General features: G+C 43.9%; 4 pseudogenes; 3 read left to right on the top strand and 1 right to left on the bottom strand.

Annotated features, from left to right (window-relative positions):
• Positions 1–19,798: 19,798 nt before the first annotated feature.
• Positions 19,799–26,918, top strand: LOC112113407 (annotated as a pseudogene).
• A 17,639-nt stretch (positions 26,919–44,557) lies between these two features.
• On the bottom strand, positions 44,558–45,758 carry LOC112113409 (annotated as a pseudogene).
• A 13,814-nt stretch (positions 45,759–59,572) lies between these two features.
• On the top strand, positions 59,573–60,535 carry LOC112113411 (annotated as a pseudogene).
• A 9,012-nt stretch (positions 60,536–69,547) lies between these two features.
• Positions 69,548–70,493, top strand: LOC112113406 (annotated as a pseudogene).
• Positions 70,494–72,089: the final 1,596 nt, after the last annotated feature.

The following is a 72,089-nucleotide window of genomic DNA, read 5'->3' as shown; positions in this document are numbered from 1 at the left end:
ACACACACACACACTGTCTCTCTCTCTTTCTCTCTCTCGCACAGTCTCTGTGTCTCTCACACATACACACTCTGTGTCTCTCACACACACACATACACACTGTCTCAGTGTTTCTCACACACACACACACACACACACTGTCTCTTTCACATTTACCTCCCAGCACATATTTGTGTTGTTGTTATGTTATTGCAGTTTTATGCATTACATAATTTTATTTCTCTCTTATGCTTAAATTTAATTCTTTGAGTAGTTAGTATTAAAATGCCTAACCTGTCCTGGATGTAGTAATTATCCCTATGGTAACTTTTCAAAAATATAGGTTATATCTACGTTTTTGTTTTTGTTTTTACTGGTGGCACACATCACCTCTATATTGGTGCACATAACAAAATTCACTCTGCACATGGATAGAAAAAAATAAAGGGAACATTGATGTGAGGGAATATGCTGTACATGTGGGATGGGAAAGGTGGAGGTGGATTGTTCTATTGTAAAATGCGAATGTAGTCTGCAATAGTTTATTTTGAGTTGGCAGGGGAGACAGGGATCCTAGCCCATATCAGACGTGAGGAAAATATTTCTTGCCTTTTCCATGTAAGGGGCCTGACACAAAACCTCTTTTACTCAATGATTGAGAGTCTTTCCTTTAACTACAAAGGACTTTGGATCTGGCTCATGATTATAATATAAGATGCAAGATGTTGGAGCATGTGAGCCATAGTGAGATAAAGAATGGTTTGGCCCCTATTTTATATCTACTAACAGGATGACAATTTATACAATAGGGGGCTGGTCGGTGTTGGGAAGGTGACTGGTGGGGAAGTATTGATCTGATGACGTGAACAAACCAGTCCAACAGATACCATTCTCTCTTTGTATTGGTTGCAATATAATTATTGTAGCTTAGTGTTGCTGAATAGTCAAGAGACTAAATAACCAGTAATTATATGGTACAAGAAAAAGGGAATGGGTGATAGGGGATGGATCACTTGATAATTACCTCTTCCATTCATTCCCTCTGAAGCACCTGGCATTGGCCACTGTCAAAAGAAGGATACTGGGCTAAATGGACCTTTGGTCTGACACAGTTTGGCCATTCTCATGTTCTAAATCTGAGAGCCATTCATTGCTCTTTCTTAAGCTTGTTTTGCTATAACCCATTTTTGATGGCTTACCCCTGGAGTGCTACATGGAACTGTGGTTCCATTGAGCCCTCTGACCCAACAGTCTAGGCTCCCTCTGACACTGTGCTGCTGTGGCAATTTGCAGACCTACTCCTGGTCCTACACTTCCTCCAGCATTTACACAGGTAGGGACACACCCAGCTGCATTTGTATGCAGGCTCTCTGACCATCCACTGCATGAACCAACAGTAGAGAAGCCACAAAATCCCCAGCCTAGGACCCCACAGCTGTACCACCCTGGCCTGGTCAAAACACTGATCAGTAGGAATTAGTTACCTGGTTTGCCTCTCCCTCAATGTGGAGAGGAATATGCACACTTGTGCTAAACAAGCTGAGATTTTTCCCAAGATATTTCACTTAAAGGCACACTGGTTTATGTTAAACTACAAACAAGTTTAACTACAAAACACAGATTTTAAGTGACTATAAGGGATAGCAAACAGATCAAAGCAGATTACCAGCAAATAAACAAAAACACAAACTAAGAATAACACCGTGGTTAGATTGACTATGAATGAGCAGTTGCTAACCCTGACTGATGATACCAGCAGTCTTGCAGATTCTCAAGGCACCGGCTGTATTTGCTTTGCAGTTAGGATTTCTCAGGTCTCTATACACAGGCTAAAATCCCTTTAGCCTGGTTCAAGCACTTCCCCCAGTTCAGTGTTTGTTCCTTAGGTCTTTCCAGGAGTCCTCTTGTGTGAGGAGTGAAGAAGAACCGTTGATATCACTCCCTGCCTTTTATAGCCTTAGCATAGGGCGGGAACCCTTTGTCTCAAAACTTGGTGCCTGGACCAATGCATGGAAAAGTACAGACATCCCAAGATGAAGTCCAGAGTCATGTGGTCTGGTCATAGCAACCATTACTTACAGGCTCTCTGGAGTGCTCTCAGGAAGGCTCATCAGGTGGAGGATAAGTTTCTCCTAAGGCCTATTGTTTTCCCTAATGGCTCATTACCCTGAATAGGCCCTTCCCAAACAAATATGTAGACTGAAAGCATCTTGCCTAGTGGAAGTTACCAAGGTGTAACTACATTTGAAATACAGATACATAGTCCATATTCATAACTTCAGATACAAAAATGATACATGCATAGAAATAGGATAATCATATTCAGCAAATCACAACTTTTCCAATGACACCTTACATGACCCGTCTTGCACAAAACACATCATAATAATGCTATAATCATAACATAATAATATCATTATGAAGAATATAGTGTGCAGTGTCACCCCATTAAACTTTATTTACTTTCCCCCTGGATTGAACATGCAGTTATACTGTTTCTGACATGGTGGATGCCTGAGTAGGCATTTCTTTTTTTCTAAATCAAATTATTTCATTTTTACTGTGTTGATTTACCTTTCATACTGATGATCTATTGCACCCTAACCCTAACCCTTTCTTCAGATTTCCTGAGATAAGTTTACAGTTTTTGCACTACATTATCCACTTGTCTACTATTGATAGTCTTACATTATCTCAGTAACCTGAGCTTTGGGTTCCTATCTGAATGTCAAGGTCCTACAGCGCTTCTTGTTGTATTTTGTTGATATTTCCTTTCACAGAAATTATGGTCTCTCCTGGTCAGTAATTTCTCCTTCATATGAGGTGATGTAATCTCCCTTGATATTTCTGCTGGTGGGAATTTGAAATTATTGCACAGAGGAAAGTTAATATTTATTTTTAGAAAGGAAAAACAAAGGTACAAGGAAGTCTTATTACTAAATTCAAAGGGGAAGTTATGGAAAACAACTGATTCCAAAGGGAAAATAACAGAGACAGCAGAACTGTTGACCCAAAAGACAAAGCAATAAAAAAAAAGGGAATGTCTCATTTCAAAGAAAATTAATGCAGACAGAACTTCTGATCTCAGTGGAAATCTCCGTTCACCTGATATATTCGATGAGTAGATCTGCTAGAATAATAGCAAAAAAGGAACCAATGTCAATTTTATTTCATAGTAAAAATAAAATTAAATGCTCCCAAGTTAAAAAATTCTTGGCTAAAGCTCCCGGGTCAGTCTGATCTCTGGACCTGGAATTCCAAATGCAGGCCTAGTAGACCCCAAAGCTGCCACATGAAAAAAGTTCAAATCTCCCTGTTGACATTGGCTGTGATTTTTTAGAAATCTAAGGGAGTTAGGCACCCACCTGCCTTTGAATCTCAAAGGGAGTTGGGCAGCTAACCTTTCTATGCTCCTTTGAAAATCTCCACTTAGATGCTTGATGACATAATTATCACCCATCCTTTTGTTCTTTGCTGAAAGAGCGAGGGGCTCCCTCTCCCACAGTGTGAGGGAATATTCTGTGTATGTGGGATAGGAAAGGTGGAGGTGGATTGCTGTATTGTAAAACGTGAATGTAATCTGTGAGTGTTTATTTTGAGAGTGGGCAGGGGAGACAAGGATCCTAGCCCATATCAAATGTGTAGAAAATATCTGTTGCCTCTGCCCCATATGCGTCCTTACACAAAACCCCTTTAGTCAATGACAGAGGACATGTCTACACGGCACTTTGCAGCGCTGCAACTTTCTCGCTCAGGGTGTGAAAAAACTCTCCCCTGAGCACAGAAAGTTTCAGCGTTGTAACGTGGCAGTGTAGAGAGTGCACCAGTGCTGGGAGCCAGGCTCCCAGTGCTGTTAACTATTCCCCTCATGGAGGTGGGTTTTTTACAGCACTGAGATAGTTCTCTCCCAGCACTGGTGCCACGACTACATGGCCACGTTAAAGTGTTGCCATGGCAGCACTGCCATTGCCACGCTTTAACGTTGCCAGTGTAAACATGCCCTGAGAGTCTTTTCCTTAACTACAAAGACTTTGGCTCTGGCTCATCATTATAAGATGCAAGATATTGTAGCATATGAGCCATAGTGAGATAAGGAATGGTTTGGACCCTATTTTGTATCTACTTATAGGGTGACAACTAATACAATAGGGAGTGGGTGGTGATGGGAAGTCACTCCTGGGGAAGTATTGATCTGATGACATCCACAAACCAGTCCAACAGGTACCATTCTCTCTTTAATTATATTACAACCAATACAGTGTTACTTAGTATTGATGAATTGTATAGTAAATCGCTTTACCCACTTTGATTCATTATCAAATATATTCAAAAGACCAAATTACCAATGTCAGTCAAGTTTATTGCTTTAAACCAGTAATAATATAGTACAGGAAAAAGGTTCAGTATGATACCAATCTTCAGGAAGTGATCTCATACAGTCATGTTATATTCACCTTACGCAGAAGGTGTGCTCCCAAAGTTATACTCCTAAAGCCATTGTTTTATACCTGCCCTGTTTACAAGTAAAAGATGCTGCGTACATCACTTGAAACTAGTCAGCTTTCTACCTTGTTTTTCTGGTAATATGGTGTACCCCTTATCTTCTAGGTCTGAACTGATGCATTTCAAGTACCAAAGAGCATAAAAGCACCTGCTAGGCCTGTAATAGGGCAGAACAAACATGAGTCTTGTCCTCTCAAAGTCATTCCAGTACAGAGCTATGAAAATCACTCCCTAGCTGTCACTATGGTAAAATTATCATCTATCCTGATCTGGACAACAGTCCAATCTACTTCAGACAAAGCTGATTTCAGATAATGCAAGGTGTTATAGGATACTTAGCATAAGAGAATAGAGGTATAGCCAATTTAGGCTATGTAATGGATACACTATTTGTGCTTAATATTATTTATGCTTAATGTCCACTAACATATAGATGGTTTGGATAATACAGATTATTACCTAAATCATCTAAGTGCCAATTGGGGTTGTATTCATAAATCTCATAGGGCCTGATCTTTATAAATATATAGGTGCCTGAAGATTAGAACTGAGCGGAAAAAATGATTTTTTTTTTTTTTTTGGTTCAGTGGCTGAATCCAAAAATCCATGAAAAAAATTGGCTCTTTTGGAACCAACACTTGGCATTCACCAGGCAGCTGTGTTGGGTCCCAGTGTTATGCTTATACAATGCACAGAAGATCTTTTTATAGGGGAGAAGGCAAAATGCCACATTTATTGAGAATACAGCAGTTAGCATACGCTTTTCACTCACACACACACAGACACACACAGTCCCGCCAGTTTATAATGCATTTAGGAAACAAGACCCCATCTTTTATAATACAACTTAGCCTAAAACAAAGGGTGACCATAATCAGTCATAAGGACTGTTCTGGTATGTCCCTGCTTTAATATCAGTACAGACACTGGCAGTCTGTCCCAGAGGGTCATTCCTTTCTGCTATTCAAAAAAGATGGCTGGCAGGATAAACTGTGGCCTTTAATACAAATATAAAATCCTTCTCCTACATATCCCCCTTTTGATCCTGCAAGAACAATTCTTGAGTGGGTCATATTTTATATAATTGTTTCATAGCTACATATTGAGGGGCAATTTGAGCTTGTGGTTGCAATTTAACAAACATTCTTTTTATCCAGCAACACATACATATAATTCCAATTAGGCAAATACAGGATAATACCAACACAATTAACAATGGATGAAGCATAATTGACAATATACCTTTGGAAGTGGGAGACCAGCCTGTAAAAACATCATACCAATGATATGCAGTAAGCTCCCTTTCAGAGTTAGCAATTTTAAATATATCTCCCTTTGTATGTGTTATTTGGAGAATTCGCTTTCCTACATCTTTCCTGCAAAAACTGCGTTACTTTGGCTTCTAAAATCAGATGATCAGCTAACTCCTGCCGATCCAAACCGAGAGATATGGAGAAATTAAACAAGGGAGCAATCACTGTACTTTGGGCTTTTTCCAGCTTAGGAAGGTAATAAGTGTGATTCTTAGGGCATAAAATGCTTGCATTCCATCTACACTTATCCACTGGTGGCTGGCTAATGCTATAATCCTCCCAAAATATTGTTTCCCAGGACACAACACATACACATTGTCCATTATATACCACATGGGTTATATTTTTTAGCTCATCCCAGACACATGTGCCTAGCAATGTGTCCCTACTGCATGGTTCTGTGGTGTCAGGCAGGGAGAGGCATACCCATTTGTGGGGGTCCCGCTCTGTACACTGTCGTGTGTCCAATAATCTTTTCTCTTTCCCGGCCCACTGATCCATAATGCAGGTTAACCAAAAGGATCCCATGGCCAATTTCAGTAGTGGACTGACTTTCCATATCTCTGCCTCCACAGATTGTTGATGGGCAATTTTAACAATAATTTCTCCTAGTAACAATTCAGGCTTAACCCTGATGGAGACATATTGTATCCATTCATGCTTATATGTATCAAACAAAGATCTTTTCTGTTTTTTTAAAAGGTGTTCCTGCACTTTAACATTGCCTGATATTGCCAAGAACATTTCATATTCAAGTGATGCTAAACTAAGAATTTGCATTTTAGTACATCCCATAGCTAAGGCAGTTTTATTTCCCAATTCCAGCTGTTCTTTGTATAACAGCCAGGTGGTGGTGTTTAACCATTTCCACAAACTCCATGTTGCTCTCAAATTGCCTAGGCCTATTTGCACCGAATCCACATTAGCATCTGCCTGTTCATGTATGAGACTCTCCCGCAATTGTGATAAGGTACTCAATTTATTTCTAATTACCTCTAAATTTCCCGTATTCATAATCCCTGTTCCAAAACCAACCCGTCCTAATATGGTGTCTGCTACCTGAGGATGTTTCCCTGCGGTATTTAATACACAACAGTGCTAGCAACAAGACAAACAACACAAGACAAAATATAGAACACAAAAGGGACAATCAACTTTCACCAGAGTTTTGATTACTTTTAACTTTTAACTCTTGCTTCCAAAGCACACCCAAAGTAACCTATTTGAAATAACACACAGTGATTTGAAAAAGAAAACACAACCTATTGTGGCTCCCTTTGGAGCCCTAATAGGATTTTAATTAAGTAGTATGGTATGTTTGCATTTCTTTTACCCCTTCTACAATATACACTGCACATGTCCTGGGGAAAATGCACATTCCTTTCATAGTTTAACTTCTATAACATTATATTAGCCATATCATTTAATACATAAGGTGTAACTGTTTCTTTTGTGCTTACAGAGTTTTTATGTGCCCTTATTAAAGTGACAGTCTGATTACACAGAACTACCTTAAGGCTCAGTGTTTCTAACATTGCTTCTTTTTGTTTTGTGCACCTCACCCCTGCTGTTGCTTCAGAGGCGCACTGTCTTTTTAATTTCTTATCTTTTACTACAGCTCTCATCTGCTATTTTGTTACAAAAAACAACCAACTAACCAACCAAACAAACAAAAAAAAAGAATCCAGAATCTCTTCCTATTCTCCTGATTTTGACTGCTCTGCTGCAGCCATGACATTGGTCTTTATTTAAAAACATTTTAAATTTTGTAATGCATTGATTTACCCCTTAAGGGTTAAATGCCAAATTCCAAAGCCAAACAACACTAATTACCTGTGTCTGGCAAAAAGGTCTGTCAGTTTTGCAACTTTGAATTAAAGAGTCAAATGGATTTTTAGTGGCATTATTAAAAACAAAACAAAACCAATTTATCTTAAACGTACAAAATAGGAGTTTTACAAACCAGGTGTGTTGGTTTAGGTCCTTAGAACCTCACATATGTACACACACAGATAGATACAAACACATTTTTTTCCCCTTAACATCCTTTCTACACTGCTCTGTTTTTACATAGCTGTATATAGATTACATTCCCTTTATACATTTGGGGCAGTTAAGCTTCAATAGAACCCCCTTATGTTTTTTTTAGCGAATTTGACTAAATTGTCCACAGTCAAATGATTTCAATCAGATACTCTCTTTTCCTGGATTATTTACGGACATGCCTTTGGAAAAGGGACCATTTTTCCTTCAGAATGGATGCAAAGAAACCAAGAATTCTCTTTCTATAACACTTTTCCGTTTTAACATTTTAAAAAGTTTAACTGCCTAATTTCCTCCAGCCTCTGCAGAGTTAACTTTTCATTCTCTTTCCTTAAATCACTTGCTTATTTCCCAAAATGACACCTTCATCAACTCAGATTTCATCATTCCAAGTATTGTTTCAGAGATCTGAATTCCCCATTCCTGCACTTACTCCTTTCCTTACGCCTGCCACTATGCCCTCAGGGCTTCCAACCTGTTTTCCAATTTCTTCATCTGTTGCCTGCCTACTTGTCTAGGCCCGATCCTGCTTTCCACACTGATCCGTCCCTTTCCATGGGCACAAGCTTTGTTCCACTACCAATTTAGCAAGGAGGATGGGCTCCTCAACTAGCCTCCACCCCTCCTGGTCCCTTTCCATAAACATTTCTTTCAAAATTGTGAAATCACCATAATATCACTCACAAAAAATACTACACTACCCAAACTCCTATATCCTTCAGAGTTTGGTTTAACAGAACAAGATCTGTTTAAAAGGAGTAATGTCTTGAACAAAGTATCATCTTTGGATTGCTTCCTTTTAAACATTTCTTACAGAGGTGCTACCACTATTTGTCCACACTCCTATATCCTTCAGAGTTGGGTCTCACATAGAAAATACCACCTGAAAATATTTCTTTATGAATCTCTTTTACCTTTATTATTCTTCCGTGCCCACGCCTGTGCTGGGACTTAAAAAACACAAAAGTCTATACCCACTAAAAAGAACTCTGCCTGACAGAGCAGGAGGGGGAAACTCTAAGCCCCCTACCTTTTGGGCTCAATCCTGCTATGACTGAGGGTATATTCACCTATGCAATTTTTCCCTGACAGATGGGTAGCAGCGAGGACTCTAATCCTCCCCCTTATGGCCCGGCACCTCTACGACCGGGGGTGTATATATATGTAGACAGTTTGTATATATCTTATCTATATAGTTTTCCCATACAGACAGGTCAGAGCGAGGACTCTAATCCTCCCCCTATTGCCCGGCACTTCTACGACCGGGGGGGTGCACACCTGAATGATCGATCACTTTATACATATGGTATACCTTTTAGTAATATTTGGTAGTATTTTCAACAATTACAGAGCATATTCTTCCCCCTTTCGCAATTCTCCACCAAAAATGTTATGCTTATACAAAGCACACGAGATCTTTTTATAGGGGAGAAGGCAATACGCCACATTTATTGAGAATACAGCATTAGCATACGCTTTTCAGTCATACACACACACACAGACACACACAGTCCCACCAGTCGATGTTTATAGTTATCAGTCCAGAGTCTGGATCAATCTAGTGGCCAGCCAGATTACTCGCAGAGGGGAGCCAGGCTCTGTCGGTCACAATCCGATGCTCCTGGAGTTGTGGCAAGACGAACCAAAAGTCCCATGGCAAAGCATCCTGTTCTTATAGTCTTTTTTCTCCGTTGAAGTCTATGGATTTTGCTGTGTCAGTCTGTGACCGGTTACTCCTTAATCGGTGTTATCTTCTGATGTTAACATTCCAAAGCACCTCCGAGAGGGCCATTCTGTCCTTTTGATTTAATCAATTGTCTTGTCTTTAGGGGTGCCAGCCTCCACCTCAGGGTCGTCAATCTGCCTTTCCTCAGTCATGGATTTGCATTGATGATTCTCTGGCATCGAGAAGTCTGTTAAATTTCTTTACTCCTCCTCCCCTGACCATGAGGCTCCAACAATGGCCTTCACACCTTATCTTTTCCTGATGCATGCACTCCTCATTCACACAAACAGTCTTTTACAGAGACCTTCAAGAGTATACAAACAGCAGTGTTTTATATTGAGCAAGAAAGGCATTAGAAATGAAACCTCATTAAATCTTATAATCAAAACAGTTCACACTGTGGCTCGGGCCTTCAGCATTCCTCTAATCTAATTAACATAGACACAATACATGACCATGTCTTTTACTCACTAAACCTTAAAACAAAGAAATGACTAGAGGGAAGTTTATAATGCATATTGGAAACAAGACCCCATCTTTTATAATACAACTTAGCCTAAAACAAAGGGTGACCATATTCAGTCATAGGGACTGTTCCGGTCTGTCCCTGCTTTAACATCAGTACAGACACTCGCAGTCTCTCAGATGCATTTCTACCAATGCCCCAGAGGGTCATTCCTTTCTGCTATTCAAAAAGGGTGGCTGTCAGGATAAACTATGGCCTTTAACACAAATATAAAATCCTATCCCTACACCAGTACTGTAGACATGTGTGAATTAAGTTTTCATGGATCTCAGCAGGCTGCAGCATGGTTTCTTCTTTCTGACCCTTCATGGAAATGGAATGACATGGCCCAGTTGCCTTAGGCCCCAGGACCAGTGCTGATGCCCCAGACGCCCTTGTATGTCAAGCACACCCCGTCCCAGAGATGGACGCATGTAGGTGCTCTGAGTTTATGGTTCACTTCTCCAAGGGCAGGTGACAGGTGAAGCAAACAGATTCACAGGCTTTGCAAAGATCTCTAAACACGAGATCACACGAGAAATACACTGACCTGGACAAGACAATAGAACATCTGCCTCGGTTTCCTCAACCATCTGGGATATTCTTAGAGCTTGTGCCATAATCCTTTAGGGTGCCCAGGATTCCCATTCCTATAGCTCATGGCTCCTTCCCTGAATCATGGAATCTCTATCTCTGATCCCTGGAGCCAGTGTCCTTCTACTCTTTTTTTCAAATAACTGGTGACAGACTCTCTAAACTCCCATCCCCTTTGTCAGGTGACCCCTTCCAAAGTCAGACCGATCATGTGATCAAAGCCTTGCTCTACACTTAACCACACACCCAAGTAATATTGCTATGTCAACAAAACCTGTGGTACAGACATAGCTACGTGGACAGATGAGAACTTCTGTCTACATAGCTAACATTGTTCAGGAGTTGCTCTTCCTACACCAGCAGAAAAACTCCTGTCAGCGTACGCAGTATGTAGACACGGGAGCTCAGCCAGGATGGCTATGGCATAGCTGTAGCACCATAATGTAGACACTTCCTTCATTGGCAGAAGAGGATTTTCCATCAGTTTACTTAATCCACCTCCCAGAGAGGCAGTTGCAAGTTTACTGGAATAATTCTTCTGTTGATCTAGCTGCATCTACACTGGGGGGGGAGGGGTATGTTAATCTAACTATGGCACTCAGGGCATGACATTTTTCACAGCCCTGAAAGACATAGCTAGGTCAATCTAACTTCCAAATATAGACAGGCCTCTGTAGTGCAGACCCAGCCTATGCCCCATACCAGATGATTCACTGTTAGATACCACCACACCTGTGGAGTTCAGACTTGAAGTGTGGGTTTGCACCAGGTGGCAGGGCTGTTGTGCCAGGGGGATTGTGGCAAGGTGTCTCACCAGCATGCATTCCCCCTTACAGCTGTGAATGTTATTGCAGAACCCTTTCCTCATTCGCCTCCACCAGGCACCATTCAGGCCTGTTAGTGGTCGATTTATTTTGCGACTTGCCCACCAGCCAGGACACTTTCTTCCCACCCCTCAAAGGGTGAAACAAAGAGTCCAGCAAAATACAAAGAAGCATAAATTCTTTCACCCTCCCTAGGCTCAATCCTTGCAAACTCTTCATTGTCTCTCCCAGACTGTGGAAAATTATTTGCTGATCTACTACAGAATGTTTCCTTACAGGTCTTTTTTTCAAGAGATCCAGCTCCTCCCAAGTCAGTGACCCTCAGGGCTGTTTCCTAGAATCCTTCTACCAGGCATGTTTCAGGAGTCTCTTCACCCATGCTGCCCTTCCACCTCCAGGGCCAATAACAGGGTACAAACTTCCTCTGTAGACTTTACTGCTCCTGGCCTCTCTGACAGAGCCCCCATTTCAGAAGAGAATGCAAAGCCCTATTCTTCCCCTCAGTCTCCTTACCTAGGAGAGACAATCAGGAATCCTAGCCACTCATTCTCTTCCCTCTTACTCCCTGGAAGGGCTTCCTATATATTAGCCACCCCTCACTGGATCTCATCTTTAATTAAGCCTGCTACACCCTTTTGGTACCACCAGGTGCATTAATTGCTCTCCAGCTCTGCTTAAGCTAGTGTGGAATTTATTCATCCCATCACAGCAAGTGCTCCATTGAATGCACGATCATCAAAGTTTAATGACCCTTTGTTGTGAGCCCTTCACTACCTCCACTTGGAATGTTAGTCCAGGGTGGAGGCAAAAAGACAGCAGGAAGGCAAAGATCAGCCTTACAATCAAACAGAAGTTTGCAATCTGACACAGACAAGCATGGAGAATCCCCAGTATCCATAAGCTTTCATAAGAGGTACATAGTAAGATTTCCCCCAAAGAGTCACACACCTTTTGTCCTTTTCCCATTTTGCCATTGAAAAAGGGAGAAAGGGGGCAAAATGGAAGGGGAGGAGGGAAAAAAGCTATTTTTTTTTAAAGTTAGATTTCATTTAAAAAATTGAATTTTAAAAAAACTTTTCTTGTAAAATAAGTGCTTTTTAAATTAAATTATTTTTGTAACCAAAACAATTTTCTTTTTTAATGGGGTGAATTCAACTTTGATGACCTTTGTGTAACTTAGGATATGTTAAAGATATTTAGGCCAGAACGTTAAAGATATTTAGGCACTTAGTGGAACTTTCAGTAGTCTCTAGGTGCCTCACTGTCATTGGTTGCAATGAGACCATAGAGTCTCTCAGTTTCATTTTATCCTAAATAAATGGCTCAGAGTGTCTCCATTCTCATGCAGAGCACAAATTTACTTTACCCTTTTCATAGGCCCTCTTTTACCTCCCGGTGTCTCAGGTTGTAGATGAGGGGTGTCATAAACATACAGCTAAGGGTAGCATAAAATCCCTCTTTACCCTGTAAAGGTTTAATCCCTCCTTTACCTGTAAAGGGTTAAGAAGCTCAGATAACCTGGTTGGCGCCTGAGCAAAAGGACCAATAAGGGGAAAAGATACTTTCAAATCTGTGGGGGGAAGTTTTTGTTTATGTCTTTTGTTTTGGCTCTCTTCGAGTCAGCAAAGGAACCAGGGCAGAGTAAATACATCTCCCTAAGCCATATCTGGACTAAGCATCTAATACTGCAGAAATAGTAAGTAATAGCAAAGACATGCATTAGATTATCTTTTGTTTTAGCTTGTGAATTTTCCCTGTGCTAAGAGGGAGGTTTATCCCTGTTTTTGTAACTTTAAAGTTTTGCCTAGAGGGGAAATACTCTGTGTTTGGAATCTTTTTATTACCCTGTAAAGTTATCTTCCATCCTGATTTTACAAAGGTGATTCTTTTATCTTTTTTTAAAAATAAACTTCTTTTAAGAACCTGATTGTTTTTCAGTGTCCTAAAGACCCAGGGGGGTTGATCTGTGCTCACTTTGTAACCAATTGGTCAGGATATTATTCTCAATTCTCCCCAGGAAAGGGAGTGTAGGGGCTTGGGGGATATTTTGGGGGAGGTAGGGCTCCAAGTGGCCCTCCCTGAATGTTTGTTTAAACACTTGGTGGTGGCAGCAATCAAGGACAAGGTGGAACTTGTGCCTTGGGAAAGTGTTAATCTAAGTTGGTAAAAATAAGTGTAGGGGGTCTTTCATGCTGGTCCCCACATCTGTACCCCAGAGTTCAGAGTGCGGAAGGAACCCTGACAAGGGGATTGAGCAGGGGAGTCATGACCATGTAGAAGGCAGAGAATACTTTGTTCTGGTCCTTCAGGGTATCATTTCTGGGTAAGCCACACAAAATCATCAGGGTCCCATAGAAAGCTGTAACAACCATAAGGTGAAAGAAGCAGGTAGAAAAGGCGTTTTGCTTCCCTCTGGTGGACGAGATTCTCAGGATGATGCCTATAATAGCAACATAGAATATAACATTTAACAGAAATGGGGGTGAGTGAAAATCGAAGCAAATATGAAAGCTGTAAGTTCCATCAGGCAGGTGTCAGTTCTGGAGAGTTTTATCACAGGGGTGAGATCACAGAGGAAATGGTCCATTTCATTGGGGCCACAGAAAGTAAATTGTGACACCAACAATACTATTATGCGAATAGCCATAAATGAACTTATACAAGAGCTGGATGCTAGCAGGAGACAGAACCTGCTATTCATAAGGGTTACATAGTGCAAGGGTTTACATATCGCTAAATACTGATCATTTGGCATTGCTGATAGGAGTTAACATTCTGTAGCTCCCAGAGAACCAAAGAAATACATATGTATAATGCAGCCCCCAAAAGAAATTGTTCTGTCACCAGTTAGGAGACTGGCCAGCATCCTGGGCAGGATGATCGAGGTTTAGCAGGTCTCCAACCAGGACAAGTTGCCGAGGAAGAAGTACATGGGGGTGTGAAGTTGTTGATCACCCAGAACTAGAGCAACGATAAGGATGTTCCCAGCCATCTTCACAATGTAGCTAACAAAAAGAGCAGGAAAAGAAGGATTAACAGTTCTGGGAGATTTCCAAATCCCACAATGATGTATTTGGTGATGGTGGTTTGATTTTCCTGGTTAGTGTTTTCTATTGATTGCATCTAAGGGAGAGAAAACTTGGTGATTTCAACTGAAGAAAATAAATTGAATTTTTAACTAATATCTTCCATTTAATTCCAGAGGTATTGAGATTCCCCTCTCTCTGTTATTTAGTTGCCCAACAGTTGGGTCTAGAATTCTGACCAGAAAAATGATTTGCCTGGCATTTCAACAGTATAACCAACATATTTCTATATCTCTCCAGCCTTTTACTTAGCCCTCATCTGTTTGAATGTCTGATTTCCGTAGTATAAAAAATCATTTTTATCCTGATAGCCCACCTCCTCTAATGAGAGATGACACAAGTTTTCTGTTTATCCTGAGGTCGAGCTGCTGAAATGAGAGTTTTGTCCACCTTATCTGGTGTCCTACCTCCTGCCACTCAGTGGAATATGGGCACCTTACTGCCTTTGACATTTTTTTAATGCATCCATAAATTCCAAGGCCTGAAGGAAACACTGTGATAAGCCAGTCTGACCCCCTGTATAACACAGGGCATAGAACTTCCCCATAATAATTTCTAGAGCAGATATTTTAGAAACACACCCCATCTTCATTTAAAAATTGTCAGCAATGGAGAATATACCATGAACCTTGGTAAATTGTTCCAATGGTTAACAGCACTCTCTATTAAAAATGACACCTTATTTCCAATCTGCATTTGTCTAGCTTCAACTTCCAGCCATTGGATGGTGTTAGACCTCTGTCTGCTAAATTGAAGAGCCCATTATTAAATAATTGTTCCCCATGTAGATACTTATGGTGACCGGTTGCCTCCTTTAAGATGCCACCTTATCATAGAATCATAGAATCATAGAATATCAGGGTTGGAAGGGACCTCAGGAGGTCATCTTGTCCAACCCCCTGCTCAAAGCAGGACCAACCCCAACTAAACCATCCCAGTCAGGGCTTTGTCAAGCCTGACCTTAAAAACCTCCAAGGAAGAAGATTCCACCACCTCCATAGGTAACTCATTCCAGTGCTTCACCACCCTCCTAGTGAAAAAGTTTTTCCTAAGGGCTGGTCTACACTTACCCGGTAGTTCGGCGGCGAGCGATCGAACTTCTGGGTTCGACTTATCGCGTCTTGTCTGGACGTGATAAGTCGAACCAGGAAGTGCTCGCCGTCGACTGCGGTACTCCAGCTAGACGAGAGGAGTACCGCGGAGTCGACGGGGGAGCCTGCCTGCCGCGTGTGGACCGAGGTAAGTTCGAACTAAGATACTTCGAACTTCAGCTACGTTATTCACGTAGCTGAAGTTGCGTTCCTTAGTTCGAATTCGGGGGTTAGTGTAGACCTGGCCTAATACCCAACCTAAACTTTCCCGACTGCAACTTGAGACCATTACTCCTTGTTCTGTCATCAGGTACCACTGAGAACAGTCTAGATCCATCCTCTTTGGAACCCCCTTTCAGATAGTTGAAAGCAGCTATCAAATCCCCCCTCATTCTTCTCTTCTGCAGACTAAACAATCCCAGTTCCCTCAGCCTCTCCTCATAAGTCATGTGCTCCAGCCCACTAATCATTTTTGTTGCCCTCCGCTGGAATCTTTCCAATTTTTCCACATCCTTCTTGTAGTGTGGGGCCCAAAACTGGACACAGTACTCCAGATGAGGCTTCACCAATGCCGAATAGAGGGAAGTAATCACTTCCCTCGATCTGCTGGCAATGCCCCTACTTATACAGCCCAAAATGCTGTTAGCCTTCTTGGCAACAAGGGCACACTGGATCTGGTCTGGATGATGGGATTAATTGCACCCTCAGCAAGTTTGCAGATAACACTAAGCTGTGGGGAGAGGTAGATATGGTGGAGGTTCAGGGCACATGACTTACGAGGAGAGGCTGGGGGAACTGGTCTTGTTTAGTCTGCAGAAGGGAAGAGAGGGATTTGATAGCAGCCTTCAACTACGTGAAGGGGGGTTCCAAAGAGGATGGAGCTAGGCTGTTCTCAGTGGTGGTAGATGACAGAACAAGGAGCAATGGTCTCAAGTTGCAGTGGGGGAGGTCTAGGCTGGATATTAGGAAACACTATTTCACTATGAGGGTGGTGAAGCACTGGAAAGGGTTACCTAGGGAGGTGGTGGAATCTCCATCCTTAGAGGTTTTTAAGGCCCTGTTTGACAAAGCCCTGGCTGGGATGATTTAGTTGGTTCTGTTTTGAGCAGGGGATTGGACTAGATGACCTCCTGAGATCTTTTCCAACCCTAATATTCTATGATTCTATGATTCTATGTATTAAAGAGAACAAAGCAGATTACTAAGCAAATAAAACCAAACATGCAAACCAAGCTTGTTTCACTAAGAAATTTTTTACAAATAGTAATTTCCCACCCTAGATATCGTTACAGGCAGATTGCAGAAAATCGTGAAAGGCAGCTGCACTGGTCTTCAACTTGAGACCTCACATATTATTACTCACAACCTAGATGCCCTTCCATCTTGGGCTCAACCCTTCTCCCCCCAATTCAGTTCTTGCTTCCAGGTGTTTTTCAGTGTCTCTGTGTGGGGAGGCAGAGAAGCCCCTCGATGATGTCACTCCCCTGCCTTATATAGCTCTTGTGTAATGAGGGAACCCTTTGTCTTCCAGGGGGAAAACACTGGCATTCCAAAAGGGGAAGAGGAGTGTCCAGTACTAAGTGAGTCAGACCCCTGTCTCTGCAGGGCTGTGGCAGCCATTACTCATAGGCTGTCTCGAGCATCCACAGGAAGACAATGCTCTTTTACAACCCATTGTCTTTGCTAATGGGCCATTGGCACTGTCTGGCTCTCTCACTGTTGTACCTAAAGGGCTAGTTGGGGTGACACCCAAAGCCTGGCTGCCTGCAGAAAGGGTACTGGAAGTGAAGCAGGGCTGGGGAGAGCCAGAGGAGCAGGAGAACTCCAGGCTGGCAACTCCCCAGGTTGCAGGGCCTGGTCCAAGGCCCATAGAGGTACTGGGAGGCAGAGGAAGGCAGCAGATCCGAACCCCCTTGCCTATGATGAATGGCTTTTACACTGTAGTCTGCCCCACGGAGCAGGGACTTGGTGATGACTGGCAGTAGCCCAGACTGAGGCAAGGTGAGGATTAGAGGGTTGGGGGTTTCCCAGAGAGGGGAGACCCATAGAGACTGGTGGGGGTATTGCCAGGGAGAAGCCCCAGGGTGAAGGGGCACCAGGGTCCGGGAGGGACACGGGGCCAGCTACAAGTGGGACACTGGCTCTGGAGGCTGGAAAAGAGCTAATTCCCAACAACCAGCAGGAGGCACCGTGGGGGTGAGTCCCACACCTTTACAGTGGCCCTACACTAAAAACCATGTTGAATAACTGGAATGGTTTCAGAGAAAGACTAGAAGATTGAGTCATGGTCTAGAAAACTGTCTCATGGCAGAGACTTAAGGAGATATCTGTATTTTGCTTATTGAAATGAAGGGTAAGCAGACCGGAAATAAGGCATAATCTTTAACACAGAGAGTAATTAATCATGGAAACAATTTCCCAAGAGACTCCTTCTAAAGTCAGACTGATTATGTGATCAAAGCCTTGGTCTACCCTTAACCACTCCCCCTCCCCTGCCCCCAAGCAATATGGCTATGCCAACAAAAACTCTGGTGTAGACACAACTATGTAGACACAAGAGGGCTTCTGTCTGCATAGCTAACATCGTTCAGGAGGTGCTGTTCCTACACCAGCATAAAAATTCCTTCTCTTCTGCCAGCCTTCTGTCAGTGTATGCTGTGTATAGATGAGGGGGTTCTGCCAGTAAAGCTATCGCATAGCTGTAGCACCATAATGTAGACACTTCCTACATCGGCAGAAGGGGATTTTCCATCAGTTCAGTTAATCCACCTCCCTGAGAGGCTAGTTTAATGGAATAATTCTTCTATCAATCTAGCTGCATCTACACCAGGGGTTAGGTTGACCTAATTACGGCACTGAGGGGATGACATTTTTCACAGCCCTGAGCGACATAGCTTGGCTGATCTAACTTCCAAGTGTAGACAGGCCTCTCTAGTGTAGGCACAGCATATGCACCCTACCAGGTATTCATTGTTAGACACTTCCACATCTTCCACATCTCTGGAGTTCAGAGTTGAAAAGTGGACTTGCTCACGGTGGCAAGGCCATTGTGCAAGGGGGGTTGTAGAAGGTTGTCTCACCAGCATGCATTCCCTCTTATGGTTGAGCGTGTTGTTGCAGGGCCCTTTCCTCAGGGCTGGTCTTCACTACCCGCCCGGATCAGCGGTAGAAAATCGATCTCTCGGGGATCCGTTTATCGCGTCTCGTCGGGTTGATTAATACATACTCTGGGTTGATTAATAAGTAAAAAGTGGTTTTATTAAATACAGAAAGTAGGATTTAAGTGGTTCCAAGTAGTAACAGACAGAACAAAGTGAATTACGAAGTAAAATAAAATAAAACACGCAAATCTAAGACTAATACAGTAATAAGACTGAGTACAGATAAAAACCTCACCCTTAGAGGACTTCCAGTAAGCTTCCTTTTACAGACTAGTCACCTTCTAGTCTGGGTCCAGCAATCACTCACACCCCCTGTAGTTACTGTCCTTTGTTCCAGTTTCTTTCAGGTATCCTTGGGGTGGAGAGGCTATCCTTTTAGCCAGCTGAAAATCAAATGGAGGGGTCTCCCAGAGGTTTAAGTAGACTTTCTCTTGTGGGTGGAGACTCCCTCCTCTCTCCTATGCAAAATCCAGCTCCAAGATGGAGTTTTGGAGTCATATGTCCATCCATGGCTGAGTTTCTTACCAGCCAAGCCACATTCCTGGGAAAGCTCCAATGTAGAGTGGCGTCTCCAAATTCATTGTTGGCTTAAGTGGTTCTTGATTGGGCACTTCATCTGCTGGCCAAATGCTTTACTAAGGCTATCAAGCAAGTAGACAGCCAATATTCCTAACTTCAAGTACAAAAATGATACATGCATACAAATAGGAGGAATGTATTCAGTAGATCATAACCTTTATATAGATATGTTATATGGCATATGTAGTATAAAACATATTCTAGTTATGTCATATATACAATCATAAGCATATTCCAGAAAGCCTTATGGGGGGCACCGTCACATTGTCATCTTATGGGAGTTTACAGTCGAGCCCACATTCTCTCCTAGGAGCCTGGCTCCCTGGGCAGACTAATCCTACTAGCTTGTGCTAATGCCTTTGGGAAGATACATCTCATAGCCACCTACGAGGATATGTCTTCACCACAGCAATTACTGCGGCACAGGTATGGCTGTGCCATTGTAACACGGTACTGTAGACATTTCTTAAATTGACGGAAGGCATTTTTCAGTTTACGTGGTTAATCCACCTCCATGAGAGGTGGAAGCTAGGTTAAGCGACGAATTCTTACGTCAACCTAACTGTGTCTACACCAGGTGTTAGACCAAGTTACTTATATCATACAGGATGTGAAATTTTTCAGAGCCCTGAGCAACATAGCTGGTTTGATCTAGTTTTTAAGTGTAGCCCACGCCTGCCTGACACTTTGATTTAGGCCTCAGTTTTCTAAAGTTAACTCTTATTTCAGCTGTCTCTGATTTTTGGGCTCAACTTTAGATAACCTTGGCATGACTTTAAAATGAGTTGAGTACGTGGGTTATGTGGAAGATGAAATCAATGGGGGCTGTGTGTGCGTTTCACCCCTTAAAAAAACAGCAAAACTGAGGTTTTCGAAGCTGCCTCAGGATCTGGGTACCTAATGGGGGCACAAATAGTAGCGCTGTCTGCCTATCCCAATATGGAATGTTGGCCTTTGTTCTCACTCAAATTTGCAAGCTGCAATTTTCAAAGCCAACCAAGGGAGTTGGACCCACACAATTTCTGTTGAAAAGAATAGGTGAATTGCCTAGCACTTTGGGGCCTCAATCTTGGCTGGCCCTTAGGCACTTCCACAATAAACATGTTAAATACAAATACTGGTGGCTTTGAAAGTCCTGGCCTAGATGACTCCAGTTGGAAATCCTAAAATTAAAGCCCCCAGAAAATAAATAAATAAAATCATCAGAATGTATTTTTGAAAAGTTTGGTCTTATGGGACCAGATCCTCAGCCAGTGTAAATCACACAGATGTCCATGGATTGGCACTGATTCAACCCAGCTGTGGATCTGGTCCATTGTTTCTGTGATGCTAAGAGAGCAATGAAACATCTCTGATTTCTTTCTCATTCCTAGACAAGCTGATCTGGATGAGACCTTCTCGGTGCTTCCATGGTAAGAATGGGTGCCCTGCATTCATTAATATATAGCAAAATAAACAGGTGAGTTTATGGCCATAGCAAACAAAGCAAAGAAGATCAATGCAGGTGTAGCCTGATCTACGAATTGTGTATTAATTATATTGATTCCTTAAGAAATCCCAGTTATCACTCTGAGGTTCAAAAGGTTCTGGTCCCAAGATCAGGCCCAGTATTTTTTTAAAATTACTGTTCAGCTGGGAACCCCAATGTGCACAGTTGCAACCCTCACACTTTAGGAACCCATCTGTATTTGTAATAATATATTAATACATTTAGCAAATACTCAAACATTCTAACCCAGCAAGGAGTTCAAAGTGCTGTCCAGAGCTGTCACAATGGAGCACTCTGGGATAGCTCCCGGAAGCCAATACCGTTGATTTGCGTCTGCACTACCCCAAATTCGACCCAGCAAGGTTGATTTTAGCACTACTCCCCTTGTCGGGGAGGAGTACAGAAGTCGATTTTAAGAGCCCTTTAGGTCAACGGAACGCAGTTGGTTGTGTGGATGCAGTCATTTTTAAATCGACCTAACGCGGCTAAATTCGACCTAACCCCGTAGTGTAGACCAGGGCTAAGAGAATGAGGCAGAGGAAAAGACAGGCTAGTGAAGGAGAAATAGAGCTCAGGAACAGGTTTGCAGAGTTGGAAAATGAAGGGGCACAGCAGGTGGTCACTGAAGGTGGGAGGGCAAGAAGAAGAGAAAAGCAGCTAGTCCTATGGGAAGAGGGAAAGAGTCAGTGGAGATAACAACACCAAATATGAGCCCCAGGAGGATACGGGATGGGTTGCAGAGGATTGCAAGGGAGAATAGGAATCGAGAGAACTTGCAGTCAGAGGGAACAGGGGCTAGACCAGGGAATCGCACCATCACAAAGAAGAGGCAGGTCTACATGATTGGGGACTCCGTACTGAGAAGAATAGACAGGCCTGTAACCAGAGCTGATCCAGAGAACGGAAGGGTGTGCTGTCTGCCAGGTGCTAAGATACGGGATGTGGACCTGAGGCTGAAGAGGATCCTAACGGGAGCGGGAAAGAATCCACTGATTGTCCTTCATGTGGGAACAAATGTTATGGCTATATTCTCACTGGAATGTATCAAGGGAGACTAATTTAATAGTGAAAAGTGCAAGGTCATGCATTTAGGGATTCATAACAAGAATTTTTGTTATAAGCTGGTGACGCATCAGTTGGAAGTAACAGAGGAGAAGAAGGACCTCGGAGTATTGGTTGATGACAGGATGACTAAGAGCCACCAGTGTGATATGGCTGTGAAAAAAGCTAATGCGGTCTTGGGATGCATGAGGCGAGGTATTTCCAGTAGAGATAAGGAGGTGTTAGTACCATTATACAAGGCACTGGTGAGACCTCATCTGGAATACTGTATGCAGTTCTGGTCTCCCATGTTTTAGAAGGATGAATTCATACTGGAACAGGTAGAGAGGGACTACTAGGATGATCCAAGGAATGGAAAACCTGTCTTATGAAAGGAGACTCAAAGAGCTTGCCTTGTTTAGCCTAACCAAAAGAAGGCTGAGGGGAGATATGATTGCTCTCTATAAATATATCAGAGGGATAAATAGCAGGAAGGGAGAGGAATTATTTAAGCTCAGTACCAATGTGGACATAAGAACAAATGGATATAAACTGGCCATCAGGAAGTTTAGACTTGAAATGAGATGAAGGTTTCTAATCATCAGAGGAGTGAAGTTCTGGAACAGCCTTCGAAGGGGACAGTGGGGCAAAAGACATATCTGGCTTCAAGACTAAGCTTGATAAGTTTATGGAGGGGATGGTATGATGGGATAAATTAATTGCCAAAATTAGGCTGTCTTTGACTATTAGCGGTAAATACGCCCAATGGCCTATGAAGGGATGTTAGATGGGGTGGAATCTGAGTTACTACAGAGAATTCTTTCCTGGGTGTCTTGCAGGTGAGTCTTGCCCACTTGCTCAGGGTTTAGCTGATTGCCATATTTGGGGTCGGGAAGGAATTTTCCTCCAGGGCAGATTGGCAGAGGCCCTGAGGGGTTTTCGCCTTCCTCTGCAGCGTGGGGCAAGGGTCACTTGCTGGAGGATTCTCTGCACCTTGAAGTCTTTAAACTATGATTTGAGGACTTCAATAGCTCAGACATAGGTTAGGGGTTTGATACAGGAGTGGGGGGTGAGATTCTGTGGCCTGCATTTTGCAGGAGGTCAGATTAGACAATTATAATGATCCTTTCTGAACTTAAAGTCTATGAGTCTAAATACATACAGTTATATCCCAATAATTCATGTGTTCTTTCAACAGAATGTCATATCCTCAGCCATTTGTGGACAGGCCTCAGTAAGTCCCCTCTTCTGACATTTTGTTTTAAATTGGATAAATATAAAAAAATAAATAAAAAGAAAAAAGTATGAAATGTATTTGTAGATCAGATTAGTGCTCAGCGATTACAGCAATGAAAGCAATCTAAGAACCTACAGAGTTAGCCCTGCCAACATATTAAATTAGATAGAGAAGTCTCAAAATTATTTCAGTTTGATTTTTTGAAATCTGCCAGTTGTTTAAAAGTGACTTTTTTGTTTGTTTGTTTTCAGTTGAAAACATTATTTTCAAGTGCAAAAGATCTATGTTCACTTAAAGGAGTTTCCTTTTAGGGGAAAATGCAACTTTTTAGTAATTTTACCCTTTGGAATTTGATCTGGCTTCCTATTTAAATCATTTAACATTTCCACATGTCATAATGCAAAAATACATAATCTCATTTGGATTTTCAAGCGGCGCTACACAGTCAAACCCCTGTGTTTTAATATGACACAAATGTCTCACTTCCCTCTGGTCCTTTGTAAATCCCAGCCATTTTGAACATTTAAGATGGTTTCTGAGTGACAAAATATCTTGGAATGAAATTGTGAATATATTTGTATGAAATAACGTGAAGGTTCCCATTATTTGCTCCCTGTTATGTCGTGTGCTCAGATATACAGGAGAATATGTACAACTTGGGTTGGTTGGTAGTAGATACAGTTGTCACTTATGGATAAGTTGCTCCATAATTGTCCACAAGAGGGTCACTTGCACCTTACCCTGAAGCGTCTAATGCTGGCCAATAACAGAGAGGGGATATCTGGCTCTTTGGACCCCAGTCTGATTCAGTCTGGCCGTTACTGAGTTTTCTCTCTCATTTCATGCAGGAGAACTGATGTCTTGCTGATATCCCCGTGGCTGGCTCCCATCGTGTGGGAAGGCACCTTCAACAGAGACATCCTGAATGCCCAGTACAGATAAAAAAAATTCGTTGTCGGGATGGCCACATTTGCAGTTAAAAAGTACGATTTCCCTTGCACAGTCCAAGACCTGTGACACTACACCTAGCTGTGCTGCACTATGGAGCGTGATAGATGTCCTTGAAAGGCTTGCTGTAATGCTCCTAACTCCATTCCACCGCACACTGAGGCCTTGTCTACAGCTAAATCGGCACCGCTGGGATCGATGCAACGGTGTCGACATTTGTAATTCACCTCAATGAGAGGCGGAAGCTATGTTGACTTACGTTACGGTACTTACATAACTTAACTAGCATAACTTAGATCGACTTATAGTGTTAGTGTAGACCGGATCTATGGTTGGGATGTGCGGAGAGCCATTAAAGCACAGTGACAACTGAGATTCTGGAACTTCGATCCACCTACCCCTTGTCACATAGCACCAGTCTCACTAACCCATCTCAACAGACCTAGGGCCACAAAATGAAATGTGTGGAATGTTAAAGCCCCCAAGATAAGATTGTTAAAGGGGGTGGATTCCTTTATTCAATAACTCAGCTCCATTTCCTACTATGAAAGGAACGTAAGATTGGCCACACTGGGTCAGACCAAACATCCATCTAGCCCAGTATCCTGTCCTCTGACAACGGCCAATGCTAGGTGCCCCAAAGGGAATGAACAGAACAGATAATCATCAAGTGATCCATCCCCTGTCATGCATTCCCAGCTTCTGGCAAATAGCCATTGATGGACCTATCATCCATGAACTTATCTAGTTCCTTTTTGAACCCTGTTATAGTCTTGGCCTTCACTGCTGGATGCCTATATTTAAAACAGTGAATATTTTTTAAGGCTGGGGATTTCAACAAAGACTTAAGGGCCAGATTTTTAAAGGTATTTAGGCACCTAACTCTGATTGATTTCAGTGGGAGTTAGGCGCCTAAATAACTTTGAAGACCAGGCCCTAAGGGAATTAAGAAGAGGCCAAATCAAATTGCCAGTAAATTATTATTATCATGGCAGCCTAGGTGTCCCACACACAGACCAGGAACCCAATTGCATCAGAACACTCACCTGGGCTGTGGGATATCCCATGGTTCAAGTCTCCCCTCTGCTTGAGGAGGAGAAGGGATTTGAACAGGGATCTCTCTGATGCATGTCTGAACCACTGGGCTGTGGGACATTCTGATGTGGCGCTCCCTCAATCTGTCTAATTGAAGCTGTTTCACTGTGGATTAAATTAGTCATTGAGCCAGAGAGAGAGCGCAAGCATGAGAATGACTCTATGGCCTGGTGGTTAGAGGTGTGTTTCCCAAAATGTGGGCCAAGAGGAGTAGTCACGCAGGTCTGACTAACCTATCTCTGGGCCCTAAGCAAACGTATATTCTCCCAAGTGGATGTGGATGGGAGGTCTCAATAGGGGGGCAGGAAGTTTGGAGAGTGAGCCCACCCCACACTTATTCCACATGACGGAGGGGCATCCAGGCCAAACTTGAGTGACTCTGCAACCTTGTGTGCCATGTTGCAATAGCCAGAGTGGGGAGCCGGGCTCAGCCAGGTTCAGTCTGTAAATCGTCCCCACCACACTCTGGCCTCCTTTATGGGCCAGGATTAGGGTTGTGGTGCTGGGTGGAGGGTGCTGCTGCAGGTGGTTGATGCCCCCTTCACGGGGCTAGGAGGGGGTGGCAGCAGAGGTGGTGGGTCACAAAAAAGGACAAAACTCATTGGTAGGCCAACTTTGTAAAAAGCTGGAGAACCAGAGGGTTAGAGTACCTCACCCAGGATAAGGGAGACACAAAACCCAGTCCCCCGATCCAGAGACTCACCAAATGCTAAAGCCCTGTTGTGAACCAACCCTACATGTCTTATTCTTGACTCTGAAAGGATCCTGGATCTAAAAAGTATTGACCAGTTTGATCCAGGGGCCTGAGCTTTGGAACTGAGGTCATCTGTGTTTCAGAAGAAAGGCAGGATGAAGGTTCTTATAAGGATCTTCTCATGGTAATATCAGAAAGGAAAAGCTCCAGATTGTGGAAATTAGATTCCCAGGACACTGCAGTTGGGGTGAATGCAAGGCAGTCTTTATAACCAGTTTATAAAGACATTCATAACTAGAACCACACTGATATCTCACTTCGTTCACTGTTGCACTCATTTGCCTTTCAGATATGTCCGGTTCATAGAAGGGTTTCTTGGCTCCGCAAACAAATTCTTCTATCTCTTCACTGACCACCCAGAGAAAGTCCCATCTATGAAGCTGGCCCCTGAGAAGCGTCTCTTCATCATCCCTGTCCAGAACTACCCACGGTGGCAGGACATCTCCATGAACCGCATGGACATCATCAGCAGCCACATCCGCAGTTGCTGGCGCTATGAAGTAGACTATTTTTACTCCATGGACATCGACGTCCAGCTATTCGAGCACATTGGGGTGGAGAGCATCGACATGCTTGTGGGGACCATCAGCTCCTGGCAATACACCGAACCCCGGGAGAACAACTCATATGAGAGGCGGCCGGAGTCGCGAGCTGCCATCCCCAGCGGGGAAGGGGATTTCTACTATGCGGCCAGCTTCTACGGAGGGAGCGTGTCTGAGGTCTACAAGTTGACCACAGCTTGCTTCAAAGGGATCACGGAGGACAGAGCTAGTGGCATTGAAGCCAAGTGGCATGAGGAAAGCCACCTGAATAAATACCTCTTGTACCACAAGCCGACACGCCTGCTGTCCCCGGAGTACTACTGGGATGAGGAGCTGATCAGACCTCGCATTGTCAAGGTTAAGAGGTTGTCCTCGGTGCACAAAGATCTGAAAGAAGTCAGGTTCTGAAAGAAGGAAGAGAAAGAGATGGATGGTTGGATGCTCTGACAGATATGGCAATCTCCTGCAATTCCCTTGAAAAAAGTCTCATTGAATGAAGTTTAAGTATCTTTGGAGTGTGTTTTATTAAATGCAAAAGTCATGTGACTTCTGGGATGGGGGTGGCTGCATAGCTTTACTACTCTCTTCCCCACCTCCTAAAATTCACAGCCATCAGCAGCTGAATCATTTTTCTTTGTGTTTTTTCCCCCCCCCATCATATTAGACATTATTCTGAAACTCTTTTCTTTTAATTTAATACCATTATGTATGCCCCATCATTGCCAGCTTTTCTCCAAAATCCTAACAAAACAGAGAACTTTCCCACAGTCAAGATGGTCGATAAGGGAGAGGTTGCCCCTCTGAGACTAGATGAAATTATGGACTGGCTAAAACAAATTTCAAAAGGGCAGACTATCCTTAGGGGGAAAAATAGAAAGAGGATGGTTGCATGGTACTATAGATTTCATACGCCTAGAGCTGTCCCTCTTTGCTCCCAGTGCTAAGTGAGAGAGATAGAGACAGCTTCCCTGCCATCGTGTTTCTACCCTGAACCTTCTTTTTCTATGGAGAACAAAAGATAAGGAAGATACTGGGGCTGGGTTCTCCTTCACTTTAACACCAGTGTCACTATACTGACTGCGGTGGAATCACTCTGGGTTTATACCAGTTTCAAAGCAGAATCAGACCTGCAGTGCGTAGTGATGATGTGACAGATATGGAAGCTTCTTGCAATATCTTTGATATACCTTTTTGTATTAAGTTTACAGATTATTGTGGTCCAGATTGTCTGTAATCTCTTTGAGGGGCAGATGGGATGTGAGCCCTGGGATGCGTTATGAACTTCAAGGGACTATAGTGAACAATGTGCCAGACAAGAATGGACTTTTGGAACAAACAGTGTGAGGTAGTTTGCTTGGAGAAGGTCTAGTGGGAGATGACTGCAAATTCCCCACCTCTGGTTATGCAGAAACCCAGTCTTTTGAAGCTATGTCCTGAGCAGTGAGCCATTGTTTCCTGATCACCTGTTACATGAGGCCAAAATCAAAGGCATGAACTCCATAAAAGAAAGATTGCACTATTCAAGGTTATTCCAGTTCTGCATCTGATACAGTTATGAACCGGTAACCACAGGGTAAACCCAGCTCTGGCTTTTGAAAGACTGATACCTACCAGAGGCTGAAGTTGGAGTTGGTAACCTTTTTAGCATGCATGTGCATTCTTTTATTTATATATTATTTATAATAATCCAGACCCCATTTCTCTGTAATGCTTTCACCTTAAGAATTTTTAACATGCTCTGGTTTGCTTCTCTGAACAAACAGAAGTATCACTCTCAGGATCCTTAAAAATCAATGGGCCAATCGTCAGCTGATTTAAAGTGTCATAGCTCCCATAGATCTCGAAGAATTTACACCAGCTGAGGATCTGCTCCAAACACTCATGATTATGAATACAAAACTCACTTCCTTTGAATATTCTGTACAGAGGCCCTGTTTCCGCAGCCGCTTCAGCACATTCTTAACTTTAATCATATGAGTGGCCCCATGGAAGGTTTACAGGTCAACTCATGCTCAAATCCCTGTTGGATATGGTTTAGAGATATAGACAGGATTTAAGGCTAACACCAAACTAGTGTCAGACTCTGACACTGTATCCGTTTCTCTCCTTTCTCAGTCAAATAAAGCCCTACAATTGGTGCATGGGAATTACTCTCCCCTTCTGGGATCTGGATTATTAACATAAAATAGCAAGTTTATCTCAAAGCCAGAATCTCCGGACCTTCTTCTCCAGATTCACCAGTCCATTATGTCCCTTCATGACCAATCTCTCCCTCCTGGAGATCCTGTTCACCAGCATGGTCATCTTGAAAATGCTGACCAACATGGTGAGCAATCGGAAGATCAGTTCCTTCCCTAGTTTCCATGCCCAGGCCTACTTCCACTTCCTGGTCGGCTCCATGATGTTCTTCCTATTTGTTGTCATGTCTGTCTACTGCTGTGTGACCATCTGATACCTGCTGCAATACACCACCATCGTGAGCACTTGTATCTCCCTCTGTGTGATGGCTGCCTCTCGACGAGTGGTAACATTTGCAAAAGGACATAAATGACTTAGACATCAAGGTCCCATTTTCAAAAGTGCCCTAGTCACTCCGGCCAAATTTTAAAGGTATTTAGGTACCTTGTGGGATTTTCAAAAATATCTAGGCACCTAACACCCATGGAATTAAATGGGTGTTAAGCACCGACATGCGTTAGATAATCCCCCCAAGTACCCAAATACCTTTAAAAATCTGGTTGTATTATATTTATATTTGTCAAAATCACCTTTGAAAATGAGACTTAGGTACCTAAATCATTTGGGGGGTTGATCATTTTACCATATGAGAGCAAGAGAGAGAGAGGAAATATAGCCAGGTTTACTCTAGAAAGCTTTGCTGATATAGCAATACAAACAAACTCCCCGAGTCTAAATGTACCATTACTTTTGCTCATGTAGCTTACACTGGGTCTCTGAGAGAAACAAGCCACACTGCAGAAGCATTTTTCAGCTGGTTTAGCCTTTTACCAGTATAATAATGTAGTAAATACATAACTTCCTAACTGACATGGCTATGATGTTGAAAGGTTCTAGTGTAGATCTGGTTTATTTGTTTCTTTTTGTGAGATTACATTATAAGTGCATGTTTCTGAGATGTTGCTTTCAGTGTGTGTTTGCTAATCAACATTGCGCGTGTCTGTTTTTGTCAGCGTACTTAATTATGAGTGTGTTCTTGAATGTAAATTGACGTGCCTATAAATTTTAATTCCTGTGTCTCTTTGAGATGTGTACAATATCATGTGTTTGTTACTGAAATGTATGGTGTGAGTTTTGCGTGCATTACTAGTGTTTGTTCTGGTATGTGGGTGTGTTTCTGAGTGTGCACAATATTGTATGTTTATTAGTGAAAAATATGTGGCTGTATGTGCATTGTGAATGTGCATTTGTGTGTGTGTTTCTAGGTGCACATGACTGTGTATTTATGGGTGAATATTATTTTCTGAGTGTGTATGTTTGGAAGTGAACATTAACAGTGATTTAGCACTGAGCCCAATATAAAACCAAAATAGATAGATAGATGTCGGGGAGGGGGGAGGATTTATGTCATTATTGTGACTTTTTTCCTGTTCATGGCTGTCTATGTCCAGATCATGATTTTTTAATAATTATTTATTATTAAACATTATTCACCAAAGCATGTCTATGAATATTTCTTACTCCACTGCTCACTTACAAGCAGTTCATCGTATGCACTTGGTGTTTGAACATTAAGCTCTGTTGCCTGGACACATTTTTAACATGCTCTGTTTCTTTTCTTAGATTGGATAAATTGAAATATTAGAAAGCTTAAAAAGAAGAGGCGAACCCTCAGCTGTTATAAATTATTACAGCTCCATTGAAGTCAAATGAGCTATGAATTTACCCCACCTGGCAATCTTCCCTGGACACTCATGAGTGTAAATTCAATCCCCTCCTCCCCCCCCCCATCAATATTCCATACTCAGGCCCTGATACTGGAAAACTCTTCAGCACATACTTAACTTTAACCATGTGACTAGTCCCACTGAAGACTTAGAATTAAAATCATGCCGAAGAGCTTTGCTGGATTACAGTTAGGGTTAGAGCCAGATTCACCAGGCCATTATGCCCATCCTTGTTTCCTCTGACAGGTCCTGTTCCAGCCCTGCAGGGCAGGTAGCTCCAGCCAGACCCTCATTCTGGCTGCTGTAGAGAGCTTCTTTCCAAGTCCTCCCTGACTCTGGGTCCCCTCTGGATCCACTGCAGGAGTCTCCTGATCCCTTGAATTCTTCTACTTTTTTCTCTTGGATCAGGATATCAGGCCCAGCTCTCTCTGCTCCTCAGATCTCAGAGTGGTGCTCCGCGAGGCCCACTCCAGACTCTGGGCCTCTCTGAAGAGACCTTCACTGGATCTGTCCTACCCCCTGGGCCCCTTTATTTTGATGGATCAGGCTCCCTCACATGATGTCTGGTCACCTGACCCAACCACAGCCTGAAGCCCAAACCTTCACCTGGAAGCAGATGACAAAGTACAGGTGTGGATGAGCCCATCTCCTCTGAAAGGGGGGATATGATAGAGGTATATAAAATCATGAGTGATGTGGATAAGGAAAAGTTATTTACTTATTCCCATAATACAAGAACTAGGGGTCATCAAATGAAATTAATAGGCAGCAGGTTTAAAACAAATAAAAGGAAGTTCTTCACGCAGTGCACAGTCAACTTGTGGAACTCCTTACCTGAGGAGGTTGTGAATGCTAGGACTATAACAGAGTTTAAAAGAGAACTGGATAAATTCATGGTGGTTAAGTCCATTAAAGGCTATTAGCCAGGACGGGTAAGGAATGGTGTCCCTAGCCTCTGTCTGTCAGAGGGTGGAGATGGATGGCAGGAGAGAGATCACTTGATCATTGTCTGTTAGGTTCACTCCCTCTGGGGCACCTGGCATTGGTCACTGTCGGTAGACAGGATACTGGGCTAGATGGACCTTTGGTCTGACCCGGTACGGCCTTTCTTATGTTCTTATGTTCTTAAAAGGCCAGCCCACTCTGAGACACAGTGAATTTTAACTGGACCTAAGGTATTTAGGCATGCAACTGCTATTGACTTGTGTCACAGAGTTACCGGGTCAATGCTCTGGAACTACTCCATATGAAGCCAGTCAGGACTCTGGGGGAGCATGCCTCCTCTCTCTGAGCATACTGTCTCCAGGGCAAGAAGCTTACACAGCTTCGACCTTCCTGGGTCTGACCTCAGAGCATTCAGCATCCCCTTCCACACCGTGCGCTTCCCGAAGTGAGTCTGCCCGGGTGGGGCTCCTGGGGAAGCCAGAGAGTCCTGCACCCAAACTGTGCAGTCAGATGTGACTCTCAGCCAGCCGGTAAAACAGAAGTTTTATTAGTCGATGAGAACACAGCATACAACAGAGCTTGTTAGCACAGAAATCAGTGACTTTCAGCCAAGTCCATCTTGGGAGTCCTGGGCTAGATGTTCTGGACTCCCCCTCTTCCAGTCCCCCCATGCAGACTGCCAGCTTCCAGCAACCCAACCTTTGACATCCCCGTGTTGCTCCTCCTCCTCCTCTTTGTCTCGTTTCCCGGGCACAAGGTGTCACCTGGTTGCATCCCCCTGCTGGGTCCCAGGTTACATAGGTGCAAACAGCTTGGCAGCCTCACCTGCCCTGAGGGCCTTAGCAAAAATCACACTCCCAATTCGAACCACCGAAATATTGGTGCAGTACACTGGGAAACTAAGGTACACACAGTATAAGTCTCATATGCAACATAATGAGATGAATAAAACCCCACTTTGTCACATCTCTCCCCCCTCCGAGACCGAATTGAGCGGGGCCACTTTAGCCAGTGGTATGGGGAAGTTCTGGCCCCCCTCTCCGGGACAAAGCATTGGCTATAACCCCCCTTAAGATGAACCACCTCCACGTTATAATCCTGAAGCTGGAGACTCCACCTCAGGAGCTTGGCATTGGCCCCTTTCATCTGGTGTAGCCACGTCAGGGTTGAATGGTCAGTGTACACGGTGAAGCGCCATCCAAATAGATATGCCTGCAACTTTTTAAGGGCTCACACCATGTCCAGGCATTCCTTTTCTATGGCTGCATAGTTCTGCTCCCAGGGCAGCAGCTTCCTGCTCAGGTACATGATGGGGTGTCACTCCTTGTTTCTGTCAACCTGCATTAGCATTGCACTCAGCCCTGTGTTTGAGGCATCAGTAAACACCATAAAGGGCTTGTCAAAGTCTGGGTTTACCAGCAGTGGGCCCTTGACCAGAGCCTCCTTCAGAGCACAGAGAGCCCTCTGGCACTACTCTGTCCAGACCACCTTATCTGGCTTACCATTCTTACATAGCTCAGTGATGGGGGCGGCAATGGAGCTAAAGTGGGGTATGGACTTCCAGTAGTAGCCCGCCATCCCAATGAAAGCCTGGACCTGCTTCTTAGTCTGGGGAGCAGGTCAGTCTCTGATCACCTCCACATTGGCTGGGTCTGGCTTTAGGCAGCTCTCCCCACTTTGTGGCCCAGGTACGACACCTCTGACATCCCCACCTTGCACTTTCCAGCTTTTATAGTCAGCCCTGCATCCAGTCCAGCACTTGTTTAACCTAGGACACATGGTCCTCCCAGGTCTGGCTAAAAACACAGATATCATCAATATATGTCAGGGCAAAATTCTCCATCCCCTTGAGTAACTGAGGTGGCAGGTGCCCCCCTTCAGGCGAAAAGATAGGACCAGGAACTTGTATAACACCAGAGGGGTGGTAAAAGCAGATTTCAGCCAGGCAACCAGATCCAAAGGTACTTTCCAGTAGCCCTTGGTGAGATCCATAATAGTGAGATAACGAGCCCGCTCCTAGCTGATCTAGAAGCTCGTCAGGCCTAGGCATGGGGTAGGCATCGAACTTGATGATGGCATTAAGCCTCCGATAATCCACACAAAACCAGATTGACCCGTCCTTCTTGGGGACCAACACCATGGGTGAGGCCCAAGGGCTGGAGCCATGCATGTCCTTGACCTCTCTCTCCAGGTCCTGGGCTTTTTTCCCAGTGATCTTGAATGGGGAGCATCTTACAGGAGGGTGGGCTCCTGTCTCCACCTGGTGGACAGCCAGGTTAATGAGCCCAGACCAGTTGGAGAACAGCTGATGGTAGGAACCCAGCACCTCTTGGTTCTCTGCCTGCTGGGCAGGGGTTAGCTGATCAGAGAGAGGAATTGATTCCAGCGAAGTGCCGGCCCCTGTCTCAGGGAATAGATCCACCAGGGGATCATCTTCCTGCTCCTCCCACTGGCCACACATGGCCAGTACCAAATTCTACCTGTCAAAGAACAGCTTCATCATGTTAACATGGTACACCCGGTGGCTGTGAGCCCAGTTAGACAGTTCCACTATATACTTCACCTCATTCAGCTGCCAGATGACCTTAAAGGCCCGTCCCAGGCAGCTTGTAGTTTGTTCTTTTTCAGGGGAATGAGAACCATCACCTGGTCCCCGGTGGCATAGGAGCAGGCTTGCGCTGAGAGGTCGTACCAGATCTTCTGCTTCCCTTGGGCCCTGACTAGGTTCTCCCTGGCCAAGGCCATGAGCTTGGCGAGCTTTTTCTGGAAAGCCAGTACATACTCCACCACTGATTCTCCATCAGGAGAGGCCTTCCCCTCCCATTCACCCCTCATCAACTCCAGGGGTCTCCTCACTCTCCTCCCATATAGCAACTCAAAAGGAGAGACCCTGATTGATTCCTGGGGCACTACCCGGTACGCGAACAGCAGGTGGGGTAAGTACTTGTCCCAGTTCTGTGGGTGCTGGCTCATAAAGGTTTCAGCATCATCTTTAGAGTCCCATTGAATCTCTTCACCAGCCCGTTGGACTGAAGGTGATACACTGAGGCCTAGGTGTGTCAGACTCCACACTTCTCCCACAAGCACCGGAGCAAAGTTGACATGAAATTGGAGCCTTGGTCTGTAAGGGCCTCCTTGGGGAACCCTACACTGCTGAAAATGGTCAGCAATGTATCTGCCACAGTGTCTGCCTTGATAGAGGACAGAGCCACTGCCTCAGGATTGCGAGTAGCGAAATCTACCACCACAAGAATGTATTTTTTCCCGTCCTCGTTGCCTTGCTGAGGGGCCCCACTATGTCCACAGCCACCTTCTGGAAAGGCTCCTCTATGATGCGCAAGGGCCTCTGTCAAGGCTGCTGCCCCACTTTGAACTTTAGGGTACAAATGTGGGGGCCTGCATGAAAACTTCTAAGCTTAACTACCAGCTTAGATCTGGTCCGCTGCCACCACTCCCAAAATGCTAATTCCCTTCCCTGGGTAGCCTTGAGAGACTCTTTACCAATGAATACAGATCCAAACCCCTTGGATCTTAAAACAAGGAGAAATTAACCATCCCCCTCCTTTCTCCTACCAACTCCTGGTGGATCAAGATCCAACCCCCTTGGATCTAAAAACAAGGAAAAATCAACCAGGTTCTTAAAAAGAAGGCTTTTAATTAAAGAAAAAGGTAAAAATCATCTCTGTAAAATCAGGATGGAAAATAACTTTACAGGGTAATCAAACTTAAAGAGCCCAGAGGAATCTCCTCTAACCTTAGGTTCAAAGGTACAGCAAACAGAGATAAACACTCTAGCAAAAAGGTACATTTACAAGTTGTGAAAACAAAGATAAAAACTAACACGCCTTGCCTGGCTGTTTACTTACAAGTTTGAAATATGAAAGACTTGTTCAGAAAGATTTGGAGAGCCTGGATTGATGTCTGGTCCCTCTCAGTCCCAAGAGCGAACAACCCCCAAAACAAAGAGCACAAACAAAAGCCTTCCCCCCACCAAGATTTGAAAGTATCTTGTCCCCTTATTGGTCCTTTGGGTCAGGTGTCAGCCAGGTTACCTGAGCTTCTTAACCCTTTACAGGTAAAAGGATTTTGGAGTCTCTGGCCAGGAGGGATTTTATAGTACTGTACACAGGAGGGCTGTTACCCTTCCCTTTATAGTTATGACAGCCTCAAAGCTGCTTTTCTCTTGTCCCGGGCCTTCCCCACCCTCTGGCAGGGGTCACAGGACCTGCAGTACTGCTGGACGGCATCAAAGACCCCGGGCCAGTAAAAGTTATGTAGCAGCCTCTGCCTGGTGTGCTAGATTCCCTGGTGTCCCAAGAGAGGGACATCGTGGGCCAGGTACTGCCTGTGGCAATGCTTCTGGGGGACAACTCGCTGTCTCTTGATCTCCCATGGTTTCACTTCCCCTTAGGGAGCCCAGGAATCCCTTCTCCCACAGGAATCTTTCCCGGCAGCCTTCCCTCAGGGGTTTTGCCTTACTGTGGCTAGAAAGTACCCTCAGCTTCTCTAAGGAGGGATGCTTCCGCAGCTTGGCCTGGAATTCAGTGGCTCGGGAAGGGATGGGGTCCTGCTCCCTCTTAGTGGCTGGGTCCGAGGCCACAGACACGTCAAGTCCTGTCCCCAGTGGCTCCTTTCCCGCTGGGGTATGGTCCTGCACCCCCGGCAGGGCACTGCCCCTGGTGTCAGGGCAGAGTGTCCTTCGCTGGCTCTGGTTAAGGGTGATAACTAGGGTGCTCTGGGGGCTGCCCGGCCAATCTGCCATGTCACCCCCAATCAGCGCCTTAGTTGGCAACTGATGGTGCACCCCCACATGTTTGGGCCCCTCCTTGCCCCCCATTTCAGATGTACCCTTGCCATGGGTACCTTAAAAGGGGGCCTGCACACACCCGTCAGGGTCAGGTAGGTGTTGGGCACCACCCAGTCTGGGGCTATCACCTCGGGCCGGGCCAGTGTCACCTCAGCACCCGTGTCCCAATATCCTGTGACCTACTTCCCATCCACCTCCAGGGGAATGAGGCACTCACTCCTCAGGGGCAGTCCTGCGTCAACCCTGTAGACTGTGAACTTTGAATCCAGAGCATCAAGCCTCCCCAAGAGGCTGGCCTGGGAGAATCCTCGCTCTTGGGCCATTGCTAAACTGCAGTGCCTCCTGCCTGGGGAGCCAGCCCCTCCTCCGGCTGGGCTCCCACCCAGTTAACCCTTTGAGGGCTCGGTTTGCTCATCCTGTCCCTGAGATTTTGGCACAGGGCCCAGCTGTGGCCCCTCTGGCCACAGTAATTACACATCAGGTCCCGTCGGTTCCCTAGGGCCAGTCAGTCAGGTCTGGTATTTGCTGTGCCTCTCAGGAGGGATTTATCCAAGACTCCCTTCTGGGAAGTCCCTGGGTGACCCCCCTTATGCACTGATGTGGGCCTGTCCCCCTGGGATTCCATTCCATATCCTGTCCTGCTGTCTACAAACTCGTCAGCCAGCAGCCCTGCACAGCACAGGTCATTTGGCCTCTTGTCCACCAGCCAAATCCTCAGGTCAGGGGACAGAGTTCATATAGTCGCTCCAGCCCCATCAGTTCAATCATGTCCTCCTTGGTCTGGGCCCCAGACGCATTCACGCACTTGCGGGTGTATTCCGCCATCAGCATGACCAGTTCTATATAGGTCATCCCCTGGGTCTTCTGCATACTCCGGAACCTTTTCCTGTACACCTCGGGGGTCAGCTCAAACTTGCGCAGCAGAGCTTGTTTGAACAGTTCATAGTCCCCTCCTTCCAACCCATCCATCTGGCTGAACATCTCTATGGCCTTGGGACCCAGTAAGGGGGTGAGATGCCGAAGCCTATCTGCAGGGTCAACCTGTTGCACATTGCAGACCTTCTCAAAGGCAGTGAGGAAGGCATCTATATCATCCCCTTCCTTAAACTGAGGTAGCACTTTTATATCATAGTTCCCTGCAGGCTTAGCCACCCTGGGCCCATCCCCACTTACCCCAGAAGGGGTCTCTATGCTTCTCAGCTCCGCCATCACAAGTTCATGCGGCCTCTGTCTCTCACGGTTCTCCCATTCCTTCTCATGGTCCTCTAGCTCTTTCAGTTTCAGTTCCATTTCCAACTCCAACCGTCTCAGCTCCACTGATGGGAAACTCAGTCGTGAAGTTCACCTGCTGGTTCGGTAGGTGGATCCTGGGGCTGCCTGGCTGCTTTCAGCCCCTCCCACGTCCCCAGCTGGGTCAGGAACTGGCTCCTTAGGGTGATCGTTCTCTTCCAACCAAGCAATCAGCTGTGCCTTGGTGAATCTTCCAATGCTCAGCCCTCTCTCTCTGCACAGCTCTACAATGTCCTTCTTAAGGAGATGGTTATAGGCCATCTCCATGCTATTCCCAAGTGTTCATGGACTCACAGGCCTGTGGTCTATCAGCTCCCCATGGTCCTGGGAGGAACCCCTTCAGTGTGACAGCCCTTCTCGGCAGTCCAGTCTCTCTCAGGGTTAAGCCGTAGGCTCCTCCACCTCCTGGAACTGCAACTCTCTGACCTTCAGCCTGCTAATCCCCTTTATTCTACTGCTCCCCAGTCACTTACTGCAGGATTCTCTGTCCCCGGGGTGAAGTTGATCCCACTTCTGCTACCAGTTGTCACGGAGTCACCAGGTCAATGCTCTGGAACTACTCTGTACGAAGCCAGTCAGGACTCTTGGGGAGCATGCCTGCTCTCTCTGAGCATACTGTTGCCAGGGCAAGAAGTTTCCACAGCTTGCAACTTCCTGGGTCTGGCAATGGAGCATTCAGCATCCCCTTCCGCATCATTCACTTCCCCCATCGAGTCCGCCTGGGTGGGGTTCCTGGGGCAGCCAGAGGGCCATGCACCCCAACTCCGCAGTCAGACGAGACACTCAGCCAGCCAGTAAAATAGAAGTTTTATTAGTTGCTGGGAACACAGCATAGAACAGAGCTTGTTAGCACAGAAATCAGCCAAGTTAGCACTTTCAGACAAGTTCATCTTGGGAGTCCTGGGCTAGATGCCCTGGACTCCCCCTCTTCCAGTCCCCCCATGAAGACTGCCAGCTTCCAGCGACCCAACCTCCGACACCCCTCTGTTGCTTCTCCTCCTTCCGTTTGTCTCGCTTCCTGGACAAAAGGTGTCACCTGGTTGCATCCCCCTTCTGGGTCCCAGGTAGGGTGACCAGACGTCCCGATTTTATCGGGACTGTCCCGATATTTGCTTGTTTGTCCCGCGTCCCGACCAATGTTAGGTCGGGACACTGGACAAACAAGCAAATACTCCGGAGCCCGGAAGTGCTCGCGCCCCCCCCGCCCGACTCCGCCTCTTCCTTCCCCCATTGGCTCCCTCCCCGAATCCCTGCCTCTTCCCCAGGCTTGCCATTCCTCCTCCCTCCAGCGCTTGTGGAGGGAGGCCCGGGAGACACAGGGGAAGCGCGGGGCCAGGGTGAGTGAGAGTCCGGCCTGGCCCCGAGTGCAGGCAGGACTCAGTCGGGCGGTAGGGAGAGTAGGGGGGTGGCCCGCAGGGCCAGGCGGCGGCTGTTCTCCCCCCCGGGCAGCGGGACTCAGGAGCAGCCACTGTTGCAGCTCCCACTGCCACGGGGGGAGGAAGCGGCCGATGGCCAAGCTCGGCGGCTGCGGCTCTGGCGACCCCGAACACCCCGAGCCTGGGCCTGCTGCGGGGACCTAGCAGCGTGCCCGCTGCGCCCAGCCCCTGGCCAGTTGCGTCTGGGCTGCTGCCCAGCTGGTGCTATCCCACGGCGGCCCCAGGGCGGTGGCATCGGCAGCCCAGCCCCGTTCGTTCCCCTGTGGGACCCGAGCGGGACAGAGGGGCTGGGGCCTGCTGCCCCCACTCCGGGGCCGCCGCGGGATAGCACCAGCTGGGCAGCAGCCCAGACGCGACTGACCAGGGCTGGGCACAGCATGCGCGCTGCTGGGTCCCCGCAGCAGGCCCGGGCTCGGGGGGTTCGGGCCCGAGCGCCAGAGCCACAGCCTCCGAGCTTGGCCATCGGCCGCTTCCTCCCCCCGCGGCAGTGGGAGCTGCAGCAGCGGCTGCTCCCGAGTCCCGCTGCCCAGGGGGGGAGAACAGCCGCCACCTGGCCCCGCGGGCCACCCCCCTACTCTCCCTACCGCCCGACTGAGTCCTGCCCGCACTTGGGGCCAGGCCGGACTCTCACTCACCCCTGCGTCTCCCGGGCCTCCCTCCAGCACTAGTGGAGGAACGGGGGGGGGGTGTTTGTTTGGTTTTTTTGCCCTGCCCCCTCCCACCACGCCCCCCCCCCACCCGCGTCCCGATATTTGACTTGGGTGATCTGGTCACCCTAGTCCCAGGTTACATAGATGCAAACAGCTGGGCAGCCTCACCTGCCCTGAGGGCCTCAGCAAAAATCACACACCCAATTCCCACCACCGAAGTATTGGTGCAGTACACTGGGAAACTAAGGTACACACAGTATTAGTATAGGACAGTAAGACTCATATGAGATGAATAAAACCCCACTTTGTCACAACTCGCAATGGGAGTTCTGCCTATAACTCCCTTAGGCCTCTTTGAATATCCCATCCAAATTGCTTTAATGCCCATGAACATTTCTGTTGGCATTGTTGGAATATTCCCACAGGAGCCATGGGCTCAGCTAAATCAAATTCCCAGAAAAAAGGTAACATTACTATTCACATGGGGTGTTTTTGTTATAGTCACATTTGTTCCAGTGATACAGGCATGGTGGTCACTGCAGCTTTTGGCACAGATAAGTAACACTGTAGCTCACAAGTAGAGCTGATAGCAAATTTTCCGGTAAGACATTTTTGTCCAAAAATGTTGATTCATGGAACCCAAAATGGTTCATGAAAACCTTTCCAACCACAGGGGCTAGAAAATTATTATTTTAAAACTGAAAGCTGGGGGTCTGCTGCATTGTCATGACTCCTGGAGCTGGGGCTCTGGACACTGGTGGGTAGTGTTTAAACATTAATCCAGCCCCAAATGCTTTCCTAATATCATGTTTCCATGTGCACAATTGCTGTAGCTTATGCCAGGATGCTATATGAACTTGAATGGGCAAGGGACATGATCCCCATGACTGTGTTGTGTAGATGAAGTTGGTGTGATCACAAAAGAGAGGGAAATTGTCCACAAGAAAACATCTCTAATGACCTGGTCCATCATCTGCAGAATCAGGGCTGACCTTAAAACATCTACATGGACATAAAAGTTTGCCCAGGTGGATAATATTCCAGGATGCAACCGTAAGAGTGGATGAAGCAATTAAAGTCAATGGGTTGATCACAAACTCTTCAAGAGAGCTTGTTGAAAGTTTTCCATCAAAAGGTTTTGTTTGTCAGAAAATGCTAATTCATTGGGGGAAAACAACTGCTTGCAGGAAAGGGTTGGGTCTGATGAATCTTCTGATTTAATTTTTTGTTCAAGACACAATACTTGTTTAAGTGTCCTGTTCTGACATTTTTTCAAGTCAGGATGATTTTTCAGTTAATTTATACTAAAGAAAAGGTGAAAATAATTTAAAACGTCAAAAATGAATCAAAACTTCCCCCAGGAGCAGGGAGCGCGTCACCTGCTGGCATCCTTTGGGCATGTCTCAATTGGTCAGTTCCCTGCCACTGCAGGGGTGTTGGCTATTGGTCTCACCTCTGTCTCTTCTGTTCTCTGCTGGTGGCCACAATGGCTGAGTCTGCTGAGGACTGAAATGGTTTGGTTTAATTCAAGTCATGGAGCTCAACAGGCAAGTATTAAGGGGAAATTTAAAGCCTGTGATAAACAGGAGGTCAGACTAGATGACTGAATGGTCACTTCTGCCCTTAAACTCCATGAAACAATGAACTGTTCATTAGAGATGAAAATGCTCTGTAGCTGTTAAAAAGAGAAAGAGCCAAGGAAGAGGCCCACAAAGCTGGAAAGTGTGTACCTTCCATCAACAGCAGTTGGTCCAAATAAAGATATCACCTCATCCTCTTTGTCTCTCTCATATCCTGGGACCAACGTGGCATGACAGCATTGCAAACTGCAACTGCTAAGAATGTTTCCATCCAGTTCTCTCAGGCAAATCCATGAGCATTTTAGCAGCCAAGGGAAATGCAGGTGCTGAGTGTGCATTGCTTGGCTGGGATTTTGAACTGCACCTAAGTGACTCAGGTGCCCAGCTCTCTTTAATTTTGAATGGCAGCTGGGTTTCTAACCCCCTTAGGCCTCATTGAAAATCCCAACATTATATGCATTAAGATTGAAGACATCACATTTCCTGCCCTGTCTGAGATCTCAGTTCTGGCCCCATGCAGATGACCAGGACACCCTGGGAAGCCACATCTTAGAACTCTTCATTGGCCTTGTGATAGGCATGGGGGAGGGCATTTGCTACAGAAACCTTCCCCCTGTATCATTTCCAATGCTCCCACTCTACTGGAATTCAGAGTCAGCCCATCCTGCACCCACCTGAACTTTTCTGGGTGTGATCAAGACAGCTGCTGCTGGGGAAAATGAGAATTCAGTGACCAGTAGTTTCTTTGCAAGGGGAATCGTTACAAGGCTGGCATGCACAAGAGGACCTAAGGGGTTAGATCACAAAATCCCGGACCTTAATACCACACTCAGCCCCATTTGAACTCCCCTTATAACTTATGAGAAGGTTTATATATTGTCTCTGAAAGGAAGAACTAGCTGTCTCGGAGAAGACATGAAAAATTCCCCTAGTGACCCTCAGTGACCCCTGTGTCTTTTAAGCTTCCAGTCTTTAGAATGGACCAGGCATTGCTGCTGTCTTTGGGCTGGTGGGTGCACTTTTGGGGTGCAGATCTTGTATCCCCTCCTGATAGGTATGACCACACGACCCACTGTCCAGCCTCAAGGTCCTGTGCTAATCCCTTGCTCCCCGCACATTGCTTCAGACCATCCTCACCCCAAATCCCACCCAAAAGGGTGGGCCTTGTCTTTTACTTCTTTGCCAGTCATCTGATAAGGTGTCCTGTAGAACGCTGAGAACAGTCCAGGACTCCAAGACACTATTTCTATTTCTTTAATAGCAAGAGGCACACACAGATCTATTCAAATACAATAAACCCTGCACACATCTGTCTGCCTCAGTTTCCTTACCAGTCAGCAGTGTTCTTTTGGCCAGGGCCAGAAGTCTCTGGGGCTGTCCACATTCCCCATGCTGCAGTGCACGTCTATGGTTCTGAAACAAGGAGTCTTCCTCCCTCCTGTTTATGGTCTCTGAACTTGGTCGGACACTCCCTTGTCCCTCTGTAGCTAATCACAGGAGTAACATAAAGGCCTACAGGTGTCAACCATATATGACTATTAGCTTAGCAGAACTAAGGACTAGGTATAAAATGATGATGTAGGTAGTTGCTAGGTACATTGTATTTGACTGATAGTTTGTTCTTAAGTTGTAAGACAAGTATCACTGTAAACAAGAGAGTATATAGTGGGAAAAGGCAAAGTGTGGAACCATTTAAGTGGGGAACCATTAAAGAATCCTTCTGGCATTTTAGGGGACGTTTAAAAGGATGTTGAGCTTAACTGAAACTTACATGTACTAACCACAGATGTACCATGGCAATTTATTGACATAAATGCTAATGAATCTAACGTAAGTGGCTAATGGACCTATTGAAGATAAAAACCCCAATGTTGTTGAGGAGTGGAAGGAAATATAAAAAGAGAAAGTTGAACCCATCATTAATATGTATAAAGTATGATGTGTGTTGGCGTAACCCTGTACAAAGTAAAACTCAGTCTGAGAGGAGTGGGATACATGGAACGCATTGGTCTGATGACCACACGAGGATATCCTCACCTGTTCTGGGGGTCCCCACAAACAATGCTGCGAGTATGGAAGTGCTATCCATTTTATATTGGCTCTATCTCCTTTGCTATGTTACAGTGTTTGTGATCTTGGATGTTTTGCCAATAAACTTTATAACATTACTAGTTGTTTTCTCAAGATATTACTGCCAGAAAGAATGTGCCACTCTCAGAGCAGTGTTGGTTCGGGGGTCTCATAGGAGTATAAATGATTACAATTCATTTTTGGATCTGAAAATCCAATTCTGACACACAAGGAGTGTAGATCCATTGAGGAAGACATGCTCATTTATACCTAAACATTTTTCACTATACGGCACCCTCATTAGTACTTAGGCTTTAACAATATGGAACTTGTTGAGAAAGAAAAATAGAATCACAATATACCTTCAAAGTTACAAAATATCTCTCATCCTTTTATTTTAAAAATTTACAATTGTTTTCTTGATTTCTTTTTGTATAAATGTCCACCTGTTCTTTCTTTCTTTCTTTCTTTCTTTCTTTCTTTCTTTCTTTCTTCCTTCCTTTCTTTCTTTCTTTCTTTCTTAGAAAAAGGAATAAATGTAGAAAAATTAAAAGAGGGTTTTAATTTTCTTGAAAACAAAAATCTGGAAAAGGTATGGAAGCCTTTAAAAAAAATGCTATTTATATATTATCAATGAATAAATTGAAAAAAATCCATCAGAAATGTTCCTCATCTGTATCTATAACTGCACTTTCAATAAGGATTAGCAGAAAGGACTACCAGAGACAAGTTTTGTTTTTTTTTTTTACCTGTAAAGTTAGAGGTAGAAATAGAAATATCAGGTAAGAAAATTATAACCAACCTTGTGAAAGTAACATCTGAATATTATTAAACCTCTCTGATGAGAAGTCAGATGATAAATGCACATAAGTGGCATATAAGAAAGAGAAGAATAAGTCAGAAAGCAAAAGATGGATCTAGTCAGGTCTTGGAACATTGTATAGTTATTTCCTTATCACAATCATCACATTAGTTAAGATACCTAATTTATTTAACAGATTTTTTTTTCAGAGAAGCTATTGATTTTCATGGATTCCTTATTAGTTGAAATCATCCTTTGAATAATTTGAACAAGAAAATTTTCACTTCAAAGCCTTAACTATCGGAAGTCTTTTAGTGATACACACCCATTTCCACCACTTGGGGTCCTGGATCATTTACAGGCATGGATCTACGTCTGACTTATACCAACTGTTTTATTTTATTTATATACAGCTTTTTTCCCTCAGTCATTTGTGAGCGCTGTTTTTTATAAATGTGCAGTATTTGATTTCATTTGATCTCACACACATTTCTCAGGCTACATACATTGCTGATACGTTGCTGAGATCAGGTTTTTAAGACAAATGGACAGTGAAAGAAAACTATGTCTCTGTTACCTTCACTGAGAACAGCATTCTGTTCATCAGTTTCCTCATGGCCTTCTTCATCTCGGTGTTTCTCAGCATGTAGATTATGGGGTTCAGCATCGGGGTGATTACAGTGTAAATGACTGAGATCACTTTGTCCAGAGTGAACTGCTTGAAGGGCCAAGCATAGATGAAGATGTTGGGTATGAATTGTAGACAAACAACTGTGATCTGGGTTCCACAGGTGGACAAAGCCTTGTACTTCCCTTCCATGACGTGGGTCCTGATCTTGATTAAGATGACAGCATAGGAAATAAGCAGAATGATGAATATCATTGCACATATTGAAGACCATCTGCAGTTCAAGCAGGTGAGTATCAGTACAGGCCAGTTTGATGACTTGTAGGACATCACAGTAGAAATTGTCCTGGACGTTGGGGCCACAGAATGGCAACTAGCGGATCAGTCCAAGCTGAACAACTGAGTGAGCCAATCCACCCAGCCATGCCAGTGCCACTATCCCCACACAAGTTAAGTACCGCAATGGTTTATAGATGGCCACATACCGATCAACTGCCATCCCCACAAGGCAAAATGACACTGCTCCAGTGATGAAGTGGAAGAAAAAAATCTGGAGGATGCACTCATTGAAGGAGATGGTTTTACGCTGGGTGAGGAGACCAGAGAGCCATTTTGGAGCATTTACTGATGAGTCACTGACATCCAGGAAAGCCAAGTTGACCAGCAGGAAGTATATAGGGGTGTGGGGCTGTGGTCAGTGATCACAGTGGTGATGATGGTGAAGTTTCCCAACCAGGTGTTCAAATGGTTGATGAAGAAAACCAAAAAGAGGAATAGCTGCAGCTCAGGACTCTGGGTGAGGCCCAAGAGGACAAATTCTGTCACTGGAGTGGTAAAGTTCTTCTCCATTTATTAACTTCAAAGTATGATTGCAGAGGGCACAGTGATAATTATTGATAATGATGTAATCCCAGCATCTTCCTAATATTAAATAAATATGAACTCCACCTTAACAAAAAACACTTGCTTGGGAATTTCTTTGGTTTACTGAATTCCACACTGTTTCCTCAGCCCCAGTGATGAGAACCCTGCTTCAGCAGAACTCAAAAGCTGCACCAGTCTCAAGGTCTGGGGTCCTTGGGAGTGTAGAGAAGTGTTCTACACACCCTCATAAGTCCCCTACCACTTTCTCCATTCACCTTCATCCAACCCTGAATGGTGCATAGCTCCCATAGTTCGTAGATTCTGGATGGCACCTAGAGATTCAGGGTTGGAAAGAATTTGGATTTGCAGGGGGAGCTCATATAGTTGGGTACTTTCAGGGCCTGGGGGTTCTCATATGGGGATCTCAGCTAGATACTCACTAGATAGGCAGGGAGTAGGAATGGAAAATGTGAGAACCAATAACTTAGGGGATTCAGATGTCCAATTCATGGTCTTGTTATCAGAGATACTGAACACCTTTATTCATCCTTTATACAATGAGGGTCTTTGACCCTTTCTAGTGGCTACAGTAAGAGAAGGAATTAAGTCTGATTGTCTTCAGCAGGAATAGCATGTCCTCAATATCTCTGAAAAATCAAGTCATTGTATTTTGATACCCATGGATTCTGGTACTGAACCTTAAACAGCCACATTTGAAAACTGTGAACACATCAACATTTCCATGTATGTATTTAGAGTGAAATGTTCAAACCTGTCACAGAATTATGGATTCTCAACTTCCATTAACATTTTTTGAAAATCTCTAGATCTAGTAGAAAAATTCCTTGTTTCCCAACAAAACACGTCCATGAAATATTTGATTTGGGGGGGAGGGGGCATTATGTTTAAATAAGTAAAGAAATTTATTTCCACGGTATTCAAATCCAAGCCTTTACTTCCATTTTAAACCTTTTTTAAAAAAATTCCAATTCTACATTAAATTTTCATTTTGATTTTCTTTGGGGGAAACAAAAAATACTTTTCAGTTTTAATAATACTTAGCTCTTTAGAGTGGTTTTCATTCATGGATCTCAAAGCACCGTAAAAAGGAGATCATGGCCACCTTGTTTACTGATGGCGATACTGAGGAACAGAATAGTGAAGTTTCTCATCTAATGTCACTTGTTGGCCAGCGGCATAGGTGGAAATAGACAGATTTCCCTAAGTTCCACTCCCAGTTCTTTCTCTGCTTGGCCATGACCCTTTCAATCACCCTCCCCCCTTATTTTCTCCCTCTGTTTTTATGTTAGCCCTCTACCTATCCATAAGAAAATAAATGGGCTGTGGGAATAAAAAAAATATATGAGAAAATGTTGTGTGTAGAGAGGATAAAACTGTCTCTTATTTTCTCACACATGAGAAAGTAAGAAATGAAACATTCAATTCACAATTTTGTGGGGGAGGAAAGGGGAAAAAAGAGATTTTCCTATCCAAAATTTGTGTTTTGAGAAAAGCTCAAACTGGGGCAAGTTTTCCCCTCCCCCCAAACAATGTCAGCCAGCCCTAAAAATCTCATCCTTAAATGATAGTGCTTTGAATCAACAGGGAGAGAGTGAGGATGGCTTTGTGGATAAATTGCTTGTCTTGTATTCTGGGAAGCAGGGTTCAATTTCTCCCCTACACTTTCTGGGACCCTGGATAACTCCCAGCCCCTCCCAGCCTGGGATTCTCAAAGGAGAAAAAGAGAGTTCAGTGTGGGGTATTTCACTCTGAATTTATCTACAGATTTGGGCTTTTTCCAATTTTCACTTCCCAGATCTAACCTGCCACAAAGAAAATATTTTTCAGATCAGAGCAGCGTAGCTGTTGTAATAGGAAAACCTTGGTCATAGCTAATCTCACAAAGGTCTCAGTTTTATCATAAAGGGACTCTTTACCATTCTCCTCTTAACTCACTTATGCTCCTCTTAAAGTCAAAATCAATATCCAAAAATCCACCCACTAACCTCCAACCACTTCAATCATAAGGCCTATCACTGCAAGTACATTGCAGATTTTGTGCAATAAGAATTATTACCTCACACAACCTGCCATGTCGGTGATCTCAGAGCCGGCTGCCTCCAAACAATTGAGAATGTCCCAGGGAAGTCACATCTCTGCGACATTCGTTGTCCTCTTGACCAGAGGGGAAAGTGAACCTGGTTCCAGAAATGACACATCCCCAGAAATCTTCCTATATATCATTGCATCCCAAGCACTGGCATCAAAGACTCTTTGAAATCCCCCTGAACTTTACAGGGTGTGAACAAGGAGTTGCTACTCTAGATATTTGGCAATCTGTCACCAGGAGAGTCATTAATAAGTTCTTAGTATGTGTTATTTGGTTTATTTTTAGCCACCCAAATGCAGGATGCTTTGGAAACTTGCAAAGTTGGCTGGGTTTGACAGAAGGGGGATATTCAGCACACTGGTAATTAACAGGGTATTTGTATGGCCCTGAAGCAGCAGATCATCCAGGACTCCTGAGTGTCACTGAGAGATCAGTCTGATCCAGGGGTTGGAGCTAGAGTAAGGAGTCAGGACTTGTGATATTTAATCTTTAATTAAAAATTAATCTTTAATTCCTGGAGACTCCAGGTCAATCCTGGAGGGTTGGCAGCCCTATCATAAACATAGAGATAAGGGTAACATAAAATCCCCCTTGGAAAGCTGTTCTAAATCACTTAACCTGTAAGGGGTTAATAAGCTCAAATAACCTAATTGGCACCTGACCAGAAGGGCCAATGAGGAGCCATCCAAGGACAAGGAAAGGAATTTGTGCCTTGGGGAAATTTTTAACCTAAGCTAGTAGAATATAAGCTTAGGGGGTCTTTCATGCTGGTCCCCACATCTGTACCCCAGAGTTCAGAATGGGGAGGGAACCCTGACAAGCCATAGCTAGAACAAGCAGAAATAGTCATTCCAAGCCCCTCATGCTCTCATTATCACAGTTTCCAAGCCACTAGTGACATTTTGGTGAGCTTTGAATGAAAGGTCAAAGTTCAAAGTTGGTCTCATTTTGGACTCAGTAGTCAACAGACAATCAGTATCCACCCATTTCAACATTCCTGCTCAACAGCAACATGGGAAAGTATTGTGTCAGTGAAGGACCTGGGATGAGCATCTCCATTAGCATGATCCTCTCCCTGATTTCACCAGCCAGGTCAGGAACAACACTGACAGGATTTCTACTAGACGACTGTGCCCGTTGTTGAGTGTGTAGGCTGATCTGTTCACCCAGTGATAGAGAGCCGAACATTAATCTGATACATGGATGTGGGTAGGCAGCACTAGGGGGTTTCAGTTCTGCATAACTTTCTCATAAGTAAATGTGGCCTAGAAGAAATTCCTGTAAGGTGGATGCATAACAGGTTGAAAGACTGGCCTCAAACAGTAGTTATCCTTGGTTTGCTGTCTGATTTGGAGGGCGTATCTAGTGGGGTCCTACAGCAGTCAGTCCTGGCTCTGGTACTATTCAATATTTTAATTAATGAGTTGGATAATGGAAGAGAGAATATGCTAATAAAATTTTCATATGAAACCATGCTGGGAGGGGTTGCGAGCACTTTGGTAGGCAGGTTTAAAATTCAAAATGACCTTGACAAATTGGAGAATTGGTCTGAATTCAACAAGAGGAAATAAAGACAAGTGCAAAGTACTTCACTCAGGCAGGGGGAAAAAATGAAATGTTCAACTACAAAACTGGGAATAACTGGTGAGGTGGTAGTACTGCTGAAAAGAATCTAGGGGTTATAGTGGACCACAAACTGAATATGAGTCATCAATGTGATGCAACTGCAAAAAAAAAGGCTAATATGATTCTGTAGTGTATTAACGGGAGCATTTTATATAAGACACAGGAGGTAATTTTTGGGCTCTGCTCGGCACTAGTGAGGCCTCAGCTAGAATACTGTGTCTAATTCTGGGCACCACACTTTAGGAAAGATGTGGACAAATTGGAGATAATCCAAAGGAGACCAACAAAAATCATAAAAGGTTTTGAAAACCTGACCTATAATGAAAGGTGAAAACCTGGGCATGTTTAATCTTGATAAAAGAAGACTGAGGGAGGACTTGTTCAGGGCTGTTATAAAGAGGACAGTGATCAATTGTTCTCCATGTCCACTGAAGGTAGGACAAGAAGTAATGGGCTTACTCTGCAGCAAGGGAGATTTAGGTTAGATATTAGAAAAAACTTTCTAACTATAAGGGTGTTTAAGCTTTGGAACAGGCTTCCAAGGGAGCTCGTGGAGATGGTGTGAATAAAAGAACAAACACATCATTCTCTCTCTCCTATTTTCCCATTTGAAAAGTTAAAATTATAAATCCAAATGAAATGAAAAGTTTTGTTTTATGCTGAAATTTTCTAACAAAAACCCGAGAATGTCCATCAAAACGTGATGTTTCCAACCATAAATGCTGATTCCAGCAAATCACCTTTTTCAACTGCAATTTCTTTTTTAAATGAATGTCAACTAACTAAAAGCCAGTTGTATAGAGGACAGTGCTTGTACTCCAGGGAGCTGAGTTCTATTTCTGTTCTGTTGTGGACATCCATTGTCACCATAATCATCATCAAATGCACCAGGACCATTGCGCCAGTCAGGGTGATCACGGTTGATGGCTTTGCATCATCCATTGTGTAGTGAAGTTCCCAGATTGACTTCCATATGGCCAGGATTTCACCCATAGTGGATTTTCTGGAAGTCTCTCTCTCTGCATATTCTAATTAACTTTTTTCTTGATTTTTCCATGAAGGAATGCATCCAATAAAGTACCCCAAACTGTTTTAGGCATGCAATTTTGTCCAGTGGGCAAAGAACTGACAATGACATATAACTATTCCTTAATCCCAGGGTATATGTATATTCCTTATACCAGACACAATGACACATGGTGATGACAGGAATTAATTTCTATCTTGTATACCTTGTGTATGTAAACCCCTACTGTGGGCCCCAACCTGCAGCCCTTCTTTAATCAAACTTCCTGTAGACTGCAGGACTGGGCCCAGGTGGATTTTGGATGAATAAAGAGGGCAGAAGTGTATGAACTGTTGGCCATCCTCAACTCCATGAAGGTTCTTCTGTCCCAGAATGGCAACTCCTTAGAGGTGCTGAGTTTCCTCAATTCCTATGCAGCACACCAGTATGGAAAGGCTGCGTGGCTAATACATGGAGGACTTCACTTTGATGCAGAACACCTGAGTTCTCTTCCCAGCGTTTCCACTGACCTGCTATGTCATTTCAGGCAAGTCATTTCCCTTGTTTCACACCTCCCCCCCCAGCTTTGTGTACTTAGATTATCATTAGGAGTTTTCCATTAGTCTGTCTCTGGGAAGCACCAGTGAAATGGGACCCTGATCTTGGTTGACATTTCTAGATGTGAAGGTAATAACAATATTAGTGTTTCAGACCAGAAGCCCATCCGGTGTAATATCCTGCCTCTGACAGTGGTCTCTACCCACTGCCTCAAAGGAAGGGACATAGTCCCCGCTAGTGGTTGAATATCCCTGCTCTACTTGAATTTGTTTCCTAACACCTGTCCATTACAGGTGAATTTAGAAAGCAAAGTGAACCTGACAGCTCTGTTTTCATTTGTCCAGACTGAGAGCATAAAGCAGCAAAAAAGGTTGAGAGTACTTTCAAGCCTGGTTTGCCAAGCCTTACTCAGAGAAATCATCTGTTAGAGGGCTTATTCCTTCACCCTCTCACTTCCCTGGTCCTTCTCGCATGAACAGAGAGCAATAATACCCGAAGTCCGAAAGTGCAAACAATTCGATGTTTATTGGGGTGAACTTCCAGCAAGCGTGATTCCAGTTTCCTTCCTCAGTGTCCCCCTTCCCAGCTATGATGCCACAGAGCCTTGCCTGTGTCCCTGTTCCCATTCTCTGTTCCCATTCCCCGCTTAGCGAAACATGATTCCAATTTCCCAACGCCTATTCCCTGTTCCCATTTCCCCCTTACTTCCTGATTGACTGCAGACTATATAGTAAAACTTGAGTTCTGCTTAGCTATACCTTAACCAATCATTTTACTGAAATTTAACTAACTGTAACCCTTCTGCCCATTTAGTTGGCAGCAACAAGGGCTGGGTTCTGTATCTAGGGGTTCCGTTTTAATAACACAATGCAAAACCGGCTCGAGCCCCCACCCAGTGACCTGGGACAATTACATACCACCCCCCTGGGTACCTCTAAGAGGCAATACTTCCCCTCTCGCAAGCACGGAGTTTGAGTGTAGCAGAAAATGTTTAATAACATGAGGTAAACGACATCAGCATAAAATTGGAAAAACACCACAAACAGGATTCATAACACAAACCATGAGCAAAACCCACCCCAGCAAATTGGGCTGTGTCCTTTCCCTTTGGTTCTTGAATCCAGCAACCCAAAAATCACCCAGAGTTCCCAAAGTCCAACATTCCCAAAGTCTCTTGGGTCCAGCAACCACCCAAAGTCCCAAAGGTCCAACAACCCCCAAAGTCTCTGCCCCTGGTCAGTGCAGCCCCAGAGTAAAAAGGGGGGGGGGGCGCAGGGTGTTAAGGGGCACCTTACGTGATCCGAGGCTGGCCAGCTGTCTGTTTCTCTGTGGGGGTTCCGCCGCAGCCTTTACCATGAGCCAGTCCACTTTTCTGCCATCCCACGAACTGCTCCGCTCTACAAGCTGCTCCGCTCCACTCCGCTCACCGACCTGTGAGCCGTTCCAGCCGTCCCCGCAAACAGCTCCGCTCGCCGTTCCTTGGGCCACTTCAACCGGCCCCGCAAGGCTCCACGCCGCTCGCTGCTCCTCCAGTCATCCCCACAAATTGCTCCGCCAGCTGCTGAGCAATATAGCTTCAGGCTCCCCCACTAGTTAACACAGCCTCAGTGATCTCAGCTCTTAATAACATTAGCTCTTTTGTAATTTCAGCTTTTAGCAATTTTAGCTCATAGTATAGTAGGGGAGCCCCAGTGCTGGTGCACCATTGGCCCAAAGTGAATTCAGCTCAGCAGCCTGTAACTAGACTCCTAAGGGAATCAAAGTTAGCTCTGACATTCAACAGTGGAGAGAGGAGGTGGTGCAATTGGTGTTTTAAACCCTCAGAGGGGGCCTATACCATCAGGTACAAATACCTGTCCCCATCCTCTCTCAATTCACTGGGTTTTGTAACCCATGCCCCTTGTCAAGCAAGTGCTACTTAGGTAATGGTGAATGACTCACTCAGTCCTTCTGTCATACAACAGTTCCACTGGCCTTGATTCACAGAATCAGGGTTACAAAACTTTATTCTTCCTGCCCCAATAATAGAGAAACTGGGAATTCCACACCAGCCAAAGTAACCACTTTTAGTTGTTGTTGTCCCAGGCTAGGCGGGTGGGTGTGCCTATGCAAACAAGATCAGCCCCTGGAGTTTTTTTCCACACTCGCCATAATTCACCACCAAATGTTAGGGTAGAGCTCATTCTGACTCTGCTTACATAACCAATCCTAACACATTGGAACATAATTATTTAACCAATTATATCCCACCACCTTAATTGGTTTACACCCAACAAAATTAATTATACAGCAGACAGAAACAATCACAGAACCAGACAGAGATTATACAGACAAACAATAGGGAAGTGGAGACTACAGTGATAGAACAATACAGAAATGAGGATTTCACATCCCAGCAATTGATAAGTGAGTTCTTGCCAGACAGGATGCTATCAAACTAAGTTTTCTTTAAATCTTTTAGGCTCTTCCCTTTCTCTGGAAGTGATAGATTGGATCACCTTTCTAACAGCCCCAGATTGCCTTATTTCAATGTGACTAGTTTGGAATGTGAGGATGTGACCCTTCGCTTCTCAGCTTATGGCTGCCTCTGCTGCTTAGCCAAAGGCTTAGCCTAAGACCAGGGCCTCAGACTGTCACAGTGAGAGAAGGCCCTTACACCGGCAGACAGTGATTTTGATTCTTTTTTTTATACCTCTTTTTATACCTTTTTTTATAACTAGCTAAGTGATAAGAATACACGTACATTCTTAAAGTATAGGCCTTTACAGACAGGCCTGAATATTTATATCCTAACAATTTCATTGAAGACAAGGAGCCAAATCATGACATCTTTACTCAAAAAACTTACAATGAGAATTTTGCCTGAGTCTCCTTTCAGACTCTCAGCTTAAAAACTAAGGAAGAACCTCAGGATTTAGGCTGTTCAAAAGTAGACCGCAGGAGTTAGGTGCCCAACTCTCTTTAAAAGTCAATATAATTTAGGTGCCTAACTCCCTTAGGCCCCTTGAAAATGCTGGCTTTCACCCACTGATTCCAGGGATAGTTTTGCCAGGTCAAAAGATTTGTCCAATGGTTTCAGTGGGAATTTGTCAGAATAAGAACTGAATAAAGACTGAGTAACAACTGAATGATCGCTGAGTAAAGACATCAGCATTTGGTTCCTGTAATGACAGGTTTTCTGAACTGAAACTATAGTTTGCAGAAGAAATCATCCCCGGCCCAAACAGTGAACTCTGTGTTGGGGATCATTGACACAAGCATTTCTCCACACAACTTTATTACCAACAGACTAACAGAGGATTTACACTATTGATGAGAGGGGGAGAGTGAGTATCTTACATAAACATAATTATGTGCACTGCTAGCTTCTTCTGCTTTTCTCTCCACCCTTTAGAACATTTTTTCACCAACAGAAGTTGGTCCAATAAAAGAGATTATCTCACCCAGCTTGTCTCTATCATTACCCTGGGACTCACAAGGCCAAAACATAATTGCAAACTATTATTTTAGTGCAGTCACAATATCAAGCCAGGAAGGCTGCTATTCCTCCACATCTTTTCCGGTCATTATGACTCCCTTTCTTATATATTTTCCTTAGTAGTGCTTTGAGGTACCATTGATGAAGTATTTGGTAATATTTTTTCTTAACTGTTACACAAATAGATGTGCTTTTAGCCTTCCTCCAAGTGGTTTCCCATTGTTCCAAGTGATATCAGCTTCTATATTCTTTTTCCATTTTTCATAAATGGGCTCTTGTCTTCTAGATACATCAGTAAAAATCCATTATACTCGGGGGGTCACATATTTCATAGCTCCTGTGGGCTAAGTTCATTGTACACATCAGGGGCTCCTTGCATAACCCCTGCAAACTCCCTATGTGTTGCCCTCCCATCCCTCTCTCTTTCAGGGATTCCCTGCAGCTCCACCCAATCCTCATCCACCAGGTGTTGTGTATGTCCCCCATTTCCCTTCCCCCACATACCAGGTTCCCCCCCTCTCTCTCCCATTCCTAGCATGTGCACACTCTTATGCTCACCTTTCCCCCACATTGCCTCTCCCCTGTTTGTTTGGGGGTTTTTTTGTTTTTGTTTTTTGTCTCCTTTATCTCTGGGTAATAAGCCATGCAGTATCAAAATGTTAAACTGTATGGGAAGATGGGCTGAGATGAGATGGAGTATTACTATGATGGAAGGCCTGAAATTTTGGACTGGACCAGCTTCAGTATTCAGCTTTATTGCATTAGAAATGTACAGACAGAGTAATGCTGAGTTTAGTGTAAGGCCTTCAGAAACTCAGCCAATCAGAGGGAAATCAGGGTCCCTGAGGTCTCCTTTCTCTTTATTAATGGTACCATCATTGTTAATATTCTACTAAGACTCTGGCTTCCCACACTGGATTGTAAAGCTTTGAGTTGCTGTTTCCCCCTAATGCTGATATAAAAAGCAGTTTTTGTTTGCAGTGTCATTTCAGCCATGTTAGTCCCAGGATAGGAGAAAGCTAAGGCAGGAGAGCTCAAAAACTTGTCTCTTCCACCAATAATAGCTGGTCCAATAAAAGCTACTACCTATCTTGTCTCTCTCATAAAGTGTATTGAGACAGACAAAAAATTTTGAAGGATGCTTTTTCTTTAAAAAACGGGTTTTTTAAAAAAATAAAAGTTGAAAAACATAAAATATTTTCATTAATTTTGCAGATTGTGGTCAAAGTAAATGAAAAACTTGTTGTGTGTTTCCTCCACCACTACCTTTCCCACTTTTTCGTAGGAAAACAGAAAAAAAACTATAATAATAATAATTACTAATGCCAAAACCTGAACATTTTCAGTTATAATTTTCATGAAAATGTTTAAATATTAAAACAAATCCTTTTTTCATATACTTAAATTTTAAATTGTTTTGGAAATATATATATAAAAAAGATAAAGTGTGTTTTCTTTCCTGATCAACTCTATATTCATAACAGTTAAGTAGTTAAGACATTGTTCAGCTCTGAAGCAATTGAGTAAAAATGGCCTCGTCTTACTCAACACACAGGTCTACTAACCATGCATAGCTGAGTCAGATTTACAGGGAAAAATATAAATAAAGAAAGTGTCAATGCTGTTACTCCTGCCAGCCCTGCTCTGTCAGCACAGATCTGGGAAAGTGGCTGGGTGGACACAATATCTTCAACACAATTGTGAAACAATTTCTCATCAATGACTCCTTTGCAAAACCTTGGAAAGCAGCAAGGGTGGATGGGTACATGAGGGCATGGTGTGACAGGAGAGGTGCTGCACAGGTGTCACTGAGGGCAGGGTGTGGTGTGGAGAGGAGGGGGCTGGGCAGGGCAGGGCAGGAGTCACTGAGGGCAGGGAGTGTAAGGTCACTGAGTTTTATTTTAAAGTATTTTTTTATTTTTAATCCATTTCTAATTTGAGAAGTTCCACGATATGATGTTTTTCAAGCTCGTTTTTTTCTATTTGAATATACACAGTTGCAAGAAATTACAGGGAGGTCATATTTAATTATTGAAGAAGGGTAGACATGGAGATTCAAAGAGCTTTATAACTGTTAAAACACAAATTCTCAACATCATATGTCAAAATATACAAAGCAAACAGCCTTCAGTCAAATTCTAAGGCGTTCTCACTCCGCATGGTTCTTTCTTTGCCTAATTTTCAATTATTGTTGATGGAAAATTTTTCCCTCCGTTTGTGTGCGTATGTTGAAATTGACGTTTACCCTCAAAACTCTATTCTTGCCAAGCCTAGATCTATGAAGCCTAGTGCCAGAAGCAGGTAATGAGGGATTTACCCTGCTTTGATGACCACTCAAATATCCTATTCTTCCACTGTGTCCCAAATAGCCTTCTTGTGTCAGCCCTCATATAAATCTACACAGAAGAGAATGTTCAAAACCCTCCTGTGTTTGGTGGCTAATATCAACACATGAAGAAAGTTGAAGCACTCAAGGCAGTTATTAATGAGTCCTCTTGTGAAAGAATCCCCAAATTTCCAAAGCAGCAACTTCCTTGATCGTGTCAACTAAAGCTCAAGGGGATTTCGGAGACGCTTTGCTCCACACCTTCGTGGTGGTCAGTAGGTTTATAAGGGGAAGATTTCTGGGGCTATCTCCTCTTTTGAACCAGGTCCCCTTCCCCTGCTATTCAGGATCACAATGATGAGCTGTGAGGTATGACTTCCCCAGGCTGTCCTCAATCATTTGGAGGCAGCTGGCTCTGAGATCACAGACACCACAGGTCATGTGAAGTATTGACTTTTGACTCATAAATTGTGCAATGTGATATTGTTATTACCAAAGTCAGGGTGCTCAGAGCCCCAGCCAATAAAGAAAGAGAGATCTGGTTGGGGAGATAACACTTTTCACTTATGGCACGGACTCTTCTCTAGAGGGCTTTGCATATATTACCTGGGGTTTGCAGAGGACCTAAGTGAGGTAGGAGGAAGAACGGACCACAGGCCCTTTGCTGCCATGGTTGTCTGCAGCATTCTGTGCCTAGCTCTCTCAGACCGATTTTCTCCCACTTCAGGGGCTCTGTGGGTACCTCTACACTGCCAAAAAACCTGCAGTCACAAGTCTCAGATCCTGGGTCAACTGAATCAAGTTCATGCCATGGAGCTAAAAATCTAAATGTTTCAGGCTGGGGTCTCTGAGGTGTACACGAAGTGCCCCCCCACAAGTTATCCAACTCCTTACCATTATATCCTGGGTGCCTTGCAATCATTAGAGCATTTAACCTCACAGCACTCCTGTGAAAAAGGGGAACTGCAGAAAGGGAAACTGAGGCACAGAGGCTGTGGTTTTCTAAAGACCCCGGCGAAGTTAGACATCCACCTCTCAGTGACGATAAATGGGAACTATGCCTCTAACTCCCTTATTCTCCTTGGAAAACCCCAGACCAGGAGGGGATGTGAGTTATCCATGGGTACAAGACTGTCTATGGCAGGGTGAAAATGGAACACAGCTCTCAAGAGCCCAAGGCCAGTGGGTTACCCACAAAGCTACCTTCCCCCATTGCTCACAGTAACACCTCACTGTCCTTTATGACTGAGATTTTTAGAGCTGGTTGAGGTTCTGTTGCAATAAATGCCAATAAATTGAGGATGGGAAATCAGTTTGTTTTTTGTTTTTGCTTTGGTTTTCTTTGACTTTTTCTCACGTTTTTTTCATTTTCTTCAGCAGACAATTTCAATTAAAATATTTTTTCCATTAAGGTTGAACCAGAAGTGTCATTCTTATTTTTTTCAAGAGAGAAAGTCACTTTTTCAGTTTCAGAAACTTTTTCCCTCCCCATCTCTCTCTTTCCAGAAGGTAAATTACAAATGGGACAGTAAAGTGGAAAAGGGGAAACCGACAACTCAGAATAAACCAAGGTTGAAAACCAAAATTATTTCTTCTTTCAAAAACCAAATCAAAACTGAAATTGCAATATGATTGGAATCAAACCGAAAATGTAGACTGAGTTGCAATGAGATGAAAATTGAATTTTTCTTGGCTTTATAAATTTAACTAAAAAAAAAAAATTGAAGAAAAATGATCAAATATTTCATCTGAAATATCACACTGGGGGGAAAAGGGGATTTTTAAAAATTGTAATGAGAGGTGAACATCTCAAATTGTGAGCACAGATGGAAATCTTTATGTGGCCAGTTTTCCAGTACTGGTGCTTAATTGTGAGTCTCAGAATCCGTAGGCCCTGAAATACAAACAAATTGTTTCCAGAGGTGCTGAAAACTTACTGCTGCCTGATCAGTTGGTCAGAGTCAGCCTTTTCAGTGGATAAGTCACTAAAGAGGGACAAATTACCTCACTGTGCTCATGGGTGTTACACATGCTCTGTACCTCAGATAACCTGTCCAAAAATGCAAATCCCTAATGTCAGTGGTTCTCAACCTTTTCCATTCCAGTTTCTCTCCCTTCTAGCAAGGATCTAGCTGGGACCTCCCACCCGTTCAGCAATGTTGGGAGGTAAGTTTAGTCATCATGACCTCTGGGCACTTGCTGCAGCCCCTTGTTGAGAATCCCCGGACTCTGAGAATCTCTGGCTATAGGTACCCCTGAAGACCATGTCCTTCCCATCCCAGAAATGCTAGGCCACAAGAGGACTCTATGGACCTTTGGAAGACTGCACCATTCAGGCTGCATGTAGATGAATGCAGACTGTGACTAGCAAGGGCCTCTTTTGGTGCCCAGACCACTCCTCTTCTCTCACTAGCATTCCATGATTGCAGATCCCCACAGGTTGAGTTCCTAGGGTCAGCTGAAGCAAGGTTTCCCTGCAGCTGAGCTGAGGACACAGTGCTGAATTTAGAAAATTAAAGAAATTTTCAAATCCAATGTCTTTGTGAAGGTGGAGTTAATAATGATTTAATATCAGTACAGTAGAACCTCAGAGTTACGGACACCTCGGGAATGGAGGTTGTCCATAACTCTGAAATGTTTATAATTCTGAAAAGCACAATTCAGGCTCCAGATCCAGCAGCTGACACTCCAGGCCAGGCTTCAGCAGCAGCTGAGCTCCTTACTCAGTGCCCATGAGTTTGCAAATTTGTTCCCCTCCTGACAGGGGTGTGTGTATGAAAAGAGCGTGTCCCCCTCCTGGACGGGGAAGGGTGGGTAAAAACAGCGTGTCCCCATCCCAATGAGAGTGGGGTGAAAGCTGCAGACCCCAGCCCTGCTCCTGCTCTGTTGGTTCCGGCTGTCTTGGGCTGGCAGCTACAGCGTCTTGCTGTAAATGGCTGCCCCGCCTGTTTTTTTCCCCATGTATATTTTAAGAACACAAAATGGAAGAACAGAACCTCACCACCCCAGTGACAGAATTTGTCCTCTTGGGCCTCACCCAGAATCCTGAGCTTCAGAGATTCCTCTTTGTGGTTTTCCTCATAGGTTACGTCAACACCTGGCTGGGAAACGTCATCATCATCATCATCATCATCACCACTGTGATCAACAACCACCAGCTCCGTACCCCTATGTACTTCTTGCTGGCCAACTTGACTTTCCTTGATGTCAGTGAATCATCGATCAATGCTCCAGAATTGCTGGTGGGTCTCCTTTCCAAGTGTAAAACCATCTCATTCAGTGAGTACATTCTCCAGATGTTCTTCTACAACTTCATCGAGGCGCAATGTCATTTTTTCTTGTGGGGATGGCAATCGATCGGTACATGGCCATCTATAAACCACTGCGGTACTTGACTATCATGAACCGGGGGCGTATTCATGGAGATAGTGGCACTGGCATGGCTGGGTGGATTGGCTCACTCTGCGGTTCAGCTTGGACTGCTCCTCCAGCTACCGTTTTGTGGTCCAAACATCATGGACAATTTCTACTGTGATATCCCACAAGTCATCAAATTGGTCTATGCTGACACTCACTTAGCAGAACTGCAGATGATCTTCAATAGTGAAATGCTCCTTGTAATAATAATATTCATTGTTCTGCTCATTTCCTACGTCATCGTCTTAGTCAAGATCAGGACACACATCACAGAAGGGAAGCACATAGCTCTGTCCACCTGTGGAATCCATATTGCTGTGGTATGTTTACATTTCATACACACCATCTTCATCTATGCTCGGCCCTTCAAGAAGTTCACCCTGGACAAGGTGATGTCAATAATGTACAATGTAATCACCCCAATGCTGAACCCAATGATCTACAAACTGAGAAATGACGAGATGAAAAAGCCCATCAGGAGACTGATGATCAGAATGCTATTCTCACAGAGGGAGATAGAGACATAATTTATCTTCCAATGTCCATTTATTTGTGTTAGAAACCTAATCTCAATGTATCAGGGAACAGATGTATGTGGCATGTGAAATGTGTGTGCAGTCAGAAGAGATCAAATATTGCACACTCCTGAAAATCATTGAACTATAGAGTGAAGGCCAGACCATATAACCAAACAGAAAGGATGTGGACAAATTGGAGAGAGTCCAGCAGAGGGCAATGAAAATGATTAGGGGGCTGGGGCACATGACTTATGAGGAGAGGCTGAGGGAACTGGGCTTATTTAGTTTCCAGAAGAGAAGAGTGAGGGGGAATTTGATAGCTGCTTTCGACTACCTGAAAGGGGGTTCCAAAAGGGATGGAGCTAGACTGTTCTCAGTGGAAGCAGATGACAGAACAAGTAGCAATGGTCTCAAGTTGTAGTGTGGGAGGTCTAGGTTGGATATTAGGAAACACTATTTCACTAGGAGGGTGGTGAAGCACTGGAATTGGTTACGTAGGGAGGTGGTGGAATCTCCATCCTTAGAGGTTTTTAAGGCCCCACTTGACAAAGCACTGGCTTGTATGATTTAATTGGCATTGGTCCTGATTTGAGCAGGGGGTTGGACTAGATGACCTCCTGAGGTCTCTTCTAACCCTAATATTCTATGATTCTATGAAAAGTTGATGGTGTAAATAAGATGCAGCTCCATGCAGGTAATTGGGCCAGAACCTAAGATGGAGGAAATGGTTGCATCTCACTTAGTGGCTTCCACTAGATGGGGGTTTGACAATGAGAATTGCTGGTCAAAAGTATTCTATGAATGATTTCAACTAATGAAGAATATCAATATCTTCTCCAAAAAAAAAATCTGTTGAATATGTATCTTAGGTGATGAAATTACTATAGAATAGTCCAGTAGGTGCGTAAGAACATGCTTGGGCTTTATGGCTTCTTATTTCCCCCAATCTACCACTTATCTGTATTTATCATATGACTTCACATCAGAGTTAATAATATATAGACCTTATTTTCATAAGGAATTGGTTTTAATTGTCTTACATGATATTTCTATTTCAATCTCTAACTTCACACATTAAATTCGACTTTGGTGACCATTGCTGCTAATTCTGACATAAAAGTGCAGTTAAAAACAGAGGGATATAAATAACATTAAAAAGCATTCATATATTTCCAGATGTCTATTATCCAGAAAAAAGAGCAAGTAACTTTTCTAAAGATATTATTTTTAAAATTTTTCCACGTTTACTTTTTTTCTCTGAAAGACAGAAAGCAAGAATGAAAGAAAGATTTAAATTTAGATAAAAGTAAACAATAATGAACACAGTTCTTTTCAAAAATTGAAAAATAAAAAAAATATCAAAATTATCAAAGAATATTGTGATTCTTTTGTTTCCCCACAAGTTCTATATTTTTGAAGTTTAAGTACTAAAGACGCTATTCTACACTGAAAAATATTTAGGTAAAAGTGGGAACTTCTTCCTGACCAGATCTACACTCCACATGTATCAGGATTGGATTTCCAGATCCAAAAAATGAATTATAACTAATTGTACTCCTGTAAGACCTCCTGAACCAACTCTGCTCTGACAGAATTGTTTCACACTATTTCTGGAAGTAATATCTGAAAAAAGAGTGTCAATGGATTTCAAATCAATGACACCTATCTGTATTGAATGAAGTCAACAGTAATATGAAAAATTAAAGAAATAGTATTCAAGTGAGGTGAGTGGGGCAAAGAGTGAAGGGGTCCACGCTGCAGAGGGGTTCTGAGGACTGGTTATGAAGGGACCATCCTTGATGTGGGTCACTAAGGTCAGGGTGTGAAGGGGACATGACTACACAGGGGTCACTGAGGGTAGAGAATGAAGGGGACAAAGCTGACCAGGCACATCAGAAGACAGGATGTAAAGGTGAAGGGGTTTCTCAGGGGTCACTTAAAGCTTGCTTTTCCCTGAAGAACCTTTGTTGTTGGGGCTGATTAACAGAGAAGATGAGACCCAGCTTCACTCTGAGGTCCCAGGCAGAGCTCATAGGGCACCTAGAGAAATAAAGTTAAAATTTTAAATTGATGGAATGTTGAAAGGGCTCCAACAGCACCATTTTTACAAGCCCATTTCATATTGTTGTTCAATGGAGCCCCAAATAGGCTCTCAAAGCACAGAGGTTTGGATTTTTGAAGGAATCTAATAGATCTCAATATTTTCCCTACAATAACCACCAATTATTATTATTAATTATTATTATTATTATTATTATTGTTGTTGTTGTTGTTGTTGCAGAGGTGCTTTAGTGCCTATTAACCCTAATCCACGACCAGCCCCCCATTGCATAAGGTGCTGTATAAACCCAGAACAAAAGGACAGTCCATGGTCCATGAAGTGTACCTTGCTGCCCTACTGGAACTAGCCTAGAATCCAATAGACTTCTCTATTTCCCCCCTCCTCTTTCCCCTTGGTCACATTTCTCTCTCAGTGCCAGGAATAAAATCCACTGGGATTTCCTCTGTTTCACAGGGTGCTCAAATATCCATTTCTTCTCATTGTTGCATGTAGTGTTGTAGTTGTGTCGGTTATTAGTGAGACAAAGTGGGGGAAGTAATATCTTTTATTGGACCAACTTCTGTTGGGAAGAGAGACAGGTTTTTGAGCTACAAAGGTGTGGTAAAGGTATTCACCATGTCACAGCCAAATATAAGGTGGAACAGAAAGGTTAGCATAAGTACTTAGCACATATTCTAAGGCAATGGTTTCCCCAGGAATTGAAATTGGGCGGGGGTCGAATTTACAGGGAGGGGGGTCAGGGCCGATGAGGGGTGAGACTGTGAGGGTGAAGGTGGGCTGTATGGCACCATAGTAAAAACTGAAAAATGTTTCATGAACATTTTATTCGATTTAACTCATGTTTTAAAATCATCTCACAAATTAAAGTTGGCTACTCAAGCCTTCTATGAAGCAGTATGTCTACATCCTTCTTGGTTTCTTGTTATAATTTTGCACAACTCTGTTAAGGATCTTCTTGAATGCAATGCATTCATCTTTGGTGGCTTCTCATGTGTCCAGTACTTCTATTCCTTCAATTGATATGCTCATTAGTTCATTCACATGATCAGGCAGAAGGCGACTTCTTTCAGAACACAAAATGCTTTACGATGATGAAAAAGAACACTCAACTGAAGCTGTTGTGATTGGGAGTAGCAAGAGATGAATTCCCAATTATTTCATCCCAGGAAACAGAACACAAAGATCGGATCGAGCCACTAGTGATGATAAAAAAGAAGTTGAAGTCAAATCTTCATTCATTCGTCGTATGATATTCTACTCTGTGTTCAAATTCTCTATTCTGTCCTGATCACATGGCAGCCCCATTGCTGGTAGTGCCTCACTCCACTCAACTGTTGGTGTTTCATAGGACAGGCATCTGTAAAAGCTACATAGAGGTTGAGTAGAATCTAGAAGTCGCAGTTGTAGATTTTTAAGAATCAAGTCTGTGTACTTTTTCAGTTGTCTTAAACACTTCTTGTCTTCTTCACTTAAGGATTCACTATAAATGCCTTCATTAGTCAACTTCTGGACTGAAGTCTTTGCTTCTTCCAGTACTTTTTCAGTGGATAGCTCTCTGATTGATCCAAATGTAGCTTCTATTGCTGGACAAAGATCTACTACTGTTGTAGCAGATGCCTGGATGGCATTGTTTAATGACCCAAGTGGTTTCAACAGTAGACTTATGAGAGAGAGAATGGCAATAGTCTTCTCTGAACGTAGTAGCAAAAGTAATCCACCAGCCTCACTACTTAGATCCATCCCATCTTGGTAGATCCTTTCCAAAGCCAGTAATAACAGCTGGAGTAGTTTTAAGACAACAGCCAAGGATCGCTCATGAGAAAGCCAGCGGGTTTTCCCAGGTTGGACTAATTTGAACTTCAGTCCCAGTGTATCTTCTATATTTTCCAAGATATTCAGTCTTTTTGGACTCTTGCTGAAAAAAGAATATAATGAAGACATTAAATGTATAGCTTTTTAAATGTCTTTTGAAGGTTCTGCAGCTCGTACTAGTGCTAGTTGGAGTAGATGGCCTCTGCAGTGTGTATAGGAGAGATTAGGGTTACACTTTTCTCTGAACAAAGCTTGTACTCCACCATGTCTTCCAGAGAAGTTTGCAGCTCCATCAAATGCACAAGCAGCCATCTGTTTGGGGTCCAATTGACAAGCATTTAACTCTTCTAAGATGTGGGTTGTCACAGATGCAGCCGATGTGTCTTCTATAACTTGAACATCTAGAAATGTATCTACTGGCCTACCCCTGACATCAAGATAATGTACACAATGACTTAATACTTGATGACCATTTGCATCGGTGCACTCATCAGCCATGTATGCAAATTTTTTGAATGTGGTGAGAGAGTTCTTCACTTTTTCAACTGTTGAGTGTTTCACTGTTGCACCGCATGCTTCTAGCCAGTCAGTTGAGTTTCTTGCAGAAAGATAGTGAGCATTTGCTGGTCTTGTTCAGAACCAGTGTTCAACTTCAGGATGAACAAGTGACAATGCACTTAACATTGGCTAAGGGGGATATGATAGAGGTCTATAAAATCTTGACTGGTGTGAAGAAAGTGAATAAGGAAATGTTATTTAATCCTTCACATAACACAAGAACTAGCAGTCACCCAATGAAATTAATAGACAGCAGGGGTTTTTTTTTTAAAAAAGGAAGTACTTCTTCACACAACATAAAGTCAACCCGTGGAACTCTTTGCCAGGGGACGCTGTGAAGACCAAAACTATAACAGGATTAAAAAAAGAACTAGATAAATTCCTGGAGAATAGGTCCATCAGTGGCTATTAGCCAGGATGGGGAGGGATGCAACACCATGCTCTGAGTGTCCCTAGTCTGTTTGCCAGAAGCTGTGAATGGGCAACAGGAGATGGATCACTTGATGATTACCTGTTCTGTTCATTCCCTCTGAAGCACCTGGCCTTGACCACTGTTGGAAGACAGGATACTGGGCTATATGGACCATTGATCTGACCCAGTATGACCATTCTTATGTAAACATTAATTATAATAATAAAAATGTTTAGTACAGAAACTCCCCAACATAATGACTTCTCAAGATAGCAACGATGTGAGACAACAACCTTGGCAAATAATGCCTTTTAAAAATCTTGGCCTACTAGGAAACATATTTATAGAAGTTTCCATTCCCAGTCACAAATCTAGCATTCTGGAGCAGTCACTGAAATGTAGTCCAACAAACAAATGTTTATGTAATGTGCCCCTCACTTTTCCCTCCACCGCATCCCACTCACTGGTGTTGTCCTTGGTCAGTGGAGACTCAGAGTTCAGAGGTGCTTTCACGTGAGTTCACCTCCCAGGTGGGGGGCAAGAAGGCACCTTGTTCATTCCTCCAGCCAGGGCCGGCTCCAGGCACCAGCTAAGCAAGCAGGTGCTTGGGGAGGCCAAGGGGAAGGGGCGGCCCTGATCTTGGAATCTTCCATGAGGTTTAATACGGGATGATGTCTCATACACACTAACACTGCTCATAGCTTTGGAGATGATCAATAGGACCAGAATCCAGACCTGCTCGTCTATCACCATATTCAGCATACAACCCTGCTGCCAGCTGAGCATAAATGCTGTAAATAGGTGTGCAGAACAGACACATAATCAGACACAGCCCATCTGTCCAGAGATCACTGTAAAGTAGACAATGCAGAGAAAGAAAGGGAGGGGAAACTGAGGAAAAGGGAGGGGAATGGACTGACCCAAGGTCACAAAGCAGGGCTGTGGCAGAGCCAAGAATAGTGCCCAAGTCTCCTGATGGCCCACTGACCTACACAGCACAGACATAAAGTCACAGAGGGAAATGAAACAACATAGCAGTAAGGGAGGGATGCTACTAGCCCATCATTGCCTAGATATTGAAGTGCAGCTGTGGGTTCCATAAAACAATGCACAGCCCAGAAGCAGGCCGTCTATGTGGGGTTGGGTGCAATCATCACAGATGAGCTGTCACTTTCGATGTTCGGTGCGTCTGTGTCCTGTTTCCCTGGGAAGAGAGAATCAGGCTCTGCTGGTACTTTTAGAAGTTTAGTTTACTGCCCAAGTTGTGAGCCTGCTGTTTATGACAAGAACATACAACTGGAAGAGCCCTAAAGGGTCATTGGGTCCAATCTCCTGCTTTCACTGGTAACCCCGTCATATAATCCCCATCCTAAACTGATCCAGCCCCATGTTAGCACTAGCTAGGTTGTTTGCTCCCAACTGCTCCTACTGGGAGGCTGTTTCAGATCCTCCCTCCTCTGATGGGGACAAACCCTTCTTGTGCCAACATGGCTCTTTACCATCAATAGCTCTTCTCCCTCCCTGGTGTTTACCCCCTGTTGTATTCACAGAGGTTGACCATATGACCTGGCAGCCTGCACTTTTCCAGGCTTAGGAAGCTGAATTCCTTCAGTCTCCTCTCCAATATGAACTCTCCATTGTTAAGAACATGAGAACTGCCATACTAGGTCAGAGCAAAGGTCCATCTAGCCAGTATACTGTCTTCAAACAGGTTTCAGAGTAGCAGCCCTGTTAATCTGTATCCGCAAAAAGAACAGGAGTACTTGTAGCACCTTAAATTTATTTGAGCATAAGCTTTCATGGGCTACAGCCCACTTCATCGGATGCATAGAATGGAACACATAGTAAAGAAATATATATACACATACAGAGAACATGAAAAGGTGGGAGTTGCCCTACCAACTCTAAGAGGCTAATTAATTAAGAGAAAAACTTTTGTAGTGATAATCAAGATGGCCCATTTCAGACAGTTTGACAAGAAGGTGTGAAGATACTTAACATGGGGAAATAGATTCAATGTGTGTAATGGCTCAGCCATTCCCAGTCTCTATTCAAGCCTAAAGTGATGGTATCTAGTTTGCATATTAATTCAAGTTCAGAAGTTTCTCATTGGAGTCTGTTCTTGAAGTTTCTCTGTTGCAAAATTGCTACCTTTAAGTCTGTTACTGAGAGACCAGAGAGGATGAAGTGTTCTCCTACTGGTTTTTGAATGTTATGGTTCCTGATGTCAGATTTGTATCCATTTATTCTTTTGCTTAGAGACTGTCCGTTTTGGCCAATGTACATGGCAGAGGGGCATTGCTGGCATATGATGGCATATATCATATTGGTAGATGTGCAGGTGAACGAGCCCCTGATGGCGTGGCTGATGTGATTAGGTCCTATGATGATGTCACTTGAATAGATATGTTGACAGAGTTGGCATTGGGCTTTGTTGCAAGGATAGGTTCCTGGGTTAGTGTTTTTGTTCTGTGGTTTGTGGTTGCTGGTGATATTTGCTTCAGGTTGGGGGGTTGTCTGTAAGCGAGGACAGGTCTGTCTCACAAGATCTGTGAGAGAGAGGGATCATCTTTCAGGATAGGTTGTAGATCTTTGATGATGCGCTGGAGAGGTTTTAGTTGAGGGCTGAAGGTGATGGCTAGTGGTGTTCTGTTATTTTCTTTGTTGGGCCTGTCCTGTAGTGGGAATAAGCCTCTTGTTTGTATTCCAACTTATTATCATGAATAAGGCTGCTAGGCAGCTCTCTAACACCATATTCTACATACCATTATCCTCTGATCCCACTGAGGATTACCAGAAGAAACTATACAATCTGCTCAAGAAACTCCCTGAAAAAGCACAGGAACAGATCTGTACAGACACATGCCTAGAACCCCGACCAGGGGTATTCTATTTGCTACCCAAGATTCATAAACATGGAAATCTTGGACACCCCATCATCTCAGGCATTGGCACCCTAACAGCAGGATTGTCTGGCTATGTGGACTCTCTCCTCAGACAGAGACAAGCACCTACAAGATCTCTATCAAGCATTCTTAAAACTACAATACCCACCTGGTGAAGTGAAAAAACAGATTGACAAAGCCAGAAGAGTACCCAGAAGTCACCTACTACAGGACAGGCCTAAGGTGCGACTTTGTCTCTAAGGTGCCACTTTGTCTTCTAACAGTGGCCAATGCCAGGTGCCCCAGAGGGAATGAACAAAACAGGTAATCATCAAGTGATCAATTCCCTGTCGCTCATTCCCAGCTTCCGGCAAACAGAGGCTAGGGACACCATCTCTGTCCATCCTGGCTAATAGCCATTGATGGACCTATCCTCCATGAATTTATCTAGTTCATTTTTGAACCCTGTTATAGTCTTGACCTTCACAACATCCTCTGGCAAGGAGTTCCACAGATTGACTGTGTGTTGTGTGAAGAAATACTTCCTTTTGTTTGTTTTAAACCTTTTGCCTATTAATTTCATTTGGTGACCCCTATTTCTTGTATTATGAGAAGAAGTAAATAAAACTTCCTTATTTACTTTCTCCATACCAGTCATGATTTTATAGACCTCAGTCATATCCCCCCTTAATCTTCTCTTTTCCAAGCTGAAAAGTCTCAGTCTTATTAATCTTTCCTCATACGAAAGCTTTTCCATACCCCTAATCATTTTTGCCCATTTCTGAACCTTTTCCAATTCCAATATATCTTCTTTTTTTTAGATGGGGTGACCACATCTGCACACATGTTAGTGTACCATTGATTTATATAGAGGCAATATGATATTTTCTGTCTTATCATCTATGCCTTTCCTAATGATTCCAAACATTCTGTTTGCTTTTTTGACTGCCACTGCACATTGGGTGGATGTTTTCAAAAAAACTATCCACAATGACTCCAAGATCTCTCTCGAGTGGTAACAGCTAATTTAGTTTGCAATAGGAGGACTGTCATCCCTCAGATTGTTGGATTGGGGTTGTAATTTGTTCCATTTTTATTTTGCCTTTCATCAGTGCTCATGTGAAACCAGATTCTCAGATGCTGGAAATGGACACCAATACTTTGCCTTTAAGCGAACTTTGCCATTTACACTAGTGTGATGATGCACCTGACGAGGAGTGAGAAGCACGTTTATCCGACCATTTCTGTTGTCCTTCCCGCCACAGGCAGCACACCAGGTAGTGGGAAGGAAAATGTCCAACAGAACTACCACGACTGAGTTCCTTCTCCTAGGATTCTCTGATGTTCAGGAGCTGCAGGTTTTATACTTTATGCTGTTTCTAGTGATTTATCTGGCATAAATTCTTGATGGGGAATCTCCTCGTCATCACAATAGTAGCCTTCAACCACCATCTTCATACCCCCATGTACTTCTTGCTGGTGAATCTGTCCATCCTAGACCTTGGCTCCATCTCTGTCATTGTCCCCAAATCCATGGCCAATTCCCTCATGAACTCCAGGTCGATTTCTTATTCTGGATGTGTCTTCTTCTTTTTTACTTCTGCAAACCTTTCATTCCTTACTGTCATGGCATACGACCAATATGTTGCTATCTGCCAACCCCTGCACTATGAGACTGTTATGAACAGAAGAGCTTGTGTTGAAATGGCAGCAGGTGCCTGGATCAGTGGAATTCTCAATTCTGCCCTGCACAAAGGGAACATGTTTGCAATCTCCTTCTGTGGAGACAACACAGTGGATCAGTTCTTCTGTGAAATCCCCCAGCTCCTCAAGCTCATCTGCTCTGACTCCTACCTCAGTGAAGTTGAGGCTCTCATCTTTACTACATGTTTTGTCTTCAGCTGCTTTGTTTTCATAACTGTGTCGTATGTTTAGATCTTCACCACAATGCTGAAAATCCCCTCTGAACAGGGCCGGCATAAAGCCTTCTCCACCTGCATCCCTCATCTCATTGTTGTCTCCTTGTTCCTTTGCACTGCTATCTTTGCCTACATGAAACCCACCGCCAGCTCTCCATCAGTGCTGGATCTCATGGTTGCTGTTCTCTATTCCGTGGTACCTCCAGTGATGAATCCGATCATCTACAGCATGAGGAATAAGGAGATCAAAGCTACACTGTGGAAAATGATTGGAACAAGACTATTCAACAAGATTAAAATGTCTGCCTTTTTCACTTGATTGTGATTTCATTCTACATTTCTTTATAGATATAATAAGGCTAAGATTTTGGCACAGGTATTTTTAGTAAATGCCCTAAAGAGGACGTGAGCAATAAAAAATAAATCATGGAAGCCCGATCCCTGCAGCATGGAGCTAGAGTTGGATCCCTGCTGGCCAGGCTGAAGCCAAAGCCCCACCACCCAGGGCTGAAGTATCGGATGTCATGTAAAATCTCAGAATCTGTGACCTCCATGGCCAGATCCTACCCATAAATATAATCAATTGATGCAATTTCTCTGTGATAACTTAGCATGCAATTTATTTATATATATGGAGCTATTTACATTATCAAATAGCACTCAAGTCAAAGGACATCCTGTAAATAATTAAAGCTAGCATAAAAATCAATATCTATCTATCTATCTATCGTTCGTTCGATCGATCTATCTATGCCATTCATCACTATGGTGTCTGAACATCTTCCATATACTGTCAAAGTTGCCAGTGGACATCATGAGGTCTCTGGCTTTCTTCTTTTTTGGGGTATATACTCTTGTGGGTGTGTTGGCTTTTGCTGTATTGTTTGCTTGCAAGACAGATTTATAACATTATCAAATCATCAACTCTTTGTTGTACTATGGGTGGAAATACTGGCACAGGGACTGCACAAGTCTGGACATGCTCAATCACAGTGTATTGTCCTGAGTTCCAGGCAGCTGCCCTGCCCGGGAAAGGTGTTTGATCCCTTGTTGAAGGACCATCACTGCAAGCCATCAAGGCTAGGTTCTGGGGGTATTGATCTTTGTCTCTCAGTTATTTACCCACTTCTACAGAAAAATGATTTTTCTGTTCATGGGTCTGCCCCATATGCATGATGGATGAAGTCTGAACACATGACACAGAGATAAGGGATGATTGAACAGTGGGGTTCTGCTCTGTACACGGAAGGGCCGACCATGGCCACATATAAGAAGGACAATCAGGAAAGGGACAGGGAAGGTAACAGGGACTCTGCCCAGCTGGAAATGCTGATGAACCTTGGACTCAGAGAAGGGGTGAGATCCGACCAAGGAGAGGGACTCTCAGGACTGTCTTCCTTTCAAAGATTTGTAACTCTCAACGGCTTCATGCATAAAGTTTCTGTGGTTAAGAAATCCCTTCGCTAAGCCTCTGCTCCAAGCCTTCCTGCCACATTGTCCATTGAGGGGTTAATCATAAAGCCCAGAATGATCACAGCATAGCTGGAGCTCTGAGGCAGTGTGTGTAGCAATTGTGGAACTCAAGATAACTCAGACAATGGTTTTGGGGCTAGGGGTGTTGCATGGTGGCCTCCCATGGCCAAAGGAAGGGCATCTGACAAGAGTTCTGAGCTGGGGATTGTGTCCTAGTGTCCCAGAGCTAGAAATAATGATTAGATTCTACCCAGATGTAGTTGACTTGGAAATACATGATTGGGTCCACTTGCAACAGACCAATGATTGTATGGTTGTGTATGGGGCAGGTTGAACAAGCTTTCTTATCTTGTTCATGTCTTGTTTTACTTTATGTTTGTCAATTTTCCCCCAGTTTTTTGGGGGGAGTGGTATTGCGGGGATGTTTCATTAGATGAGGGTG

This window comes from Terrapene carolina, unplaced genomic scaffold (genome assembly GCF_002925995.2).
Source record: "Terrapene carolina triunguis isolate 2854851 unplaced genomic scaffold, T_m_triunguis-2.0 Scaffold119, whole genome shotgun sequence".
In the NCBI taxonomy this organism is placed as follows: domain Eukaryota; kingdom Metazoa; phylum Chordata; order Testudines; family Emydidae; genus Terrapene; species Terrapene triunguis.
Note: the sequence above shows the minus strand (reverse complement) of the source record. Positions and strands in the feature narration are given on the sequence as shown.